We start from the raw sequence: 72,089 nt of genomic DNA, 5'->3' as shown, positions 1-72,089 counted from the left end.
TTATAGAAGATTAATGAGCACGATATTGCTGATTACATCAAAAAAGAATGAGAAACTTCGCGTGCGCTATGTTTATAGAGTTAACATATCTTTATTGCCCATCTTACACAAACGCAGGTAGTTTTAATAAAACTAGCTTTTAAGTTTCGTTCGTTACATGGAGTTAAGAAGGTGCCTTTACTTGTAGATGAGGCCATTATTCATATTTAATGAAGCAAGAACTTAGTAAATGATATAGATTATTATCAATAAAGATAATTTCAATGTAACAAAACATTCTTTTTTTTCATAAATGTTTCATCATAATCATCATTAACCACCAATATTCGGCTCACTGCTGAGCTCGAGTCTCCTCTCAGAATGGCCAGAGGTTAGGCCAATAGTCCACCACGCTGGCTCAATGCGGATTGGCAGACTTCACACACTCAGAGAATTGAGAAAATTCTCTGGTATGCAGGTTTCCTCACGAAGTTTTTTCTTCACCGTTTGAGACGCGTGATATATAATTTCTTAAAATGCACATAACTGAAAAGTTGGAGGTGCGTGCTCCGGACCGGATTCGAACCCACATCTTCCGGAATCGGAGGCAGAGGTCATATCCACTGGGCTTTCACGGCTATATTCTATGTATTCATATTTTACTATATTATATTTTTTCAGCACAATTAGCACTAGTGTGACGGTATAACTATTTCGTACGGCGATGTGAATAGTGGACGCAAACGGTCGAAATTGCGGTAGGGTCCGCTGCAACTAGGCCGCGCCTCAAGCGAACGGGTTTTGACTTTTTGTTCGTGATGATGCCGAACAGAAGAGAGAAATTTGGCGAGATAAAGCAGCACTCGTTAAGGGGGACACGGTCACGAAAAGTCATCGCCTCCGAACTCGCAGAATGTGGAGCGAGCGAAGTGTTTCTTGGGCTACTATGTGCAACCTGTACTACGGCAGGGGCGTAGCTATCGCTGTATCAGCAATATCAATACGGGGCCCCAGGACTAGAGACCCCTTACGTGTGAAAGCAAAAATTTGTAAAAAGTAATATACAATATTGCTTAATCTGGTGGTGTATTTCGGAAAAAATGTACCAAAAAAAACTGCAGAAATGACAAAAGTAAAAAAGCAATACTTTGTGGTATTAAAAGAGGGTATAGTAAATCAAAAACCTAAAGAGATTTTTCTGGATTTGCCGCTCATCTATTGGGCCCCCCAACAAAGTTTGATACAGGGCTCCTCTAACGGCCAGTTTCTTCATCGCAAGTAACAGTCAAAGTAACGTAAATCAAAAGTGTCGGTCTTATTCCCTGAAAAATAAGGTCTTCTTTACTACTTACTACTTTTACTGTTACTTTAGCTTTATATGAAGAAACTGGCTGCTGCAAAGCACGCTACGCCACTGTACCTGCCTACTACGGAGTAGTAATAGTCGCCCCGGGCGATCAAGCTGGTTCCGAAAAACGAACATAGCAACAATGACGAACCAAAACTGAACAGAACTTTTTTAAATATTAGATAGAAGCATGCGTTACTTTGCGGAAGTTCATCATGAATAGATAATAATTTATTTATTTTGCTATCATCCGCGAAAACCTGACGAACCCTGCGATAACGGCATCCAGGTCCGACAAAATACTCTTTAAGCTAAAACGTATTTCACCTCGAAACCGGAGCATCCTCAGGAGATGTTAACTCAACAACGTGCAATGGCAAAGAACTTTTACTAATGTTAAAAAATAAATAGAATAAAAAACTTGCTACAGAGAATAGAAATAAAGTATTTAATTAAGCATAATTCATTTAACTTTCCATCATAATTGGTTGCGACTCGCGAAGAGATAAGGCGAGTGCGTAACGAGCTACTTTCTTCTCGCAACGTGATTTAAAGGACAAAAGGCTTTGTACGCGAAGAAATGGTCAAAATAGCCGATTATATTTTCGAAAGCACATCAAGTCCTTACGTAAGAGTTCAACGTGACACTTAACAGTGAGTGCCGGTCGTTCAGAGCTGTCGTTCAGCGCGCCACTTTCTTGCAGCCAAATATTTGGTTAGCGTGTATATTTTTAGGGTTCCGTAGCTAAAGGTTAAATCGGGGCCCTAAGACTCCGCTATCCATTCGTCCGTCTGTTATCATGTATCTCATGAACCGTGATAGTTAGACAGTTGAATTTTTTACAGATGATTTAACTAATAAATAAATCAATTATTTATTTAATAGCACGGACACATCTAATTACACCAATAATTAAGTGGGTATAGATATAATAGGTATACATCACAACAAAAATTACAGCCAAAATTTAAATAAAATGATCGAAAATAGAAAAAATAAAAACAACAAAGGGAGAAAACTTTGAATCTCTCATATCTTTGCACAATTTGATGTAATGATGTATTTCTGTTACCGCTATACCAACAAATATAAAAAATATAATAAAATAAATATTTAAGGGGCTTTCTGTACAACAAACGTGATTTTATTGCCGTTTTTGTAGATGACGCCGCGCGGTTTTACCCCCGTGATTCCCGTTCCCGTAGAAATACGCAGATAGTATATAACCTATAGCCTTTTTCGATAAATGGCTATCTAACACTAAAAGAATTTTTCAAATCGGACCAGTAGTTCCTGAGATTAGCACGTTCAAACGAACTAACGAACAAACGAGCTTTATAGTATAAGTATAGATGGTACGGAACCTTTCGTGCGCGAGTCTGACTCGCAATTGGCCGATTTATTGTGACATACCCTTGTCATGAGGCATGAAGTCAACGTGAATTAGAGGAATTTTAGATAACGATTTCATAAATATGTACAAACATTGAAATATTGTTGCTAATTCGGTTGTATTTAAGCTAATATTTATACTAAACTGGTGGATTTTCGCAAGCTGGTGTATATATTATAGCTTAATGATTTGTTTTGTGACACGATAGCCCAGTGGATATGATCTCTGCCTTCGATTCGGAGTGGGTAGGTTCGAATCCGGTCCGGGGCATGCACCTCCGACTTTTCAGAAAATTAAATAGACGGCGAAGCTAAAACATCACGAGGAAACCTGCATACCTGAGAATTTTCTTAATTTTCTACGTGTGTGAAGTCTGCCAATCCGCATTGGGCCAGCATGGTGGACTGGTAGCCTAACCCCACTGTGAGAAGAGACTCGTGGTCAACAGTGAGATTAATATGGGTTTTCAATGATGTTAAAATGACACTAAATACAAACGGACGTAATAAGCAAAGTCAGGACAAGTAGAGGCGATTTCTAGGCCAACATCTGAGATCTCATAATGTTGCCTGTTATAAACCTGCAACTATGTTGTTCTTGTGAAACCTTTGCTTTGTTGTTTCTGTGGAAAGGTGTCTGATATCCTGGTTCGACTGACATGCTTATTCTGAGATCGTAATAATTTGTATTTTTCACATTTGCATTTTATTAATTCTTATCCTACTAATATTATAAACGCGAAAGTTTGTATGGATGTTTGGATGTTTGTTACTCTTTAACTACTACTAAAGCGATTTGGCTAAAATTTGGAATGGAAATAGATTTTACTCTGGATTAACACATACCTATGCTACTTTATATCCCAAAAAAATCCATGTTTTCCCGAGATTTTGATGATATGAATGTTTGTTACTTTTTCGCGCCTCGACTACTGAACCGAACTAGCTGAAGTTTGATATTGAGATATATTATAGCATGGATTAATACATAGGTTACTTTTTATCCCCAAAAAATCCATGGTTCCCAAGGGATTTGTGAAAAACTAAATTCCACGCGGACGAAGTCGCCGGCGTCCGCTAGTTATATCTAATCTAATCTACGAAAAGGACAATATAATTAACTGATCTGACTGATTCGTCAGGTGACTCAAACCGAATTTACGAAGTCATAAAGCCCGGAAATTCTCTATAAGTCGGAGGCTTAAAATAATTGCGTTTAAGCGTCGTCAGCTTTTCAATTTTTATTTTTATGAAAAATATAAGTAAATCGTTATCGTATTCACTGTTCAACAAAAATTAGAATTAATTTTTCGGCAATATCTGAATATATGATGCTTCATTACCTTGCTTTGATTTATTTTTATATTGAATCATGCATCGATAACCTAAAGCATATTAGGTATACTATAGACCTCTATAGACCTGAAAAATCTATTCCTATTAAAATTGAAAAAGGAAGCAACAATGTAGCAGACCTAAATGTGCGAATAGGTACTCAAACTTGATTGAGACACAGAACGTTAAACAGAAGTCAATAGAAAGAGTCAATTCGGTGGGTCGTCGACGAAATTTGCCGCAAACCGGTCAAGCACTAACGTCTCTTCAATTATTTAATAAAAGCAGGTCTAGTTCTGCATCTGAAATTGAAAATAAACTTTGCCAATAGTAAGTACTTAGCATACATCATCGTTTTAGTTGCCAGGTGTCCTAATTTGCCAGAGACGATTTCAGGAATCTGGTAACAAATCAAAGTTAACGATCGAGTGTAGGTAATGTCCCGATTTACGTCAGTGTGTCCCGATTGCTTTTTCACTTTTTGATACAAACTAGTCGAGCAATCGTTAAACGATTTCGTTCATAATTTTCTTTTATTATTTTCTAAGGAATATTTTCAGGAAGCTCAAGTTTTATCTTAATAATTAGTGCTACAGGTATTTTTATTTCAGCCCAGTGATATTTGCAGTAGTCTAACACGGCTTTTTGCAGTAAAAATAAAAAAGCCGTATTACACTAGCATATATACATATAAATTTCTATTTCATACTTTCGAACGATTAAGACCGACGCACACTAGCGGACGGTAGACGGCAGGGCAAAGCATCGAGGAGAATTACAAGAAAAAATTAAGCCGAAACCACCAGCTTGCCGAAGCTTTCGCCGTTATACCTTGACATCCATCGGAATTTGATTATTACAGAAGAGACTACGTCGTGAAAGAAGATATTAAGGTATTTTTTTAAACAGCCCCCCCTCAAAGAGCCTTCCGCCGTTGCCGGGCAAGGTATTTACTCGTATATCCTCCAGCTTACTTGTTTATAGTCCCCCGAAAACTACGATAATCGTTCATTGAAATACATCCTTAATTTTAGATGAGTGTTTAATAATTCAATTGATTAAAATCTTCTGTGCTGTTCGATCCAAAGTCTGCGCGGACCATTATTTTGTAGAAGTATTTGCAACGCTAGCAAAACGGTGGGTTCAATGTACAATGGAAAGGTAGGTACGACAAACTTGTCATCGCATAGGTTTTATTTATAAACAGTGCATACCAAAACACTTATACTGATGAACCGGCAAAGGATGTTTATAATACTGTCGGCATCGTATCGAGTGTCATTCGCAGAAGAACCTCGCGACGACAGCAGCCGTACCATTGGCGGGTTCATCGACCTCGAGCTACGCTTTACGCTTTACATTTGGCGAACAATGATTTGGAGTGGCGAGGTGAACGGCCGCGCACAGAGGGGCTGAGCGTGGGCAGTTATTGACCCATATTGGAGGTGAAATGTAGATCAGTGGGCGAGAGCGGCGAAATTTGCCGCGGAGTTGAGTCGACTGCGCACGGAACCGTCGTCGCTAGCGCTAGCGCCCGCGCAGCGTATTGCGTTTTATAGGCATTCGCCTTACAGTGGTCACAGTTCACAGCTATATAATATTAACGTCTTTATCTTCTTGTCAATAAAATAGATTGAACAATATAGCAATTTGATAGATTTATTAGTAGATATGTGTCTATCAAATTTTGAACAATAATTTAGAATTACTTCCCGATTTGATTCATGGTAAGTATGCGGCACTTTGATGACAATACAATGATTATGGTGCCATGGAGCTGGTCTGATGTTGGAGTCAGCTTAAGACGTTAAACAACATAAACCATCGGCTCATTTGTCGTCACGAACTTTGTTGTGCTAAATGTTAGAACATTTGAATACAAGCCTAATTTTTAAATATTATATTTATAATAGTATATCTTTTCGATGACAAAATTCGTAGAATGACAATTAATAGTTTTAATTTTTTGTAACAAGCTAGGTCAATCGGAAATTTCCAGTCCACAGGTTTTCCAAACTAAAGAACATATACAATTAGTAAAAATATACAGACGAGATGTATCTCGTGAAGAATTCTGCAGAAGTCTCGTCTGAAATAGCAATAAATAGTTCCTTTTAATTGAAAAGGCTTCGTTAGTTGAAATTGCTTCTAAAAGGCTTCGTCCTAGTCGTATTACTTGACCGTGAATGCCTATTAATTACGAGTATTTCCAGCCTCAATATTTCATAAAGATTTCAGACTTTTGAAACATTCATTTCGTATTTGTAGTAATATGGTAAACTATTTTATTAAGTTAACCTAAAGCTAAAAAATAATTATACCTATATTTTTCGTAATTTAACGAACCAAACGTTACGGTGCGATGATAATTCGAAAAGCAAAAATTAAAAAAAAAAACGCAAACATTTTAAAAGCTCTCCGCAATTCCAATTAAAAATTGCAAAACAACAGCTCGACCTAAATTGGCACGTGTGCGGAAGGCCCGTAGGAAATAATAGGAAATATTTTTTTTTTTATTTCAAGCGATCCAAAGTTAAATCCTTCTTTGTTTCTGTTCCAGACATAAAAACCGCCAAATTTCCGAAGGCTGCTCTTAATGGCTGGCGAGATGGCGACTAACGGGCCCTTTGTTGTCTGCTGGAACTTTGTCGGGTTTATTGTGCTTTATAGATACCGAGCCAACGAGAATAATACCTTTGTCCTAAAATAGATAGAATAGGTTCATCTTGTTATATTGTTATGGCGATTATGAAGAGAAAGAATTTGCTTACTTTTTCTAGGTAACTATAGCCAGAGAGCCTAGTGGAAATGATGCCTAATGACTGCCTTCGATTCGGAGGACGCAGGTTCGAATCCGGTCGAGGCATGTACCTCCAACTTTCCAGTTATATGTATTTTAGGAAATTAAATATCACGTGTCTCTGTGAAGGAATAACATCACGAGGAAACCTGCATATATGAGAATTTTCTTAATTCTCGCGTGTGTGAAGTCTGCCAACGTTGCCGCCTTGGGCCAACGCGGTGGACCTATCCTAACCCCTTTCATTCTGAAAGGAGACTTGTGTTCAGCAGTGTGCCGAATATGGGTTGATAATGATAGCTAGAGGCAAGTCGTTTCAAAAGTCAAAAATTAAGTAAATGGACAAAATTCCGTTAAACTATTTGATAACCTTTCTTTAAGTTGAGAACGTGAAGTTGTAAATAAAGTAAGAATACCATAAGTACAAGTATAACGCATCGCACGAATACTTTGCAAACAGCTGTGTATTTCTTATTTTTAAACAGTACTTTGGAGTTATGTAAAGTTTACTTTGTTATACTTTATTTACAAAAGTCCGCGAGTTTGTCCATGTAGAAAACCATTGTGATTTTGAACAAACAATCCGACGCCCCACGGTTTCACCCGCGTAGTTCCCGTTCCCGTGAGAATATGGGCATAAAATATAGTCTATGACCCTCACAAATAACGTGGCTTTCTAGTTCTTTATTTTGAAAATTGGTTAACCAATTTTCAAAATTCTATTTTGAAAATTTTGAAAACCCCTACAACACCACAAACTTTATATCTTTACAATACTCGTATTAGTATAGATAGTAAAACTTGGAAATAAAAGGGTATTTAGATCTACAGAACATTATAAAAAAACACTAAAAAGTACATCATCATCATCATAATCAGCTAATGGATGTCCACAGTTGGACAAAAGTACACCACTATAAAATATTATGAAAGAATAGCGGACGCTCGCGTGGAATTTAGTTTTTCACAAATCCCTCGGGAACCATGGATTTTTCCGGGATAAAAAGTAGATGTGTTAATCCTGGCTATAATATATCTCAATACGAAATTTCAGATAATTCGGTTCAGTAATCGAGGCGTGAAAGAGTAACAGACATCCAAATATATATCCAAACATCCATACAAACTTTCGCGTTTATAATATTATTAGCATACTTTTTTTTTCTTGCAAAAATATGACGGGATGCTTAGTTCTGCAGAACGTTATAAAATGGTGACAAACAATAAAAAACCCTGTGACCTGTGGGCTGTGACCCTTACGGAGCCTGTATTAGTAGGTAGCGACCCAAGTCGTGACAGTCACGTTCAGAGATTTCCTCTGATACGTAGGTACTCGAGGGCAACAGTGAACTCTTAACTCTTTACCTCAATTCGAGATAGTGAAATTTTACCGTTTTACTTATTTGAAATTGCATATTAAACCATTATCACTACGGTAAGGATATCTTTGCCATCCTGGTGAATGAAATAAAAATTGCAAAATTTAACATAAAAAAATAACAAATTATGTATATAATTATAATTAAAAAAAACGATTTTTTGATCTTCTAGACATCGATATAAAGGTCATATAAAATGTTCCCGTGAAAAATAATAATCCAAAGAAAGATATATATTTTTTCGCCTATTACTGAATTTTTCCCTGAAGTGGATACCTCAAATATTGCTGAAAAAAAATTTTAATTTTTTCTTTGCGGGTTTGGGACATTAAAATGACACAACGTAATATTGTGGTAATTATTATTATACGTAACAAAATTACCTAAATACTAAAATTTTTTTTACATTAAAACTAAAAGATGGCATATCAGAACTGAACTCAATGAGTTTGCATGCAAGATAGGTAAGATAAATCTCTTTCGCTCCAATGTTCAGTAAGGTATAAGTTTCTGTTTTACGCGCCGCGTATGTGTTATTATGCCATTTATAATCATCTAATCCAGTACAGGTAACGTATCCTTAGCATAATATCGTTGGGCACTTATTATGCATAATAACAATAGGCTCATTCGTGTCTAAGGATTTCATTCACAGCTGAACTTCATTAGAACGTTCTGATCGGAAACATTAGATATTTAACACACAAAAGAATGCTAGGTTTCCATTGTTCCGATCGTAGTATTTACGTGATCATCTTCACGTTTAATGTTATTTCTCACGGTGCACAGTACAGAGGTTAGGGTTGCCAGGCGTCTGGCAGATAAACTCGGACATAGTTGGGCTTGTACTCCAAATAAATAGAGCGACTTATATGGCGTTTGATAATTTTTCGCAATTTTGAATGATGATTTTATTATTAAGAAGAAGAAGAAATACTTTATTGCACACAAAAATACAATTATAAATTGAAACATTAAAAACATAAATTAAACTTAGCATGCAAAGGCGGCCTTATTACTATAAGTAATCTCTACCAGGCAACCCCTGACGAGAGAACTTGCGAAGAAAGAGCGGGAAGGTGCAATACATTATATGTAATTATGTATATAAATAATTAAATATATATATATATGTATATATATACAAATATATATATATTAACATTATAAATTACTTTATTAAATTAGTTAAAAACTGCAAATCGTCCGTACGTAGTGTCCCTTAGTTTTAACTGTACATCTGTGTATAATGATTTTGATTGAAACTTTGATAGATAAAACTGCGCAGTAAAAACGGAAGTTCGGGTAATATAATCTCTCTAATATTATAAAGGCTAAAGTTTGTGTGTAAGTGTGTGTAACTGTGTAATTGTGTATGTTTGTTCCTCCTTTACGCTGAAGGCTACTCAAAAGGTTTGGCTGAGATTTGGAATGGAAATAGATTTTACTTTAGATTAACACATAGGCTATTTTTCATTCCCGAAAAGGCCATGGTTTCCGCGGGATTTGTGAAAAACTGAATTCCACGCGGTCGAAGTTGCGGACGGTCGCTAGTTTAATAACTAAGTATTCAAACTGGATTTCAATTTGGTATAGATTCATTATAATTGAACAAGATTTACGGTTTTAAAAAACGTTTGTTTTTATATAACAGTTGTTTTGGTAGGTACAAATTTTAACACTAAATCATAAAATCCTCTATGTTTTTATTATTATTGTTCTATTTTTTACAAGTTAGCCCTTGTTTACAATCTCACCTGATGGAAAGTGATGACGCAATCTTCAATAATTAAAGCTGCGGCTACGCCTTACTTCGTTTTACGAGTTGCTGGGCGATTCCGGCGAACCGGGCATATACTTACGCTGCCGGCTGCTTTCCTCGCGTGCGCGCTAGTGCCGAGGACAGTCCGAGGAAGACACCGCACCGCACCTGTCACCGCGCAACTCCTGTGCGCATCTCCGTGCTCCGAAGGCCGCCTAACATCTTCAGCCTAAATCACAAGGAGAGTATTGCGCTGCGGAGTAGAAACAGACAGGCCGTACACCCACGACGTATAAATTTTATGTTCCGCTATTGAGCTAGCTGTGGTATTTCAATAATAACTGTTGGACATACTCTGTTGTTTTACTTAACTAAGAAACCCAACAGTAGCGGTTCAAGATGAATGCGGGCTTACTTGTTAGGAGGAGGATGGAGAATCGTTTGGCGGTACTTCTTTATCGGTAGGGTGGTAGCTAGCCACGGCCGAAGCATCCCACCATCCAGACCTGGACCTATTAAGAAAACCTCAACGGCCCAGCCGGGGATCTATCCCAGGACCTCCGACTTGTAAATCTACCGCGCATACCACTGCGCCACGGAGGCTGTCAATGCCAAACTGGCTGGTATGTCCGGGTATTAGGTTTGCCGACTTGGCAACCCTAGGCGCGGTATTGATTGCCGTTTCTCGGAACGGCTATAAAACGTCGGAGCGTTCTAATTATAGTGCGTACACAGGCAAGCCTTATGTCACGGCGTACAAGGTTACTAAGCAAGGAAATTTATACTAGACTACTTTCCGAAAGCGGCTGGGAAGAAAGTACTTTTACTCGGAGACGTACCTCGCGGCACAGTTTCCACGGGTAGAGTTGATCGTCCACCGGCGCCTCAGCTTTCCAACTATGATCGCTTGATCGAACCTGTATCGGAGAAAGACGGGATTTAGATAAACACGCATTAAAGATTGTAAGCAATAACAGATATTTGGTTGTAAAATAATAAATAGGACATAATATACTCTCTCTCTAAATAAATCTCATTACCTGAGCATCAATCTCTATAATTACTTTAATTTTAATTAAATAATATAAGTACATAAATAATACTCTAATGTTGAAAAGTACTGAGCGGATTTTCATGTGCAAGTTTTACCTGTGTTGATGCTCTATGGTCTAATACTCGTATGTATACCTACCTAGGCTTCGTTTTAATTAGGCATCGTTTTTTCAAATATATCAAATTCGACGAGTATGAAGCCACGTACATCTTCTCATCATCTTTATCAACCCATATTCGGCTCACTGCTGAGCTCGAGTTTCCTCTCAGAATGAGATGAGTTAGGCCAATAGTCCACCACGCTCGCCTAACTAGGCCAATGCGGATTGGCAGACTTCATACACAGAGAATTGAGAAAATTCTCTGGTATGCAGGTTTCCTCACGATGTTTTTCCTTCACCGTCTGTATTGAAAATTTGAATATCCACTGGGCTATCACGGCTACATCTTCTACATTTTTTTATTTTCTACAAGTTAGTTCTTGCCTGGACTACAACCTCACCTGATGGTAAGTAGTGATGCAATCTAATATGGAAGCAGGTTAATTTCGTAGGAGTGAAAATCCACACGCCTTTCGGTTTCTACACGACATCGTACCGGAACGCTAGATCGCTTGGCGGTACGTCTTTGCCAGTAGGGTGGTAACTAGCCAATAGTCACGCCCTAAGCCTCCGACCAGCCAGACCTGGAGTACTTAAGGAAACCTCAATCGGCCCAGCCGAGGAACGAACCCAGGACCTCCGTTTTGAAAATCCACTGCGCCACGGAGACCACCATAAAGTAAGTAATGTTGTGTTATTGAATAAAGGTAAAGATTATATGGTAAAATAATAGGTAATTATGAAATATTGATTAGTCTGCACGAAATTTAGGGTTTTGTTTTTATTTTACGTATTATAAAATGCTTCTGTAGAATTATTAATAAAGTTATCAATAAGTTACGTGGTACGTTTAGAGTTAGTGTAATAAATATTTATCTCTATAATAAAGACAATAAATCGTCATAGGAAATCGTTATTGTGAAATTTATGGATGGATTTGCGAATTTACAGGACCTAAAATAATCAGATAAGTTATTTATGATCGAGAATTTATATAAAGACTTGTTTTATTATTATAAGTCAGTTTTGAATAGTTTGTGGAACAAACGGTAAGTAGAATAATCATTCATTGTCATCATCATTATTAGGAAGACGTGAGTCCGCAGAGCAGTGAAGTCCACTGCTGAACATGGCTTCCTACTTGTATGTCACTGTGGGCTTCATAAGAAGACTTATAATCACTCAGCGGCGATAGAGCGTTATGCTTAACTTAGCTGCGTGATAATCAGAAGAAGTGGAAGTACTTAAGTAAGCTTAATTCCGCGCAGGACACCCTGGCTGACCCTTTGCTCCAACAATTAGCCAGCCCTTCTGTCACCAGTCAGGGCAACTAACCGCGGTGAAATGGTTCTAACGAATTTTTCTGGCACTGCGACTCTATGAACCAAGGGTCTCCATGGCAAAAGTAACAAATATAAATCTCAGTCAGAGAGATAAGATGGTGGTTGGATATATTCTTTCCAAAAAAAAAAATGCTTTTTATTTGGTAACTGTTACTAGTAAATATTGTCAAATTTGTATATAAGTAGATTCTGTAGTTTTACTTTAGTTTATCTTCACAATAGTCACTTTGATAATCATAGATAATAATTATTTATTGGTATGGTTCTCACCGTCATTTAACATAAAATTACGCCAACATGTAAAACCATTAATTAAACTTGTGTCTTTTTATAGAATTAGTTATCAAACATAATATTTTTATTTCCAGGTAATTATGAAAATCTTCATTGCTTTTGCTGCCATTTTGGCTTTGACAGTTGCTGGGCCCGTGCCTCTAGTGCAAGTTATTGTTAACGTGAATACACCAGATGTTGTGGATTCCGGTGTAGCCGAAGAGCCAATCCTCGTCGATTCTGAGCCTGAGATTGTCGAACTCCCAGAGCCTGTGTTACCTGAAGTCTTGCCTGCACCCATAGAATTGCCTGAAGCTGTTTTCCCTGAGATTATTCCCGGACCCGTGGAGCTACCCAAACCTGTTTTACCCGAGGTAGTTCCTGGACCCGTTGAGTTGCCCGAAGCTGTTTTGCCAGAGATTATTCCTGGACCCGTTGAGTTGCCCGAAGCTGTTCTGCCCGAGATTATTCCTGGACCCGTTGAGTTGCCCGAAGCTGTTCTGCCCGAGATTATTCCTGGACCCGTTGAGTTGCCCGAAGCAGTTTTGCCCGAGATTATTCCTGGACCAGTTGAATTGCCGGAAGCTGTTTTGCCCGAGGTTATTCCTGGACCCGTTGAGTTGCCTGAAGCTGTTCTGCCCGAGATTATTCCTGGACCCGTCGAGTTGCCCGAAGCTGTTTTGCCCGAGATTATTCCTGGACCCGTTGAGTTGCCCGAAGCTGTTCTGCCCGAGATTATTCCTGGACCCGTTGAATTGCCAGAAGTTGTTTTGCCTGAGATTATTCCTGGACCTGTCGAATTACCCGAAGCTGTTCTGCCTGAAATTATTCCTGGACCCATTGAGTTGCCTGAAGCTGTTTTGCCCGAAATTATTGAAGAACCAGTAGTGGTGCCTGAACTTGCCTTAAATTAAAAATATATTAGTGGATAGAAATGAAATTGCAACACAAAACAATACAATAGTTTTTTTTAAAATTATACAATATAAGTTTGAAGTACTGAACTTCTAAAAATAAAGGCATGCTTGTTTATTTATTTATTCCATTTAGGTAGTATTATTTCCAATTTCATTGCAAATAACATGTGACTACTATATGCCTATTTATAGGAAGGTAGATAGGTATATACACGAATAAGATAGGATAGATAGCTAGTAATAAAATTATAAATATAGGTATTATGTGGAAATGTATGAGTTTCATAGAAATAAATATAAGTAAAATATATATTGTGCCATAAAAATGTAATAAATATCAAGTCAATAAATAATAATAAAGTCATATAAATAATCAGATTACAGAATCCAATTTTATACTGTTATAGCTAGAAAAAAATGAATATCTTCTTTTTTTTTGTAATCTTTATTTATTTGTGCAAGCATCAGTTAAGCTTATTGTATTTGCATTCACTATTATACTACTAGTATATTACAATTCATGTAAAAGTAATCAAGTTGCTATGCGGTTGTAACATAGCATTATTTAAAAATAAATATTGACTCATGCTTTGCACTCCTGCAACCGATGCCTTTCTGTGTATACGCCAGATGACGCGATAGTATTAGCTCTAAATAAAAGCTGGATTTTCCGCTATAATTTGTCTTTCAGGCGTGACTCACAACAGGGAATATAGCTATTAGCTAGTCGTGTTTTCAATTCGTGCTTAGAACAAAGGAAATATATTTTTTTTATCTTGCGTATAACCAATGGAAATTGAGTATTTTCGGTGCATATTATGTAATCGATACAGAATATACATCGAAAATACTCAATTTCCATTGACTACATAGTTTTTACCCGTTGCTTCGCCTGCACTGTAACAAAATAGTCATACAGGATTATTTCGGCATAATTTAAAATTCTCGAGAAATTATGAATGGATCATTTTATTCAACTTCCAATTTTCGTTTCGAGTTTTTTTTCGGATAATATACACCCTATTCCACTCGATGTATTCGGAGTTTTCATCCTTTTATGTATAGGGAGCCCGTTGGAATAGGCATTGAAGATATCGCGCATTAGAGGTACCAGTGTTTTAGGATATCTATATCCTAAAGCCTCCCAAAAAGTATACTAAGGGTTTTCTCCAGAAATGAAGAATATCAAATGATTAATAAACGAGATTTATTAATAAAGCACCATAAATAATTAGGAATAAAAACTACAGAGCAGTAACGGTTGAAATAAGTAACCATCTACAAAAAAATACGGACTCTTTCGTAAGTACGCAAAAACATTAAAGGAAAATCGTTTCAATAATATCTTCGCTTGTATCAATGTTCTGGATAATACAGCCATTCATTCCAAGATCCTGTATGACGTCATGCGAGATTTGTTTCGCTATCTAAGGATGCACAACAGGTTCTCAGAACGCTCTCACGTTTCGTTGAAATATATCTCAAGCACCTGTTCTTATTAGTCCCTTCTGTTGATACATTAAACCGAAGATAGGTAGTGATTGAAAGATGCGTAACTTCTGTATAATATGAAATATGTATTTTTAACTCGTCGAGGTCGAGGTTTCAGCTGCATAAGGATTTATTGGAGAGATAAGGGTATGGACAAGAAGCTTATTTGTGTTTATAGAGATGTTTCTGTTTTTCCATTTTCTATGCAGTTGTGACATGGCGCTTTTAGCCATTCAGATTCTTCTTCGGATTTCACTTTTGAAGTATTTTCGGATGCTGTTCTTAAATGACCATATATCAGTTTCTAATTATAGCTTCATTTCATATTTATTAATGTAATATGTAGAACATAGCACTGAAAGTACACAAAAGTTGTTCTTTTTACATTAAAGCTTTTGCATGATATTTCCCGAAATCTAAATATAGTATTATAAAATTATAATCTTGCCAAATAAAGTATAGCTTCACAGCAAGACAGAACAAGTTTCTTCTATGAAAAAAAAAACTCTTACGATAGATTTATATTAGTCAAAAATGTTACATCAAGATAAATTACATTGAACATATCTTATATTTAGCATATCAAGGGCTTTTACCCATTTAATTGTGCACGTTGCGAATGCGGCTATCAATTATCATGACAGTTTATTTTTGTCTTCAGTCGGTTTTGTTTGTGAGAAATGACTCGGTGCGTTTGCTCCGGCTAAGCCTTCGGATAGTAGTTAATTTTTGAATTATATGCATTTATAATTGAAATTGTAGGGCTTGCAATGCTTGTGGGTACAATAATGTTTATACAATACCACGCAGAAAGGAAGCGTTGGTAATTAATGTTCTAAGAATTTATGTGAGTATTTTTTTATTGGGTGCCTAACGTAAGAAAAACTTGGAACTGTTTGCAAAACTATATTGTACAAACGGACGTCCGTGACTTCATCCGCCCTTAGACCTCTTTAATCCGGCCCCGTCGCAAAATCCGTTCTTAGCGTACGTCTATCAACTATATCTTTGTACGTCACGAGGTTTTTGATGTTTCGCGATGAGCTTTCGCTTTTACATATTTAGATTACAGGAGAAGTGTTTTAAGTATACTTCTTCCAAAAAAAAATCGAAACAGTATTCAGCATTTATTTGTGGACTGTTTCGATTTTTTTGATGAGAAGTAAATTTAAGTAGTATTAACAGTTATTTATGTCAGACCTCACCTGAGGAAGTTTTCATTTCAGCCGCGAAGTATCACTATGTTCAGATCTAAGGCCTGCCAGCTATTCACACGAGAGCTTTTTTAACATGTTCACACGACAGCGTTTTTAAAACATGACATTTTTTTTATCGAGCAGTGTTGCATTTGAAATTTTGGGCGCTGCAAATACAATCATGAATTAAATTAAGATCGTTACTAAAAGCGCCAACGCTGGGTTTTAATGTTTCGCTTTTTTAGTTTTTTAAACGTTAGCATTTGTAGAAAGAGAGTCGACGTGCCATTTGGCAGGCTCTAAGCAGGGGAACGTTATATTTGCTTACCCTCAAAGTGTTGTTTTGCCTTACCCTTATGTTTTTTTCACTTCAGGAATTTAGGAGGACCATCCGCTGTATAAACTAAAAACTAACTGTTAATTAGTTTTTAGTTAGTTTGTTAATGTATCATTGATCCAGGTTAGCTGGTTTGCGTAAGAATAACGAGGTAAATGTTCGTCACTCTTTTATTTTACCTGAAATCTGGTATTTCGTCTACTGAGGTTCATTCATTTGTTATTAATTTTACATTTTCTACGAAATTTCCTATTGCTTTGAGTATAGCGTTATATAATTGTGTATCTAAGTTTTGGTAATGGGATGACAGGTCTTGATCACGTGACCTATCGATAGCAAATGTCATTCCCATACATCTTTCTAGTTTTCGAAGCGTTAGCGATCGTAGAAAGAGAATCGACGTGCCACTTCGCTAGGGGGGCTGTACCTCTAAGTTAGTATGCTATGCTGCTACCATCTTACACTGTATCGTCACCTACAATGTAACATTTAAAAAAAAAACAGTCTGAAGTAAAAACGCAAAAAATACGGTTTGAATAGTTAAGCTTTTAGACGTCGGTTGTAAAGCACTCAGTATGGCCACATTGATACAGTGACTAGTATAAAGAATGCTCATTAATCAACTTGCGTTGGCACACAGGCGCACTGGTCTCTCAATAGAAACTTATGGGCACAGTTTACGAAATACAGTAAACCATTTAAAGTTATACAAATAATTTGATTTTGTTCTGACGTTACAAGTATTTCTGTTAAGTTTAATAAATCCTACTTTATTTTAAATAATTTCATTTTTGTATCAGAATATGACATACAAAAGTCTAAACGGACAATGTACTTTGAAAAGACACTGTCCGAATACGTAATATGTACATAATTTTGGCTAGACAGGGAGAACAACACGAGCGGAGGAGGGGAGTGTTAATCGATCGTCAAGGAATTTTTTAACCCTACATCCTGTAGTCACAAGTCCAGAACTCTGCTCGGAGTTTTTCTCTCTACCACGCAATTGACCCGGCACCTGCACGGTGAATCTATGGAATAGTAAGGTATTCGTCTATCAATAAGAATTGTAATGTATATTTTTTTGTCTATTCATTCAATTTTCAATGAAATTATCCCAGATGTAAGATTTACTTCTCAATGTTGTTAATATAATAAGAGAGTAAAAAGTTCCATTCAGTAATATATTATATTCAATGTACCGACGTGAAACCGTCAAATTGTAAACTACACAAGCAGAGTGTAAAGGCAAAACAGATTTACATAATAAGTATACTGACTATTTTGATCTATGTCTAAAGTTTACACATTGTGATCGGGACGATAATAAATTCAAAGGTCGTGCTATCACTCGAAGAGTGCCCGTTCTGACCTTGCTCCAGATCACCCGACCTTGTTCTGCCGAAGCTAACGAGCTACGCTTATCTCTTAGCTGGCATTAGTTACAATGGCCGGCCCACTGTGCTTAATTAAACGGTATTCCCTGTCGTTACCTTGAATACTTCCAAAAAAGGGTTTCAGAATCTCTTAGCGATAAAGTTTGTTCGGGGAAGCTATCTTAATAATGTCGCCAAGCAGCGTTATTTTGAATGTGTAGGATTTTGCCTCCGATGAAATGGCGCAGGCACGTGAGGATATTCTTATGGACTCTGGACGGTTGAGAAACGCACAGCAACACATTGTTAGAAGTGTCCCAGCGAATGTGCCTTAAGCTTGCAAGCGGTAAAAGTATTTGTGCCTGAAGACAAAAGTCTTCGAACAGTGCGTGTTGCCAGTGATGACATATGGTTCCGAGACTTGGTCGCTAACTATGGGCCTCATAAGAAGGCTCAGAGTCACACAGCGGGCGATGGAACGAGCTATGTTAGGAGTATCTTTGCGTGATCGAATCAGAAATTAGGAGATCCGCAGAAGAACCAAAGTCACCGACATAGCTCAACGAGTTGCGAAGCTGAAATGGCAATGGGCGGGGCACATAGTTCGAAGAGCCGATGGACGTTGGGGTCCAAAGGTGCTGGAATGGCGACCCCGCACTAGTAAGCGCAGTGTTGGCCGACCCCTCACCAGGTGGACTGACGACATCAAGCGAGTCACAGGGATTCGCTGGATGCAGGTGGCTCAGTATCATGATGTTTGGAAGTCTCTACAAAAGGCCTATGTCCTGCAGTGGACGTCCATCGGCTGATATGATGATAATGATGATGATAGCGCCAGTTATACCATGAATACATCATGTATAGACACTAGCCTTTCCTTATCTTATAGTTAAAATCAAGTTACTCAGATAATTCTAACAGGAATGCCTGATATTTGCGATAGTTTTGTACTAGACCAGGTAAACCGTTTCGTCAGATTTACTATAAAAGCTTCGATCATCGATTTTGAACCCGTCGGCTCAAAACCGTCGCATCCCGGATCATAGTTTAGCGGGTGACGGGGTTTTTTGCCGAAGGCCATAAGGCAACAGCTATGTGTCCGGCATATTTTATGCTAGAAAATGAAGAAATAAAAATATGAATAATTTCAAATACTAAGTTTAAATCAGACATTATAATACCTACAGTGTATACTCATGAAAATTTTGGTTGCATGTTAAAGGAGAACCCAGTCGCTATACAAACTTGGACCCAAATTATACAAATGATACAGAGCTGAAAATTGGCCATAAATTAGGACAAATAATGTAATAATAATTTTTGGGGTAAAATATATACCTAATAATTTCGGGGGTCAGAGTCAATCACCGAAGTTTGGTTTCAACCCTTGATACTAAAATATTATTTTTTTTATTTATATAAGAAATATATCAATAAAGAGAATAAAGGTGGAATAAGTATACCTCCACGAATATTTCAAGACCAAGATAAGAGAAATCCGTTCAACAGTCCTCCAGTTTTAGCGAGACTAAAGAACAGCAATTCATTTTTATATATACAGATAATATTAATTTTAATTTTAATTTAATTTAATACTCTTTATTTGTACACTACAAAAAATAAAAGAAAACAAGCAAAACAGAAACACAAGAAAAAGTAGAATACAAAAGGCGGCCTTATCGCTTAGTAGCGATCTCTTCCAGGCAACCTTAGGCTTAGGAACTTATTAGGACAACTGTAGGTGGTGTGTACGTAATAATATTATAAAGTTAAGTATTGATATATTTCTCAATAACCTTTTATATCATAATTTATTATGTAACTTTTTCATAACAGAATCTGCGTCATAATGACGAGTACTAAATTACTGATGCACTGCATAAACAGTGGATGAGTCACCTAACTTTGGGTATAACGAATTAGTACAAAAACTTCATCCTTATTACTAATCACATGAAGGAAATAAATGAGGGTATGGCAGACAACGCAAAAAAACGCTTATTTTAAACGGCATGACTCTAAACAGTTTTTAGAAGGAACTAAATGCGGTGAAAAAATGTGCATCATAATAATATAAATACTCGTATGTGATATTTCTATTTAAGTGAATATTTCTGTAATTTTATTAAATTATCTATATTCTACAGTAATATTATAAAGAGGAAAGATTTGATTGTTTGTTTGAATTGAATAGGCTTCGAAACTACTAAACCGATTTTAGAATTTAAACTATCGTGAGTATTATCCAAACTGATCTGGTTCTGCACGATCCGAACTGATATTTGGATCGTGCCGCGATGCAAGAACCAGCTCATGACTAAGGACCCCGTATGGGTTCAAAACTAGTCGGGCATACTCTGACCTAATATCACGTGATTTTTAGCCGTGTTTCATAATCAATTAATACTAAACCGATTTAAAAATTCTTTCACTGTTGGTAAGTTACATTATCCCTGAGTGCCATAGGCTATATAATTGATCCCCATATTCCTACAGGAACGGGTACTACGCGGGTGAAACCGCATGGCGTCTGCTAGTTGTCTAAATTTGTAAACATTCTAAAATGTGTCTGCGTAGAACTTGCTGTTAACCCAATTTCAACGCTCAAAGGTTTTATTTCTTGCAAATACTGTGAGGTGTCAGTTGTCACCATGTTCATCGACGATGGTTTTCCACTTCATCGGTTTGAAAAATATATCAATTTTTATTATATAAAAATAATATAAAAAAAGAATTACTTAGTGCTATACGATTTAAAGAATTATCTATACTTCTATCTATAATATTAATAATTTATAGTTATAACTCACTCATACGCACGACACACAGCCGCACACAGACATACTCGCACTTACACGCATGCATGTATTTACACACACACACACACACGCACTAACACATGCACACAAAATTAATAATTATAAACTTTTTTTTAGTAATGTATTTTTAAGATCTTTGTAAAAATTCTTTTGGATATTGTATGGATATTGTATGTAGCATATGTACCCAGGGAAGTCACTGGCCCTTAAGACACGGGCTTACCTAGTTTAAGGGCCAGGACGTCATTGCTATTTATGTTCTGAGTTTATTCAAATAAAACAATTCTTATTCTTAAAAAAAAAAAAAAATGTAGGTAAAGTTTCACACAGACACACACGCACACACACACGCACGCACACAGACATACTCGCACTTACACGCATGCATGTATTTACACACACACACACACGCACTAACACATGCACACAAAATTAATAATTATAAACTTTTTTTTAGTAATGTATTTTTAAGATCTTTGTAAAAATTCTTTTGGATATTGTATGGATATTGTATGTAGCATATGTACCCAGGGAAGTCACTGGCCCTTAAGACACGGGCTTACCTAGTTTAAGGGCCAGGACGTCATTGCTATTTATGTTCTGAGTTTATTCAAATAAAACAATTCTTATTCTTAAAAAAAAAAAAAATGTAGGTAAAGTTTGTGGTATTGTAGGGGGTAATCTCTGGATTTACAGATCCTATTTTAAAAAAAATTATACCATTAGAAAACCACGTTATTTGTGAGTATCAGGCTCGATTTTATCTCTATATACTCACGGGAAAGGTAACTACACGGATGAAGCCCCGGGGCGCCGAGTAGTTTTATAATTCATAATTATATAATAATTCTTCAATTCAATAATAATTCTTTGATTACTTACTATACGATTTAAAAAATTATCTATACTTCTTTACTGTAATATTAATAAGAGCTAAAGTTTGTGGTATTGTAGGGGGATTATTGTAGGGTAATTTCTGGATCTTGGACAGATCCAATTTTAAAAATTATTATACCACTAGAAAGCCACATTATCCCTAAATACTCACAGGAACGGTAACTAAACGGGGCGCCGACAAGTTTTATAATTCTTTAAGTCTTATAGTACATTTCGTCGTTTGTTCGCCTAGTAAACTTAATATTGATAGCAACAATAACTTCCTACATTACAAATAGGCAGATTAGAAACAGCCACAAGTCGATGGTATAGATGAGGCACTCAGCACTTGCATAGAAAGGCATTTGTTCGCACGGCGCGGACTGCCCCATGCGTTGTGTACTTTTCTTAGCTTTCTGCTCGCTCCCCACCCTCGCTTGGGGCGTGAAAGCACCGTGCTAAGTGTGTCGCGTGGGTCGACGAACGCCGGCCTAGACCCACATACAGCAATTGGGGCACAATCAGCGACAGTACCGCGGGCGCGTTGACCCCACGCGGTGAAATGCCCATCTTTCTCCTTTACACTCTTTCTCTCGACGTCGTCACTACGGCTTTCCCAATGACTTGTTCCCTTCTATTACTGCTTGCTTAGTACTTAGATGTCACTGATATAAATCTTATAACATGTGTAAGTTAATTGCCTATTAACAAAAGCAATACGCGTTTGTCTAAATAACATCGAAAAGTGTTGTTGTGATGAAAATCAATGGGGATGATGACTACGTTTGAAAATATTGATTTTTATGATACATTTGGGTGAATAAGGACAATGTTAACTAATTTATATATACAAAAGGAAAGATGCAAATTGGATATTTGCAAAATAAATAAGATTATAAAATCGTAATTAGATGAAAATTCATACAGTTTTATCTTCCTGAATGGGACATTTTTCAATATGTAAACAATAAACACAAAACAAATAAGAAAGTTATTAGTAATTTTGTTTGAACGCCCATACAGATCTAACGATCATTATGACCAACGACTACGATGTCATTAAATCGTACCATTTTGTATGGGGCGTTTTTCAGAGATCCGCGGCAGCGCCGCAAATCTGACCCTTTAAATCCCTGTAGCTCCGAAAGTAATGATCGCAGACACCCTGTTACTTTTATAAAATTGCTTTACTGTTAGCACACTCCAAATTCATATACAATTAAAAAAAACTGTCATCATCCCTATTTCAGTAAAATAGAAAAATAAAGATTAGGTTTTTAAATAAGTATTCCCCGTAGTATATAGTTTTATTAAATATTTAAATGGATTAATGATGAAACTTAACCAATGCTGATTTTTTTCACCAATGTTTAGTATATCTGTATCATATATGGGACCATTATCTGTACAGGTCCAAAAATTTTTATTTTCACCCAAAAATAAGAATTTTTATTTTCAAGAAACTAAATATTTTTGTACCACATAAGTATGTTGCAATTTTTTCTAATTAGCATAATTATGAGCAAGTAAATTAAAAAAATATCTACGTTTCAGTTTCGTGTACACAGATGCTGCGCGGTATCGTTAATATTTAAAATTTCTCTCGGGGATAGGTTCAACAGCATAGAAGCAGCTCGCATGTCGCCATCCCAACTATTTAACGGAACTGACACATGAAACTGTCGTTAAAATATCAAATATACGAGAGCAACTTTTTTGCCGGCAAGTAATAGTTACTTATTGGTATTTAGTGTAGGGCTGTTGATTTTTAAAATATCGGATTCTCGATATATCGATATTTTTAAATATATCAATATCGGATTTTTCGTCTAAGTTCTAAAAAGTTTATTTAGTCAATATTCAGTTTATTTATTGAAGAAACTTAAATTTAAATTCTAAATAAATTTAAACAATTAAGTATTCACTAGTTTCTATGTAACTAGATTTTAAATAAGTAAATAAATATAATTAAACATGTGCTTTTCCGCCGCTGATTGCTAATCACAGACCATATTGATAGACCATAAATAAGTATTTCTTTAGCCGTTTGTGGGATAAAATTTCGTCTGAGGGTAAGCGACAGAGGGTAGATATCTGAATATAGTATTTTTTTATACAAAATTACTTTTAATTTTAGTGATTTTAGATGAAAACGATAATACGAGTATAATATAGTGCAAATAAAATACAGTTTAGTTTATGTTTACGATGATGTTGTAGTTTAAATACTTAGCGTGAGAATTTAAAAAAATTAAATTTGTTTAAATAAAATATCGATATCTATGTTTCAATATCAAACAATCGATATAATATCGTCCATAAAAATATTAGTAATTAATATCGATATTTCAATATATCGATATTTAATCAACAGCCCTAATTTAATGCAAGATTCGAGTGTGTGGTTGTAATAAATTGTAATAAATCATCTCGAACCAATAGCGCGTGCATCATTCACGACTTTTGCGTTGGTCCGTGGACTTGCTCGCGTGATGCTCGATGCAGTTGGCCAGTACGATATTTAACATTATGCTGTTTGCTTTTCACTTTCAGGTTTTCTGAATACGAAAATGTAAAATCTGAATTTATTTCTAAGAATCGGCTGATACGCCTTCTGACAGTATAAAAAAATAAATATTTTTCGTTAGTCTGTTGCTCTGTTGCTAATGCAACTGAAAACTATATATACATTTTTTCGTTCTGTCCGCTCTCATAAAGAGATACTTCTAAAACGCAATAAAATGAAAAAAAGACCCAAATGGGCAGCTAATATTGAACTCGAAACCGAACAATCTCTACATTATAACCCACATTGCATTTGGTGGATCTTACGAGCTCTTTTCTATATAAGGGAAATCTCTACATTGGATTAAATATCTATTTTTTTTGGAGAATTTTCAAGATTCTATGTTTGGAGTTAGAAGTAGCTGCGTCATGGTTGTTTATTTGTTATTTGTATTTTTATAACCTAATAGGTTTAATTAAAATTCATAATGTAATTGGCGATAAAATATTTAACCAAATATTTTTTTTTTTAATTCTCGATTTATTTACAGCTGAACACTTATAAACTACGTCGATATCACGCCAGACCTTGATATGCCACACAAAAATGCGAACCATTCAATACTTACTTTGTTTATAGGAACAAGATTGCAATGCCTCAGACTTCACAATTTAAAATATAAAGTTTCAAAGAATTTATAAACAACACTTATAAAGTTATTGAAAATAAAATAATAATAGGATGTTAGATATGTCAGGTATAAACATTAGAAGGATTGTCTTAACAAATTATTCCTATAACAATAATTACTTTATTATTTAGAGAAATACGAACAATCCTAAGTAAAGAAACATCCTAGTAAAAGGTACACAAGTAGGGTGCGATATATAGCCCAGGTTGATGTTCTCGAAACGTCTCAAAACTAGATTGAAATTCTCACGCATTTGATCGGAATCACGAGACAAATTTCTCTTTTATTCACACATTCGATATGCACAAAAACTTTTGAATCGCTCCGAGATACTAAACAAGAGCGAACGGAAAAGAAAGTAAAAATGAGCGCAATGATATAAATAAGAACTAAGTATACATGTGCATCGAGAAACGTGTGCAAGCGAACTCGCGATTTGCCTCTTCTAGGGAGAAAAAGTAACGGCGATCGAACTAGATCCGATTTGGATCGAGTATTGTCTCCGAGTCTCCGCGGCGGCGTTCTCGCTGATGCACTCGTATTGCATTTTTTCCCCTACTTCTTCACTTTCTTCCTATGTACACTTTCTAGGCTTTATGGTGAAATGCTCAGCGCTTTCTAACGTAACACCAGTGCAAGTTTTTCTTGCCGGCTGTTATTTGCAATGAAAACGAGATGACACTGTTATGGACCATTTATTTACTTCCTATGGGCATAGACTTATTTTGTTGAATATACAGATGGACTCTATTAATAGTAATTGATTTATTTGATTATTTCGCGCGAAAACCGACCAATATAAACAACAACGTCCTAGATCCTACAAATAATACGTGTCACTCCAAACTAGAGGATTGTCAGGAGATATTGACAACACATTACAATCATCCACAAGGTTCATTTGCAAAGAATAATTAATAACAAAAAAAAAATATTTTTCTACTCACCGCGAAAACCCGAATAATCCAAGCGACAACGTTACTCCCGACAGACTGTCTGCGTACTTTTCACTCAGAATCCGAGCATATTCGGGATGTTTCTAAGAATAGTAAAATTAAAAAATATATTACAATTTTTCATTCCATTTCCATTTAGTTTATGTCGCTTTCGACACATACTTGCGAATATAGAAAAGACGTGTTTAATATCGCCGACATGCAAAATGAACCACCTCTCTCCATCTGTTATTTCGCTTGTAACCTTCTTATTTAGGTCGCAATCTATGAAGTCTTGCTCTGGAAATCTGCATAAACGGATGTTTGAGCTATTAGATATTGTAGGTTTCTCCATCGGTGAAACTTTGGGCTCGAGAAGTGTGTCACCGCGGGCCGTGGTCGTGTACCCGAGGAAATAGGTTCGCGACAATAAACTATAAAATATGTCTAAGTAGGTCATCACCGAGAGTCGCGGGCGCGAGATAGTTGCCCGCCGCTCGTTAGCCGCGCGCTATGCAAATCGGTAGGAACTTTCTTCCGCCGCGGTGACTTCGCGGTCGTTGTATCGATTTCACCAAGGAAGATCATAATAATATCATTTACCGAAAACTTGGCGTAAATTATATTATTTTATTACACATAATAAAAATAATAATAATAATAATCGAATTTGTGCATTCGCGCAGCGGAAAGGGGGGAGGGATTTTGATTTTTTTTAATAATTTTTAAATTGTGTTTTTGTAATAAATGTAAATATATTAAAACTAGCTGATGCCGCGCGGTTTCACCCGCGTGGTTCCCGTTCTCGTAGAAATATGGGGATAATACATTGCCATAGCCTTCCTCGATAAATGGGCTATCTAACACTGAAAGAATTTTTCAAATCGGACCCGTAGTTCCTGAGATTAGCGCGTTCAATCAAACAATCAAACAAACAAACAAACTATTCAGCTTTATAATATTAGTATAGATTCTACTAAACCGTATGTATGGATCTACTAAACCGATTTTGAACAGTCAAACCAATAGAAGCCACGTTATTTGTGAGTGTAATAAACCCCGTACTCCCACAGGGACGGCTCCTACACAGGTAAAACTGCAGGTGTGAGCTAGTATAACAAAATGTATGTCAGTAACTAGTGTTAAAATATATAAGTTACTTATTATGTTGTAGTTTTCGACAAAAAAGGAGTTGTTTTTAAGTGATATTGTAATACTGGAGATTCGCGAGTGGGGTAAATCTTGGAATGCTTTTTAGCAACGAGAGACATACGAAATATGGTATAACGATTGCAAAATCCAGTGTCGTGTTATTTGCAAATTAACATTTCGCAGCAATAAAGTGTAGGCTCGCCAGGTGGTCGGGAAATCCGGGATTGTCCTGGATGTTTGCGTCATGCCACGTGTACAGTAATGAGAATTGTTCCTCATTCCATTAGCTAACAATATTTTTATAGGATAAAAATACATGTTTAATGTATTTAAACCAAATTTTCAATTAACAATTAAGAAATAATATAATAATTATTAAAAATGAGGTATTCAGAATTGGGTTTCTGTTCTTTCCCCCTAAAAATACAATAACGTGGGAAATATTATTTGTTTGCATTTATTTATGGATGACAATGATTACCACAACTCTTGCGGGGAGTTGTGTATGTTTATCTTCAAAATCTTAATTATCTAACTACCAAATTCATTAATTTCAGTTTGAATTGATATGATACTTAAGCTAAAGCTTTGAAGGTTTAGCCGTGAAAACAGACAAGCCTACGATTTAAATAATACCCCGTTACCCTAGAACTGTCCCACAACCAGTAACTCTGTATCTGGTAACCCTACGCGTATGTCCGAGGTAGTATTTTTTAATATAATATTTACTAGCAGAGTCAGAGACTTCGTGCAAGTGAAAATATTTTTTCCGCGGGAACCATGGATCACCATGTATAAGGTTGTAGTTTGTTTTTTTTATTAATGCTTTACAAGTTAGCCCTTGACTACAATCTCATAAGTGATGATGTAAGATGGAAGCGGGCTAACTTGTTTGGAGGAGGATGAAAATCCACACACAATCGGTTTCTACACGATATCGTACCGGAACGCTAAATCGCTTGGCTATACGTCTTTGCCGATAGGGTGGTAACTAGCCACAGCTGAAGCCTCCCACTAGCCAGACCTGGACCAATTAATAAAATCTCAATCGATCGAACCCAGGACCTCCGTTTTGTAAATCCACTGCGCATACCACTGCGCCACGGAGGCCATCGAAAATGTATATTTATAGAGTACTAGCGGACGCCCGCGACTTCGTCCGCGTGAATCTCGATGTAAAATTTAAACTACCCGTACCCTACCCATATCCCCTAAAATCGTAATGTTTTAATTTCGCCATAACTTCAAATCAAACGTCCAATTTTAATCATTCAAAGGTCAAATATTATCTACATAAACTGTACTTAGTGAAGAATTTATAAGATATTTTATACATATTTATAAGATCTACAATTAATTAGAAAATTTTATGGTTCTATCTTTTATAGTTTGGACAGCGTACGCAAATGTAGCTTTTCTGGTTGATTTTTTACACCTCGCGTCCGAAAAGCCCAAATATCCTATGGAACCCTATTTTTTTCCAAAATAAAATTTAGCCTATGTTACTTGTGAATAATGTAGCTTTTGAATGAATGAAAGAATTTTTAAAATCGGTCCAGTAGTTTTTGAGTCTATTCATTACAATCAAACAAACATACAAAGTTTCCTCTTTATAATATTAGTATAGAAGTATAGATATAGATAATATTAGTATAGATTGATGTATTGATTAAGTACCTATTTGTCCTAGAATTGTCCCATAACCGATAGCCCCGTTCGTGGCAACCCTACGCGCATGTCCGAGATAGTATAGCTAAGTTTCGGAGGTGGTCGAACCGAGACCACGACCCGCGCAACACGCCGCGGCGCGGGCGCTGTTGCTAACCTACTTGCCGTGCGTTGCTCTCTTTGTTTGTAAACATGGCGGCGACTGCCCTCCACGATTTCGAATTTACCAAACTGAAAATGCATATTCCAAATCAAATCGATGTTTATTCACTTCAAATAAGCGTATTTTGGCTTGGCACATGTCCAACTAATTTCCGCACGGGCCGGGGGGCGTGTAGCGATGAATGAAAACCCAAGCGATGATGCACCTCACTTCCTTGTACGCACGAATTCACACCCACGCAGTTTTTCCCCCCGTCGCCCGCATATCATGGGAGTGTCATCAACGATCTAACCAGACTATAATCATGAATTTGATCATGCAACGCTGCGTTAATCTAACTGTTTAATCGGTTATTTTCGGTTTAAAGGACTTTGGAAGTTGGACTTAAGTTGGTTTAAAAAAAATATTGATAAATTTAAACTCATCTAAGTAGACACTACTACCTCCGGTTCAGAAAGCAGGTTCTACCGATAATTAAAAAAGAAATGGATAGATCCATATCAGATCACATGGCTCACCTAATCCAGTCTCTCTCCAATATTACCAAGCAGATGCTTTTTTATCAATTTGTTACTATAAAATAAAGTATTTTGGAGTCTTTAATGAAATTATATTAACGAAAATCGGGTAGTTACTTGAATCGCGAAACTCTAGCATTGTATCTTCTAAGCAAATGGACTGTTTTTTTTTGTGTTTGAAAGCTGATACGAGTATCATCATCAGTCTTAGATATACATATAATCCAATAAGAAAACAGAGTTCATCTAATCTGAATTGCACCTTCCCGCTCTTTCTTTGCAAGTTCTCTCGTCAGGGGTTGCCTGGTAGAGATTACTTATAGTAATAAGGCCGCCTTTGCATGCTAAGTTTAATTTATGTTTTTAATGTTTCAATTTATAATTGTATTTTTGTGTGCAATAAAGTATTTCTTCTTCTTGTAATCTGAAGGATAACTTGAGACATAAAAGTTGGGAGTAAAAGCATAGCTGAGGGTTTTCAAATTTTATATGTTTAACTGCGTAGACAACCCAATAACCTAGCAGCCTACTAGGGGAAATTTCAGCTACCTATTCATCTAGCTGAAAATTCAGCTACCTAGTCACCTAGCTGAAATTTCAGCTGCCTAGTCACCTAGTTGAAATTTCAGCTACCTAGTCATCTAGCTCAAATTTACCCTAACTATCTATTATGGTACGTAGTCTATTTAATAGGAGAATAAATGGAAGATTTTATTTAGAAAGTGTAGATACCTACTTTTGTACTTTTAGTTAATTTTGACGAGAGAGAAAGTCAGTCAGTAGGTCATACATACCGGCACAAATCATTGTCAGACAAAACCATACTATAAATAGGTATCAGTTAAGTTTTCTGGACCAAGACACTCACCTCGTGATCTACACGGCATCGTATCCGAACGCTGAATCGCTTGGCGGTACGTCTTTGCCGGTAAGGTGGTAACTAGCCACGGCCGAAGCCAACCAGCCAAAAATGAGCTTAGAGGGGATATTATGGAGCTTAGACCCACCGCGCTGCACCAATGCGGTTTGTGGGATTAGGGTGATAATGTAAAATTGTGTAACGATCACTATCGGATGATTATGACCGGAACTGACAACTTAACGTGCTCTCCGAGGAGCGGGGGTGTAACCTCACACATTGTTACTAACTCCAGGCTGAGATTTTTAATGGATAGATTTAAGAAGAAAGAAATGCTCGGGCTATTATAAAGGTTATCGTCGTCGTCGTCGTTATCAACCCATATACGGCTCACTGCTGAGCTCGAGTCTCCTCTTAGAATGAGAGGGATTAGGCCAATAGTCCACCACGCTGGCCCAATGCGGATTGGCAGACTTCACATACGCAGAGAATCAAGAAATTCTCTGGTATGCAGGTTTCCTCACGATGTTTTCCTTCACCGATTGAGACACGTGATATTTATTTCCATAAAATGCACACAACTGAAAAGTTGGAAGTGCATGCCCCGGACCGGATTCGAACCCACACCCTCCGAAATCGGAGGCAGAGGTCATATCCACTGGGCTACCACGGCTCTATTATAAAAATAGATAGAGAGAGAATAAAAATTATAAAGGTTAGGCTATAACATTATTCGCAAATCCGGCAGGAAGCGTATGTATTTTTCATAGAGTAGTGGTCCTAAAAATGATCTGTTCCAAGTGTATCTCTAAACTAAAATTTATCAAACACACTGACAGACAGACTTACTTTCGCATTTATAACATTAGTATGGAGTTGAAATATATTAAAATGGCTGATGACGTTACAAAGATATCACACTAATCACACTAATCACACTAATATTATAAAGGCGAAAGTTTGTGTGTAAGTATGTTTGTTCCTCTTTTACGCTGCGGGTACTGAAGCGATTTGGTTGAAATTTGGAATGGAAATAGATTTTACTCTAGATTAACACATAGGCTACTTTTCAATCCAGAATAATCCGTGGTTCCCGCGGGATTTCTAAAAATCTGAATTCCACGCGGACAAAGTCGCGGGCGTCCGCTAGCTAGTAAATAAAATCAGAATATCAAGTTATGCTAAAGCCTATTGACATAAATTAATCTAACTTAGCTTGAAATGTAAATTGAAATGTATGTAAATGTAGGTGCCTACACAGAGCGTTTATGATAACTTGAACGCTGTTATATTTAATGGACAAGCTATAATAAAAGTGTCAAAATCAAATTAAAACAAATGAATGGCTGTAAATTACAGAGTCTATACTAAACGCTTCCAATTAACTGCTTAAATTAGAATTATTAAAGAAATATTAATTTGCTAGCTAACTTGAAAATTAAGGTTTCTGATAACTAGTATAGTGTAGATCTTAATTTAATAAAAAACTTATGCTACCTGATTTTTTAAATTTCCATAGTTAAATTTTTATTTAATTGAATTAAACAAATCCAATTGGTCCTTAATACTTCATTAAAAAAATAATAATTTTCAAACCTACTGATTGGACAAAAATTCTTAATTTTCTAAATAAATGGAATGAAAATATGCATTTACGCAAAAGAAATACGAAAAACGTCTTTGTCGGTGTTAACTAGTCACAGCCAAAAACCGACAGCCAGACCTGGACCAATTAAGAAAACCTCAATCGGCCTAGCCGGGGATCGAACCCAGGACCTCCGTCTTGTAAATCCACCGCACATACCACTACGCCGCGGAGCCCGTCAAACTTAACTTCGCAAAAATTCCACCCTTCGCCACTGGTAGATAGTACATTAATTATTCCACGGTACAGGCAGCATACTTGTCTACAAAGAAAACAAAACGAACTGTACCGCTAGCCTTGATATGTAACAAGGCTTTGTCAGTGCTCAGTGCTCAGTCGGTGCAGTTTTATTTAGACCACTTTGAAATGTCACAAGTAAGTGATACGAGAAACAACACGCTGTAACTCTCAATATTGTTGGTTCGAGAAAGCTTTTAGTAGATTTTAGTACCTCTGGATATGTAAGAGCCGTGTATATGACCTATGCCTTCGATTTGGAGAGCGTAGGTTCGAATACGGCCTGGGACTTGCACCTCCTTTTAAGAAATTAAATATTACGCGTCTCAAACGGTGAAGGAAAAACGTCGTGAGGAAACCTAAAGATGGAGATATTTAAGCTCCAAGATTAAACTGCATATTTATTTATTAGGCTTAAAAAATAAACAAACGAGTGTGTATTAAGTATTAGGCTGTTATTAGAGTTTAACACTGATTCATCATGTCAGCTAATGGACGTCCAATGCAGAACATAGGCCTTTTGTATGGACTTCCAAACGTCACGATACTGAGCCATCTGCATCCAGCGAATACCTGCGACTCGCTTGATGTCGTCAGTCCACCTGGTGAGGGGTCGACCAACACTGCGCTTTGTAGTGAGACCTTGGGACCCCAACGTCGTTAACTCTGATTACTGCAATCATATTGAACTATAGCGTAACGAGCTATCCGAGGAACAGGGTGTAAAACCATCAACTTCCCAACTCCGTAGGTACGTAATAAACATAAAAATCCAATACATTTTCAACCACCGACAACGACATTCTTGATGTATCACCTATTACTTTGTGACCCGGGATCCCCAGTAATCCGACAAACGTTTTGCATGAAATTATCGAACTATCGAGTTTGTCGGGCTATAGAGTACTGCCCACTTATAGTCCGGATTTTTTACAAACGAGTATCTTGTAATCTGACAAGTGACAAATTGTATAAATGTTATATATATACATATATGTACTATCGGAGGTCCACTGTATTATAATTAACGTAATATTTACTAACGTACCAAAAAAAATGATGATGATGATGATGCCTCAAAGCCGATTTCGGCTACAGCGTCCTCAAGTCTATGTACTCGGATGGACAGTTCTCTGGTGTGCTTTCCAGTGACTAATGTACCCTATTTTACTTAAAAGTGCGACTACATAGGGCACAAGCTAGCACACCATCACAGTAATTGTACGAAATTGGCAAAAAAAAAATTGTAAGTCACCCACGTTTTTAATAAAGATTTTTTTTGTTTAATATAGTTGAATTTGAAATAAAACCTCAAAGTTTTATGACTGACTTGATACAGCCTTTACTCCACGCTACGTAATATTAAAGCATATTTAACCAAGTGCGCACATCTATATGTCTTACCTTGTGTGTGTAGTGTCCATCAGTTTTAACTGTACGAGTATTTTTAATGTTTTTATTGAAATTTCGATTAGATAAAAGTTAAAACTGAGCGTCTGTAGTGCGGATTAGGTTACGACAAGTCAAGATGTTGGTATGACTTACCATTAAGTTTAAAAGCACTTCGCTGTCCAAATATTAAACTACATTGTTAAAGCATCACAGCACTTCGTGCGTATATAACTTGTCCGAGATTTGACCTCAATTCTTGATTAAATTATTTATGCTCACGACGAAACTGATAGGACTTGTTAGATATTCAATGAACGTTCACAGGTAAATTGTACGAGTCTGTTGAATGCATTTCGTCGATGATTATTCTTTATAATTATCTGTAAGTATACAACTTAATTAGTTAGTTAATTAGAGAGTTGTGATAGCCCAGTGGATATGACCTCTGCCTCCGATTCCGGAGGGTGTGGGTTCGAATCCGGTACGGGGCATGCACCTCCATCTTTTCAGTTGTGTGCATTTTAAGAAATTAAATATCACGTGTCTCAAACGGTGAAGGAAAACATCGTGAGGAAACCTGCATACCAGAGAATTTCTTAATTCTCTGCGTGTGTGAAGTCTGCACAATCCGCATTGGGCCAGCGTGGTGGACTATTGGCCTAACCCCTCTCATTCTGATAGGAGACTCGAGCTCAGCAGCGAGCCGTATATGGGTTGATAACGTATACGACTTAATTGTGTTCCGTGATCTTGTCCTCACTTTTGTACCATGCGTAGTATGCACTCTGTGCTACCGCGCTGTCACAATATTTAAAGCAAAGACTATTAAAAAAAATATTAACACTATTTTTAAGCTGTCAATCAACTTATACTTTGTCTGTGGTCTGACAATCCGCCACCTTTGCCTGTCATCTGTCAACGTGACAGGTGGGTTATAGGGAGCCGCTGGATGCTGGCGGCTCTAGACCGTTGTGCTTGGAAGTCCATGCAAGAGGCTTATGTCCACTGTGGACATCCACCGTCTGTTAATGTTTGATGATGATGATGACATATGACATTTCCCGCATAGGATAATTAAAATTACTTGAACTTGTTATCTTCTAACTTATTTGCAAAAAACGTAATATCATTTAAAATTACATTCTGTATTTGCCAGTAGGTAAGCATCAAAATAGTGTATAAAATGTGCAAACAATTTGCATGCAAAACATCATCTAGAAGGAAAAATTATGATAATGATGATCTTAAAGCCTGCGTGTAGAATATATTTTCCTGGCAAGTTGAAAATGTTACAAGGACAATCTTACAATATGTATTCTATAAATAGACTCGGACGTTAATCTGCTAGACAGCATTCTATCTAGAATCAAGCCTTCGATACTAAAAATAGAATAATGATTCACGCGTACGCAAGATATTCCAGGAATCCTCTCGAATTGTGCAACACCTGTCCTATCTAAAGGGTAAAAGCCTAGAATTCATTGCCCTCGCTTCGATCACCTTCCCATTGAAAATAAAAAAGAAAGGAAGACGTATGCACGGGATGCGAGCATTCTAGACAGGAGAGAAGGAGTAAAAAGAATTCGAGTCAGTGCAGTGGCCCCAAGAGAAGCGGACGACCGGAGCCTTCGGTCGGTGACTAAACTACTAGATGTAAGACCGAAAATAAAGAACAAAGACTACCTGCGATTGTGATCCGCGCCCATTGACTAGAGGACTTCGTTAGATCCCCATGAATTTTTCACTATTGTTCTTGTTTCTCATTGCAATTAATGACTTTTATCAGAAAAAGATTATCGAATAAAAATTAAGGAAAAGGAAAGAAACACTTGAAGCTCAGATGTACAAACTACATATACAGAGACAGGTAAAAGATCCAAGAAAACACAAATTTTCCGACTTTAGACTAGACTAGAGTATTTTAAATAATGTGTAGAAGTCAGTGATCTTGATCTATTAAATAGATTATTATACTGCTACTTACTCTACGATAATACGCACACTGCAGACAAATTTATTTAGTTTTTAACTGACTTCCAAAATGGAAGTTCTATTTTTAGCTTTATCTATGTATGTTTTATTTAAATTTTACAAAATATGCATTAGGTACCAAGTAACTACATTCCAAGACTTTTTTAAATGTATAAAATTAATTGTTGTTTCTACTATACTGTGCCTTGTTTCTTATTGTCTTTGTTTAATTTGCGGTTACATAAATTCTTTATATAAATGCATACGAACGAACAAAATCTTCTAAATAAATGACAGTTTCAAGGTTCACAACTTCGCCCGTCACATTCAGTGCGAACTGCGATACCGACAGGGAAAAGATATTCGACGATACGGTACGAGGATAAAAATCTGTTATGCACGCATTTTAATAACTAGGAAATAGTTAAAAGTTGAAAAAACCCATTTCCACGCTGGGGAGAATTCGAAGCGCAAGCCGCATCGGATTTTGGCTTGTGCCGCGGCTCTGTTCGATTTGTTGGAGCGATAAAATGTCCTTTTAAGTGTTCGGACGAGTTGCGCGGGCGTCTACCCCATGTTAACCTTGCATTGTGTCAGTAACACTGGTCGCTGGATAACTGTACGGTGTTTGAATGAAAATAGCGAAAAAGTAGGGCCCTGCGCGTCCTCGGCCTCTAGCCAAGTTACACATCGATTCGCTTTCAAAAACTAAAAAAATTAATGGCAATGACATTTCCGATTGACAGGTTGATCACGTGACCAATCGATAAGGATATTCATCCCTATAATTATATTTTTTAGTTTTCGGAACGTTTGTAGAAAGAAATTTCTCGTGTATAACTTACAGGACCTCCGCCGTCAGCGATATCTGTCACGCATTGTCGATTGCTGTTAATAACCATCAAAATTATCGTTTCTTCTTCCATAAATAATGAAAAACTTGCATTTCAATTAATTCTCAATAGATGTTAAATGACAACGCAGCAGTGGAATTGTTTAAAAACTTAGAACTAGTTATTGCAAAAGACGAAAAATTAAATGTAGAAATATTGCTTTTTTAATTTTAAATGCCTATAGCCTTATAGACTCCTTTATTTTTGAAAGATTTTGTTCTGAAAACTTTATAGGGTTGTCTAGTTTTAATTTCGCTTAGCCTAATGTTAAAAATGGATTAGCTGCATGGATACCAGTTCAGAACCAGATGCAATAAACAACAAAAATATAAACGCCATATTACTTTAAAAGATTCCTTAGTCATTTATCAGGTTGTTTGTGCTCGTAGGTACCTATATTAAGATTCCACAACCAGTCTTGAACTTATCTTTTGTTGTACCTACTCTTGTTTTGTTGCCATCTACACAATATGCATTGCATTGAGAAGCACTCACCTGTCATAGTCGGAATTGTTCCACGCCTTTTCTTCTCGTGTTATTGGAAATCAGTGATACTTAGGCCCAGGAATAAAATATTTATTAAATGACTGGTCAGATTTTGTGTAGGTAGGCAGTGATGTTAAATACTGTTAGATGTTACTAGGTCATGAAAAATGAGGCGCTCAAAAGAGGAAATTTCCACATCTCAAAGTTACTTTTGGTCAACAACGAACGTTATTTAAACAAATAATACCTTCTAATTAATAATAATATCTTCTACAATGTAGAGTTGTGTGTTCTGGAAATGTATAAACTATATATACATAAATAAATAATGGAATTAAAGACAAAATTGTGCATGTGTGCGCTCAGTTTTGTAGCCTATTTTTCGGATCACTTTTTGCAGTGATTTTTAAGGGACGTAACCGATCTATAGTATAAAATTATCATTGTAGGTAGGCATATGATATCATGAACGAGGCAAATCATGGTGATGATCATGGTGTATTCACCATGATTAATGAAGGGAAAGGAAGCTTCCACGTCCAGCGTCCGATAACATTTAATATGACCCTGAAAATGGTCCGATTACCACTTGATTTTTGACGTGACAACGTCTTACAAATCGATGGAGAGGCACACTTGAAAAAGGATGACGTCATGCGTCGTTCCCCCGCTCTAGGGTTGCCAACTTTTTTTACAAGAAATAAAGTATATTCTGGTCTATGAAGATTATTAAACAGTATTTTATAAAAACGAACAGTATTTTATTTATTTACTTCTTATGACGTTGTCCCGTTCAACTATCGTCAGTAAACCGACTTTACAGATAACTGATTTTTTTTTAATCTTTCTGTAGATATTCTACATAAATCAGCGGTATTAATGTTTTGGAGCGAGCGAGCGAGAGGAGGCGAGCGACTGTTTTTTATTCTTTACCCTAGCCCTTGACTACAATCTCACCTGATGGCAAGTGATGATACAATCTAAGATGGAAGTTGTGCAGGCATAAACAAACTATTTTGTTACACTAATAAAAATAAGATTAATATTTTTTGTTTTATTTGATACGCCTTATGTAAGTAAGCGTGCTAAAACAAACTTTGCCAGATATGATAATTTTCCATTTTTCCACAAAAGTATAATAGAGAAGAACATTTTTTAAAGTACGTATGTAACTTTTATTTTAATTGGAAACCCTAATAGTTTACAAATTACAATTTTATATATATTACGAGTTATCAATTAATGATTATCTGCATAGTAATATTATCTTTGTGTATTATAACTTAATCGTATCTAGTGACAATATGGCGCAATTCAATTCAATAAATTCAATATCTAATTGTCGGTATCGATCACAATATTTTTGTTTGGTGTGTTATGTGTTTATTTGATTAAGTGGAACCAGAATAATTATTTCAAATCTGAACAACTGTCAGGTAGTTTTCACATATGATTTTGTTCTCACTACTGGTGGAAGATAAGGTAGGAAATAATGAAGTGAAAATAAATTTAATTCCTTTTATAAAAATAGGATTCTTTACATACAATGCAATAGTTCTAGTGTAACGTATTTAAAAAACCGGTCCTTTTTAGTGAGAGTAATGATTTTTCGAAGTCGGTTTATCTTTTAAGTCGGTTCAATTTTTTTGTTAAAAATATTTTATTTTTCTTTTTTTAGTGTGTCCTAGCATAGTGACCATAAATTGTGTGTATTAGCAATTTGTTTCACATAATTTAGTTTTTTTTTTAATCTTTATTTTAAGGAGCTGAGTCCATAATTTAGTTATTTTGCTTTTAACACAAAATTACTAAACCGATTTTCGTGTAAATTAAATGGGACCAATCTGGAAGAATACTCCTTCAAACGAAAAAATAATTTTCAAAATAGGTTCATAAATTATGAAGTTATGAGGTGACACACAACAAGAAAAAAAAAGAAAAAAGTATACGCGTCGAATTGAACCTCCTCCTTTTTTTCAAGTCGGTTAAAATATCTTAGTTTGAGCTAAAATCATCCACATTTACCGGTAACTAACATATTACAAAAACTACTTACCTAGTTTGAATATTTTTAGATTTATTGACAAAGAAATTATTATTAGTAAGGTTCTTAAATCTAGCAAACAATGTAATTTTGTAGATATACAACCTGTAATTAACAAAGGACAGTTTTAATGCTCGCAACAATGTATGTTTTATTATTTCTTTAATGTCAGCAATCAGTCAATTAAATACTCGGTTTATCCTGAAGTGCTTGCAGTTGGTAGGCAAATACGTGTAGGTATAGTGCACGGCTGATAAATTGACCTATGTTAGCACGTTTTCGGTAACCATAGCAACGGCTTTTCAATTATTTGACATCGTTAATGTACTAGGCAACCAAGGACCACGTGACCACTTTGATTTATGATTTCACCTGCAGATGACCGCCATTTTGGTTCAACTTACTTGCCGGGGACTTCCCTACTTGGATTTGTCACGGCCTATAAGACACATTCTCTTACGCAAATGTGTGCGTAAGCCTTTATTTGGACGCGGGTGTGTTTGTGAACTTATAGACAAGCCTCTTGTATAATGATCGATGAGAACTGTGGCCTTAAATATTAGTACTGCGGTTTTAGGGTACCGTAGCATAGAATTACTTTGTTTCATCACTGTCTGTTTGTATTTCTGTCAATGTGCCTTTCTTAAAAAAGTGTGGAGGAATTGAGTTTAAAGTACCTAATACCAGATCTGCAATAACATGGATACTAAGAAACCTGGGGTCGTGTATAAATAATGTAAACTATATAGTCACGACCCCGGGTTTCTTTGACACTGTCACTTTGACAGATATTCCAGTAGCTTGGAACTTCAACGTCTAAAGGCTCTAAAAGCCTCGATCGCATCTTCAGTTTTGCGACTCGTTGATGACAGAACAGGACACTGGACATTACGGAGCAGAACAGAACAGAATAATTGTTTATTGGTCCACATTACATACTTACATAATAACTGACCAAAATTTATTGGAGAGCCCAGACTTTTTGCGATTTGGACTTTGCAGCTAGAGGACTTCATTGTTCCATACTTATATGAAGAAATTGGGTCCCATTGACCCATTCCTATTGGGTCTGTCTCAGCATGAAGCCATATCGAGTTGGCGCTTGCCAGCACCTGGTGTCTTCTCGTATGTTATTACAACTATATCAATTATTAAAATTATGGTAATTCAAAATAAACTTTCAGTATATTAATTGATTATGAAACACGGCTAAAACTCACGTGATATTAATATTTCAGTATATTAACCATTTTCTAGTATTTTCGATAAAAAATTCTCACCATTACTGCCATCTAAAGCAGTACAAGTTTCCGCAAATTTTTCTTCATTTTTAAAATTTCCGGCATAGTTTTCGTTTTTTCTTTTCAAAAAATTTCGACATCATTTTCTTTTTTAGTTCACAAAAATTTTCAGCATAGTTATCGTTTTTTCTTTTCATAAATTTTCGGCATCATTTACGTTTCTTCTTTTCAAAAATTTTCAGCATCATTCTCGTTTTTTTTTTTCAAAATTTTTCGGCATCGTTTTCGTTTTTTATTTACAATAATTGTCAGCATCGTTTTCGTTTTTTATTTCCATAAATTTTCGGCATCATTTACGTTTTTTCTTTTTAAAAATTTTCAGCATCATTTTCGTTCATCAGAAAATTTCGGCATAACGTCACATGAGTGGTAGCCACGGATATAAGCTTAAGCGATTTATCTATCTGTGGTCACATACATGTGCTAGGAGGCACTATCACTATTGGTGCGATAACAGCTCGGCCGCTGACCGGCCTTCACACTTCGCCGTTTGCGCCCGCGCCTGCGCAGCGCGACCTCGATGTCCGTCACGCTGTTTAACTTAACTTGTGCATAGCTATTGATCGCCTATTAGCTTAGTATAGGCCGTCCACAATCACAACACAGCTTCACAACAGTTTTTTATAGTTAAAGATCAAGACCAAGACCTGATGCATTAGTAAAAAAACAATCGTCTATAAACAGGGTGGCGCCATGTTTTCTGTGTGTATGTTCACACAGAAAACATTTACCTTTTACTCAGAATACAGAAAAACACCAGAAGCCACGTTTAGATGTCATTATATAGCGCGCAGTGTGTCCAAAAATTGTAGCAACATCCCGCACTCGTCGCACTTCCCACCCGCGTCATGTTGCTAGTACATGACGCTGTTAAATTTTTCCCTATTTTGTGGTAAAAGTTTATAATGTTAGAAGGAAAACAATAAGTGTACAGTTCATCACATTAAATGTTAACTTATATGGTACGCCATTGTTATTTGTAAAATTTTAAAGCTTTAAGATTATTTTACACAATCTTTATCTGCGCTGATTACCGCAATTTTATTTGAACTTACTTGCCGGAACCTATGCCTACCTATTTAGTTGATTAATATTTTACTTAAATGATAAATCCTTGAATAGAAATTAAAAGTAGGGAAAATCAAAACCATTACATTGGCAACACTTACAAAATGGAGGCATTGGTTTCTATGACAACTAAATTTACGTAAAATTATTCATTATTATATCATAAGAATAATATGTGCTAATTGTCAGAATTCTACGGGATGACTATAGTCCATTTAGTCATTCCGTAGAATTTTGACAATTCAATTTCCGTTTCCGGTGTTTCTATATATAAAACAGTTCCCATAAAAAAAGATGACAAGTTGAACTAAAACGAAACTTATTCTTTCGATTCTAAGAATGAAATTTACACAGGCCTAAGATTCAATTAAATTATAAATAAATATAACATTATCTTAATTTTAACTAACACAATTTACAAAATATTAAATTCGATAGAAATGACGTGGGAAAAAATATCATCAACAAGCCAGACCAGAGATTCACAAACCTTTTTGATAAAATGTAATATTATTGCGATGTTATTTTCGACTATATAAAATGCAATTTCCATAGCTTTATAAACACCAATAATTGTTGTCTTTATCCTTTAGAGGCACCTGACAGCTGATATTTGTTAACACTAGAATCGCCGCCATCACAGTTTTGGAATGAAAAATTCTTTTACTGTTTGTAAGCTATAGGCCATATATGTCATCTCCTTATTCCTAAGACAACGGAAACTATGCGGGTGATACTGCGAGGTTCTGCAAATAGAATGGTTATAGGTACATTACCTAGAATTACCGTTGGGCTACTTTTATCCCACCTGTATCTATAAATATAATTCGATATTAAATCATCAACATAAATATATAATACATTCATAATAGATAACTTAGCAGTACAACAGAGTATCACTGTTATTCGTTTACCCCTTAACACTGCGAGTTCAACCCAATCGAGTTGGGCCTAGCAGGTTAAGGGTCATGTGGCGAGGACCACCACCACCAAATTGACCACTTAATTGACAATGTTAACGATACTTCTATTATTGAGGATGACTATGATGATTATGCTAATTAATAAATAAAACTTTCTATAATCACTTTTGATGTTTATATTTTCCTAAAACAGCAAAATAAATTATTGTTATTATACTTCAAAGTGTGGATTATTTAGATTTTGCTTATTTAAAGTACTAAATAATTCTGTAATAAATTTAGGTGAAATCAATTTTTATATTAAGAATGATTTTTAGTTTGGTTTCACGAAACAAACAGCAGAAAAAAGTTTTGTGGCAACTGAAATTTCAAAAGTGACTGACAAATGGAACCGGAAATAGAAATGTCAGAATTCTACGGAATTAAAAAATAGACTATAAATGGACTATAATTAAATTTGTCACCTGTATAGCACGTCAAACAACACGACAAACACAGAGTGAGTAATCGCTTGATATTGTACTAACTCATAAAATGTGCAGTTTAAATGGCTTCACTCCTTTGCGCTATCACCCCTTCTGGTGTTTTTCTGTATTCTGAGACCTTTTACAACCTTTTTACCATGAAAATGAAACCAACTTCAAAGACGTATTTCAGTTATTTTGATTTTAACACAAAATTACTTAATTGATTTTCGTGATAATGAAATGGGACCAATCTGGAAGTATACTCTTTCAAAAAAGATTTATTTTAATTTGCTTAAATGATGAAGTTATGAGGTAACAAACATTAAAAGAAAAAAAACATACTCGTCCAATGGCGGCGGAGTTGTCCCAGTCTCATCTCTTTCTTTCCTACGCAATGAAAGAGATAGCAGTATTTCTGGTTGCATCGCCATTGGTTGAATTTTGACTCTCTCTCTCTCTTCGTTGGTCGGCTTGTCGCATGTCAGCGCCAAACGAGACGATAGTGCCGTACAAACATTCACGATAAACGACAGCACGCGTTTACTGGACCGATTTTAAAAATTATTTTAATAGAGGATACATTATCAGCAAGTTACATATTTTATCCCCGTATTCCCAATCAGGGGTCTGCTAGTTGTTAAACAAAGCCCGAAAAAAATAAATAATGAATAATCTTTTTAACATAAAAATGGAACAGACTTCAAAGAAGATGTATTTCAGTAATTATGATTTTAACACAAAATTCTTAAACCGATTTTCACTAAATAAAAATTCAAAATTGGTTAATAAATGACGAAGTTATGAGGTAACAAACATTAAAAAAAAACATACGCGTCGAATTGAGAACCTGCTACTTTTTTCGCAGTCGGTTAAAAAATTTTAATCTGTCCACGACCCGCAGACAAAACAGTACTGTATTAACATTTTATCGTGAGCAATTTCATATTCACGAATTTAAAACAAGTCCAGAAGTTTCTGGAAACAAATTAGCATAAATCTTTGAAATCTGAAACATTGTAAATGCATGGATATGAATCCCAAATTTCTGTCCACAAGCCGCGTTCTCGTAGTGTTATTTGGCAGTTGTCAGCCGTCAGTCCACGTGACTGGTGGATATTAAATCAAAGGTCCGCTGCGCTATCACTCGTGATATAATTATAGTCAAGAACACTAGATCCTCTGCAGAAGTAAGGTTAGTCTATTTATATGTTAACTCGAGAACTTTTATAGCATCTAGTATTACTAGTAACTATGTATTTATAGTCTGCATGCCGAACTATGAGTCATAACTCACGTGCTAAGCATTTTTAGTTGGCACCACTGCTCCGTGCAGGTAGGAGTAGATTTGAGGTTAAACTTAATGACATTGAAGATTGCATAGATCAAATGTTATCGAACCGATAATCGATAATCGATAAAATTCGATACGTTTTTAAAGTATCGAATTACTTTGCGTTTACTTTTTATGAGGTTTTTATGTCTAAGAGTAGACGTGTTTGAAGGTAGCTGGTTGCTTTGTTATACCTATGCATTATTGTGCCCGGTCAGATAGACGATTTAAATTGCACACGCAATTTGTAATTATTGATCAGCGCATTACATTTATTTATTTATTTGTTTATCCTTTTTTTTAATTTTTAACAATGTTAATAAAAATTTATACTAATGTTATAAAGCTGATGAGTTAGTTTGTTTGTTTAATTGAACGCGCTAATCTCAGGAACTACTGGTCCGATTTGAAAAATTCTTTCCGTGTTAGACAGCCCATTTATCGAGGAAGGCTATAGGCTATATATTATCCCCGTATTTTTACGGGAACGGGAGCCACGAGAGTGAAACCGCGCGGCATCAGCTAGTATAAAATACAACAGCAAGACGTCGATGTGATACCGCTACCGGAGAGCTTGGAGCAAGAGGGGCTGCGGGCTGCAAATCATAGTCTGTCTGTTTGTCGGTATGTCTGTCTGTTCGTCTGCCTGCCAGTCTGTCTGTGGCACCATAGCTCACGAACGATAAAGCGATTTCAATTTACTTTTTTTAATTAAAGGTGACTTATGTGCGAGTGCTCTTAGACATGTTTGAAGAAAATCGGTTGAACCATTTAAAAGTTATGGGATGTCAAAGTTGGGAAAAAGTGTCTGCAAATATGCTTGTGTGAGGTCTCAAATGAAAGCGCATTGAAAGAGAATATTGATGACTTGATCGAGAGTGCAATTAATAATGTCATGACCTTCGAGGGTTTTTCAAATAATTTTAAATTTTTTATTAGGTTATTAAAAGAACAAATTAGTGAATAGGTAGGTCTGTCATCTAACTGCTACATGTAAAGCATAACGCACAAAACCAAAAAAAGAGGTAGATAGGTTACATATATGCCTTCGATGTTTACAACTGGTACACAAACATTATTTCAGCGGCGTTGCGCGATGACAGCGCGGAGACTGAGCTCAGATTTGCTAATTAGCATAGTTTTAACGTGCCACTTGCGATTCGCATATAACTTATCTACCTCTTTTTTCTTCTTACATCATTGCACTCAACGGAATATAACGATTATATTTTCAAGTGTCCAGTACAATAATTTATGTTTGTTTTAGATATGGATGTCATATTCGTATGGATTGTAACATTCGTTGTGGGATTTTGGATATTTAAAAAGATCAATCAATGGAAGGATCTACCACCGGGGCCATGGGGTCTACCTATCGTGGGTTACCTGCCTTACCTTGACCGACATCACCCTCATTTGACCCTCTCCGCAATATCCAAGCGCTATGGTCCCATCTATGGCTTGCAAATGGGGAGTATATACACTGTAGTGTTGTCTGATCACCGCTTAATAAGAGAAGCCTTCTCTAAGGATGTGTTCTCAGGGCGCGCGCCGTTATATTTAACGCACGGTATTATGAAGGGAAATGGTAATTATACACGTCTCTTATTATTCTTGTTCACTTTCTGTCTGTGAGATCCCGTCACTGTTATTAGTTTTTATTGGACAACCAATCTATCTGTTTTTTAAAAATAACATTGTATTACTAACAGGGCTCATTTGTGCCGAGGGAGCTTTGTGGAAGGACCAGCGTAAGCTAGTGACGTCATGGCTCAAAAGCTTCGGTATGAGCAAACATGGCGCCATTCGCGAGAAGTTGGCGAAACGGATTTCAAGCGGAGTGCACGAGCTAATACAAGTAATTTATATTAATAAGTTGTTATCGCCGCGTTGCAACGACTTGCGGTACGGACGGCTTCAGTGTGCTCGTGACGTTCGAGCCGTCCACATCTCTTGTTGTGTAATTCTTTATGGGTAAGGGCTTGTACACAAAACTGCGATGCGACGCGACGCGAATTCGCTACGCAGAAAATTACGACACGAATTGCTGCGATGCGATTTCGTGCGGCAAGGCGACTCCCAGGGTGACCATTCCTCCGACAACCGTCAACCGTACTAAACGTATTTTGAATTGAAAACTAGGTCGTGACATGGATCGTAAAAATAAGTGTGCACTTCTGTTATTGCTTAGGAGACCGTACTAAAAATGGCGTCAACAATTGTGACGAAACATCACAGGAATGCGCGTTGCGAATCAAATCGCAAGTTCTTGCGATGCGTTGTGCGAGCTCGTTGATTTTTACGATGCGATGTCGCATCGCAGTTTTGTGTACAAGCCCTTACTTGGGATAGGCGGGGAGAGTGACTTGAGTGGAAAAGGGGAGTGTTTGTTAACAGTCAAAGGATCCTTTAACCCTACACGCAACCCTCACAAGTGCGAGACTTCACTCAAGGTCATTCTCTACCATTCTATGGTCTTATTTTGGTTACAGTTTGATTTGTTAATTAAGTTGTCCTGACAAATGTTCGACATTAGTTTTCTTATTTCCGTAACCACTTCTGAGTCTGCTAAAAAAGTTAAGATTTATTGTCCTAACCTCTCTCATTCTGAGAGGAGACTCGTGCTCAACAGTGAGCCGAAAATTATTGATGAAGTTAAGATTGAAAATTATGAAAAATCTTAAATGAACTGCCGGGATTTAAGTTTTGTCAGGACCTTTTGGTCGTGTTTTGTTTAAGTTTCATTTAGTAAGTATATACAATGAAAAATATCGTTAGTTTTTTGGCTTATTTTCATTGTCCCTACATAGCTACGAACGTTCTACCAAAACAGCGTTCAAGTTTAATTATGCTTTATTAGCTTCACGGTTAAGAGGTCGGACATAACAGAGAGGTTGTGGGTTCGATTCCCACCCACTGGTCTCTTGTCGTACCCACTAACATAGTCTTCCCGATTTAATGTAGGGCGGCGTCCCATTTCTAACACAGTCTTTCAAATACAAAAAGATATTGATTAAAGGAAAATACTCTTAAAAAATATAGGTCCGTACGTTCGGAAGCTATTATAGGATGCTACAGACATACACCCAGACAAACATAAATAACACGCCTCTTTTGCGTTAAAGGTTGGTAAAATAATATATTTTGTTGATGTCAATGATCAAGTAAAATAAAATCAAAATAATTCGCTTTACTATTTAGAGGTATGTTTGCTTAATTCAACATAAATAATATCAAATATAGATTTAGATAAAATATCCAGCTGTTTTATATAAATTCTTCTTAGACAGATATTTTAAGGCCGGGGTAAAACTCCTTAACATTGGTTCTTGGAGGTCAAAAAAAAAAACAAAAGTCGAAGCGTTTTTGTGACTGACAAAAAATGGTGTTATTTATTCTTGAAAGCGACCTTGTAATGGCACTGCCAAATATTACAGAGACTATGAGAAAAAACAAAAGCGGTCTCGCACCCATTCATCTTGTTTATTTTATTTATTTTTATTTTAGATCATGTGAATACATTGTAATACAAAACACGTCATGTTTGACGAGATACACTGCGGATACATGACGCTATATTATATTCAATCTGTTATTTGTATAATAACCAACAAAGTAAACATAACAATACCTATACTACAACCTATCTTAATGAGTACTGTTTACCAACAAACAAATTAAAAATGAAGGTTTAAATCACGAATCATTTAATATAAATAATTATAATAATTATAATAAACTTGTTTTTAAATTAATGAAAATAAATTTGATAATTAAGATTAGAACCATTAGATATGGTTAATATATTATATATATATTTTTTTTATAAACAAACGATACATAATTGGAGCCTCAATAGCTCAACGGTAAGAGCGGTCGGACTCATCACCAAGTGGTGGTGGTTCGATCTCCGCCCCGTTGGTCTATTGTCGTACCCACTCCTAATACAGTCTTTTCCGACTAGTTGGAGGGGAATAGGAATATTGGTCATATTTAAAAATATTCTTTTTAAAAAACAAAAAATTAAAATAAATAAGTTTTGAGTAAACAGTACTCATCAAAAAAGGCTGTACTTTATGTGTTACCTTTTATTCAAATAAAAAACTTATTTTCTTCAACAGTCAAATTATTTTTTTTCTTGGAAATTTTAACAGGGGTTCGTGGAGCCGAAAATTTGAGAAACCCTGCCTTAGACCTACGAGGCGTTTGAATTTGTACAATACAAGAAAAATAAAACAGGGCACATATTCACATATTCAAATGACGAATGTGCGCAAAAAATGATCACACACGTGTTGTTTTTACAATGCTAATTATTATTCATAGCTAACTCAAATTCATTCGCATGTATTTATTAGTCTTAGTTTCAATATTCTTTTTAAAGTTTATTTTATATAAATAAATTACAGAATGTCAGAGACGCTCGCGGGTCACCAATACCTCTGCCGAATATGATTTCCAATTCATTGGGCAATGTGGTTAATGATATAATTTTTGGATTTAAATTTCCACTGGATGACAAAACTTGGAAGTGGTTCAGACAAATCCAAGAAGAGGGATGTCATGAAATGGGTGTAGCAGGCGTTGTTAATTTTTTACCTTTTATACGGTAAGGCAGTCTATAAGAGTTTGTAACATTTATTTACACACATTTATTTATACAGGATGCTTAAATATTGAAATTAATACAAATTACAGGTATACAGGGTGCTCGGGAGTATATCCCATAACTTCAAGGTGTTGACAAGTCCACTTATAGGAGTTGAACTGCATCTATTTTTTTAACTAAAAATTAAACTTTTTATGTGTTCATACAAAGTAATTCAAACAATTCTGACTATCCATGTAACACATGCCTTTAACTATCCTGGCATTTTAAAATACGTATTCGTAGCGTTAATACTGTCGATATCGACGAGATATTGCAACTGGCACTCCGCACTTCATTAGCTACTTCATGAATTTATCAATGAATAAGTTTGGCTAGGTCATAATATAAGGATGCGATACAAGGGACACAATTTATGTTCTATTTACAAAAGAAATATTTTATACTACGAAAATATTTATTTTAGAACACATGTTCTTTATACATTTTTAATTAATTTTCCTTAAAGAAAATAACCCTAGAGTTACGGGAAATACTCCCGAGCACCCTGTATACCTGTAATTTGTATAATTTCAATGTAATATAGAATATTTAAAAACTGGTCATTCGCTTGCGGGGCATGAGTGTCTCATCACCTAATAGTCACGGCTCCAGATTGAGGAACCAACTAGTATTTGTATTTTGATCAGTGAGCAATAAGTAAATAGTAAGTACGAAAGCACGTGACTTGAGAATTGCTAGTTGGCTTTCGTGTATATCCACTAAAGTTACTCAAAGTTAAGTAAATAGGCCAGCTGGTTATGCAAGGATTACTAATTTCTCAAGCAGAACTTTAAGAAGCAAGAAGAGTACCCTTAGTTCTCTTCTTAGCCTGAAGACACTTGAGTAAAACGATAGAAGATATAGCATTCTACATATTAATATGAATATGAATATTTTTATGAGAAAACATTTCAGATTAATATCTCCATCCACTCAAAAAACTATGAAAGTGCTTGTCCGCGGCCAAGCTCAAACACATAGACTATACGCGAGTATTATCGCAAAACGTCGAAAGATGCTGGGCTTACAAGTGCCACCAAAAGCTGTACATATAGAACATGAAAATATATTCAATGATCATCCCGAAGGATTCATAAAATGTATCAAATATAGTAAACATGCATCAAATACTGAAGTTCATTATTTTGACCCCAAAGTTCTGATACCCTCGAATGATGAATGCATCATGGATAGTTTTCTGGCGGAACAAAAGAGAAGATACGAGAATGGAGAGGAGAACGCTTATTTTATGAGAGACGAGCAAATGCATTATCTTCTAGCAGACATGTTCGGTGCAGGCTTGGACACTACTGCTGTTACATTTTCGTGGGTCTTATTATACATGTCCCTGTATACTGAAGTCCAAGTAAGTGAAATAATCATCATCATTATTAATCCATATTCGACTCACTGCCGAGCTCGAGTCTCCTCTCAGAATGAGAGGGGATAGGCCAATAGTCCACCACGTTGGCCCAATGCGGATTGGCAGATTTCACACACGCAGAAAATTAACCATGTTTTTCCTTGATTTGACTTCCTAAATTGTGTAAAGATTTATATAATTTGAAAACAAATTTACTTTATATAATTTGAATATGTTTTGCTTAGTATAGATATTATTAACAAGATATTAACAAGATACCTAATATACCTCACACGGTGAAACCTGCACACCTGAGAATTTTCTTAATTCTCTACGTATGTGAAGTCTGCCAATCCGCATTGCGCCAGCGTGGTGCGCTAAGGCCTAAACCCTTTCATTCTGAGAGGAGACTCGTGCTCAACAATGAGCCGAATACGGGTTGTTAATAATGATGATGATGATGACCTAATAAATGAAACGCCAAATCTCTACCTGAAAATTAAAATATTATAAATCCTCCAAAATAAATCATAATACTAATAACTTTTGGATGTCATAAAGGGACATCTTCTTGTTCTTATGGTTTAATTATTTAATTAAATCTACTTTATTCAGGAAAAAGTGCGAGAAGAAATATTATCCGTATACCCGGAAGAATGTGAAGTGGATAGTGCAAAACTGCCTTATCTCACGGCAGTCATCTGTGAGACTCAACGCATCAGATCTATCGTACCTGTTGGTATACCTCATGGATGCTTACAAGTATGTATCTGTATCTTAATTATCCATATTTTAGATGGTCTGCGCGATATTTTCGAAAAAAACTACTAAAGATTAACCGTTAATATCTAGGGTCACTCTGGTGAAGGGTTTCTCCGAAGCTCACCATATTATTTCAGAGATCATTAAAAAATACAGAATTAAAGATAAATGAATTTTCTACAAAACAGTGTATATTTCATATCAATATTGTAAAAGATGATTATGTTATAGAACAATTTATGTTATTCGATTTTGTTTTTATTTTTGTTTTTATTATTTTAGTCTTATTAAACAATGTAAAAATAATTTAAATCCTGTAGTTCGTTATTAATGTTTTTTAAATATTTTTTTAAAATATAGCGTATATAAAATGTAGTTTTAGTAAAGTGAACATTGCGTATTTCATGCGATTTCCGTTGAAACCGCCTTAAAAAAAGAAGTTTGAATATTTCTGAATAATAAATGACATTTTATCAGGATACTTTCTTGGGAAATTATCGAATACCAAAGGGAACAATGGTAGTACCATTGCAGTGGGCAGTTCACATGGATCCAGACGTGTGGGAAGATCCCGAGAGCTTCAATCCAAACCGATTTATTGATGACCGAGGAGAATTGTTGAAGCCCCAGGAGTTTATACCTTTTCAAACTGGTATGGCTTTTGAAATATAAACAAACTTAGATATATTATTGTTATTATTACATACCAACTGTTTATGAGTTCTTGAAAAACTATCTCCATCATCATTGATACCCCCAAAAAAGTCTTCGTCGTCTTACTAGAACCTTTTTGGCCAAGGCTAACTGAAACAAAATGATACTTCTGTAGTTCCTTATAAAACTTTATTCCGCCTTTCCTCAATTACAAATTAAATAATAATATATCTACTTTGCACTATTTCTCAAACCACCTTTCTTCGCCACACCCCACAGAATTATCTCCCTTGTACCCCCTTCTTTCACCACCCACGTCACCAAAAACCTTCGTTTTTCAGTTTGGCCGCCAAACGTTTCTATTGGTCGTACAATAAATGGCGCCTCTTGCAGTATCCAATCATATCAGACCTGTCATTTTCATTTCACAGACTACAGATTTTATCCACAGAATATAAAACAGAGAACAAAGACTACTTTTTTATAAAAATCATGAGTTATTTTTATTTTATTTTTAATTTACAGGTAAAAGAATGTGCCCTGGAGATGAGCTATCGCGTATGTTGACAGTAGGCTTGATAACTCGACTTCTGCGTGACTTTAGAATTCGTTTATCGTCAGATCCACCGACCGCTGAGGAAATGAAGGGTGAAGTTGGCATTGTCCTGACCCCACCAAAAGTCCTATATATTTGCGAACCTATCACTTAAACGCTGAAAATAGGTATTTAAAATCAATTTTCAAGAAATATACAAAAAGCGGGTGCATTATGCATTTTTTTTAAAGTGTAGATAAAGTAGTTATTAAATTTTTTTTATAAAATTAAAGGTTTTTATAAAAAATCGTGTTTGTGGTTACTGGTTTACCTACTAATACAAACCCTTTATTTATGTGTGCAATACAACTAATAGCCTTAATAGCTCAACGGTAAGAGTGGTCGGACTTATCACCGAGGGGTGATAGTTCGATCCTCGCCCCGTTGGTCTATTGTCTTACCCACTCCTAGCATAGTCTTTCCCGACTAGTTGGAGGGGAATGGGAATATTGGTCATATATAAAAAGGTATAGCAAATATTCTTTTTTTAAAAAAAAACCATTTTTACATGTGAACTTGGAGCAATCAATTGTAGGCCATACAATTATACCGTAGTATTTATACATTGTCTAGCGGAAGCCCGCGACTATAACTCTAAAAATGAAGGAAATTCCATACAAACTTACAACCCCTATTTCACCCCCTTTTATTTTATGTTTGCAATAAAAAGTACAAATACAAAGATAAGGGATTTAGGCCGTAATAATAGCCTGTTAATTATTATTAAGTCACAGGTAACTAATGTATAAAAATTATAGAGCTGAATAGTTTGTTTGTTTGTTTGTTTGATTGAACGCGCTAATCTCAGGAACTACTTGCCCGATTTGAATTATTCTTTCAGTGTTAGATAGCCCATTTATCGAGGAAGGCTATAGGCTATATTTTATCCCCGTATTCATACGGGAACGGGAACCACGCGGGTAAAACCGCGCGGTGTCAGCTAGTGTATAAAATAAATGGTTACTCTGTGCATTATCCATACGTCTTCAGGCACAATGGTGAAATAGGTTTCTGGCTTAGGGCTTTTGTAACATTAGGTAAAAGGCATCGACGAAAGATAGCGCCCTTTTGAACTTTTGTGCTTAACAATTACTATCAGTTTATATTAAATATCATACTTATGTTAGCAACGTGAAAGTGTGTATGGATGTTTGTTACTCTTTCATCCAATAACTACCTACTGAATGAATTTGACTGAAATTTTAAATTAAGATAGATTGCACCCTAGATAAATACAAAAGGCTACTTTTATCCCGGAAAAATCCATTGTTTCCACGGGATTTGTGAAAAAGTATACTTAGGGCAGTCAGAGGCATGCACTTCATAGATGCAAAAATGCACTGCCTACCCTAAGGACTCAAAACAAACGTATGTTGAACCACAGGATATATAGTTGGACAAGGAATTTTCTAATTTTTACTTAAAGTGCATACCCTAGTTAAAACCTTATGTACGCCACTGATGGCAGTACCTATATTTTTTCACAAATCTATATCTATTTATTTATAACTTTGGTAGTTACACTAAACATAGGACTTTGCTGATTATTCGTAAAATCTGTCAGCCTGCTATTTGAATATTCCTTCTGAAGACTATTTTAATTTTTTTATAATATTTAAAAAAATATTTATTTTTTTAATTAAGTCTCTGCACTAATGTGTTTTCATTTCATTAGTAAAGCTAATTTTAGCTTATTTCTGGGTCTACTATATAAGTGGAAATTAATTGGAAAGGGTTTGCTTTTTAAAAATACACGTATATAAAATTAATATCATTTATTTCAAAGTACAATATTATAATCAACTAAAAGTAATGCAATATTTACAAAGCTAGCGTAAATAATGGTAAATTTACTCGAAACGGCAAATTTCATACGCCAATACATGTGACAAATGTGACAGTCAAATTCAAAGCAACTTGGTTGCGAACTATTAACTTTATGATGTAAACAGAATTCATATCGTCAGTCTTATGTAAGCCACCGACGATCAAGTGAGCTCACATGCTTGCAGCGCTAACAGCTTGGCAACCGTTAAAACTTATCGTGTGTTTTTCGCGATCGGCATGATGTCATGCACATTGCGACCAACACACGATCAGTTTAATCAGCTGATCAGTCGTTAGTGCTGCAGGCAGATGGGCTTACTTGATCGTCAGTGGCTAACAATAGAATTTGAGATGTTATACCTATAGCGACTTGCTTCACCGCTCTAGACTAGCTGTCGGTTTTACACTACCATGGAATGTTACTTAGTATATTACTCATGATAGGTACATATTAACTAGAAGTGTAAAATGAACACATACAAATCTTAACAAAACATTACTCACACATAACGCATTAAACATGAGATCGCACTCAACAGACAACACTCTCAAGTGATACTTACTAATAAATAACGATAATATTAATTAAATTTATTTTGGTATAGGGAACTAGAACTTAGATGTAAATGAACTAACTAGATTTCGTTACGAAACTGCTTCATTCGATGTATGTGATTTACGACGATCTCATAGATCGAAAAACCTACACTTAATACTGAAGTTATAAAATAACAATTTATAATCTCAACGATGGGAATTTTCAATACACCTAAAGTAAAGTTCGGTTACTATTTTATTGAACACTTTATGCACAGCCTAGACAGTCGCCGGGGCGACGTCGTCACTTACTACTACTTAATTTAAATTTGTCATCGATGCGCTCTAAAACGAGTGATCACGGAATACTGGTGGGTATGTGGCGGCGAGACCTGCGCGCTAGTGGGCGCCCACGTGGCGCAGGTGTGGGTGGTCTAGCGCTACTACGGCGGGCGGCGCGGGCGGCGCGCGCGGCACGAACTTCACGCGGAAAGCTTTGGGCGCGATCGTAGCGCCCACCGTGCCTTCCAGCGACGGCGGCGCGGCGCCGGCCTCCGTCTCCACATCAAACTGGTGCATCATGCTGGAGAAGAACATGAACATCTCCATGCGCGCCAGCACGTCCCCCAAGCACATCCGCCTGCCAACGCCGAAAGGCATGAAGAACTCCGGCCGCTTGATTTTTCCGTTTTCATCAATAAACCGGCTCGGGTTGAATTTATTTGGTTCGTCCCAGAGGTTTGGGTCCATGTGGACGCAGTTGATTAGCGGCACGACTTGCGAGCCGGCAGGGATTCTGTAGCCGTTAAGGTGAACGTCTCTGTGAAAAACAAAACAAGATTAGTAAACTGTCAGTTTTACATTGCTTTGTGTAAAACTATCAATATTGTTGTGTCTACTCACTTTGTTGGTGAATGGGTAGTACCTAGAGGCACAATGCTCGACATCCGTAAAGTTTCAAGTATGGTTGTTTCGGTGTAAGGCAGATTGGGCATATCTTCAATCGTAGGCAAGCGTTCGCGGCCAATGACGGAGTCCAATTCTTCCTGGACACGATGCTTCACGTCTGGATTCCTCAACATAAAGACGATCATCCACAGCAATGACGATTTGATAGTTTCCATGCCGGCGGAAAACAAATCTCCCAGTATTTGTTTCATTTGTAACTCTGAAATAAATAATGAATATTAGTTTTGTATTTTTACTCAGTAAGCCGTCAAGGCTTTAATTTTTAGCAAGCAAAAGATTTTGAGTTTAATTCGTAACTTACCATTATCTCTGCCTTCAAATAACTCCCCGTCGCGGCCTTCCATTTTAGCCTTCTCTATTTCAATTAAGTATACATCAATTAGATCTCTCGCGTTGTCCATATCCAGAGTGTTCCGGTGTTCGTCGATCAACGTTTGGTAGAAAGCGAACATTTCTTCACGATTTCTTGCTACCTTTTCTTGCACTAGGGCCTTTCCGGGAAGATACTGTACAACAAATAATGTCAAGTTAATCTAAGAGTTTTATTATTAAAAACGAATAAGTTTGTTATTCGGTTAAATTTATTGACTTACGTTGTAGAGTGGTATGTATTCTCCGTAGTGAATTTCTCCAAAAAGTTTCATGCCTTCTTCGATTAAATGGTTGAGTCTTGCGAATCGTGGGTCACCGTGACTGAACCGCACTGACATTGTTATACCACAGATGACATTTGATACACCTAAAGCCAGCAGTGGGTTTGCGTCAACTGCCTCGCCTTCCGCTCGTTGCAAATTGTCCATCAACTCATGAACTTCGCTCTGAAGGAGAAAAGATTCAATTAATACCTTAAATTCTAATTTTTATTATTGAAATAATAAAGCTTAGTGATTTTAACTAATTTTAAAAAGAAAGAGGCTCTCAAGTTGACCGGTATGTTTTTTTTTACATTATTTACTGGAAGATACATCGATTATTCGAAGACGCCTGAACCGATTTGAAAAATTCTTTTTTTAATTAAGTTTTAATTCAAATATTCATCAAATCAGGATCTGATAATGAAAATCTAGAGAAATCGAGGGGAACTTTAAAACATATGAATGACTAGTTACATAATTTTTTTTATTAAAACATTTAAGCATTGATATAATATGTACCTTAATTCTCGCTTCCATGACTTTTTTTCCATTGCCCATGTAAGTCATGCCAAATTCACGCAGTTTCTCGTGCAAAAACCGGCGTTGATTTTTCCATAGACGGCCTTCACTATTGACGATACCTGTGTACAGGGAGTTTGTAAGAAACTGCTTGTGGGCGGCAAAGTTGCTCATAACTACACGATACTACTTATTACAGTTTATACTTTTCACTACTTTTTTAAGATTTATTTTTCAGATTATGTATGAAAATCTAAATTATTAATGTCGATTCTAAGAAGCATCTAAAGTATTTATGTCTTGTGACTATTATAAAAGTTGATTTTAGTCAAAAATAGTTTATTGAAAATTTTTGTTTTCAGAATATATCACGTATTCAGAATATATTTCAACTCACCGAGACCATCTAAAATATTCATTAACGGAGTGCTCGGTCGACCGGTGAACTCTTCCCTACGGAACGCTTCTCTGATCAACTTGTAGTCACTCATCACAATAGTCAGTTTGTTTCCTAGGCGTGTAGAGAACAGTGCACCATAACTTTTCGCCAGCTCCAGGAAGGTTTTGTGGCGGACTCCGAGGAACGGGAGGTAGCCGACGACGGGCGGACTCCACGGGCCGGGCGGTAACTTTCGGCTTTCACGCACTATGCCGATCAGCCGCATCGTCAGAAATATCACGAGGACGGTCAGCAGCAGAGGCAGCGTCGTCCGCGAGGAGCAGTAGCTCACCACTTGCCACAGGGCCCACAGGATTTTAGAGTTCGTTAGCATTGTTATCATTTTGAAACTTGTTATTTATTTCCGTAAACTAAAGGCTTTTTTTTTGTATTGAACTGAACAGTGAAGTATTACATTAGTGTTCGGGTTGTGATCGCGATAGCGCGGCGTCTCACACGCTGTGTCGTATACCGCGTGCGAGTGTCGTGTGCGCACTGGCCCGGCACTGGCGTGGCCTTGCGAATAAATACGGCGCGGGCGGCGCGCGCGCATGTTTCGTCCCACCGACACTCCTCTCTCCGCCGCTTTTCCGTCCGCCGGCTCGCTACGACGTAGCACTCCACGTAGAAGCACTTTTAATTTCAGAGTACAGTGAAATGCTTTCTTAGCACCCGATTACTTTCAATTATGACTGGTTAATGTGTTGAGTTTTGTTATTTGCGTCATGTGAATTAAGTGTAAATAAGATAATCGAGGCGTTGCGCTGGACGAAAACAAGAGTAGGAATGTATCTAGAGGCGGGTGTCGATTTTGGCGAGGGGTGAGAGGGGCGAGCGAGGTCGTGCATGCAGATGATAAGATTAACGAATTGCGTAAGTGCGAAGCAAGGTGATGGCGGGTCGACGACTCACGCCGGAGAGCCTTGGGCGAAGTTCTACGCGGCGCGACCTCTAAGCGACACTTAAGTATTCGGTGCGCTCGAATATTCATCTCCGAGTTGAAAATTTTTTGCATATCTATTAATAAAATGGCAAGTATAATATATTATTGACGGCCTCCGTGGCGCAGTGGTATGCGCGGTGGATTTAAAAGACGGAGGTCCTGGGTTTGTTCCCCGGCTGGGCCAATTGAGGATTTCTTAATTGGTCCAGGTCTGGCTGGTTACCACCCTACCGGTAAAGACGTACCGCCAAGCGATTAAGCGTTCCAGTATGATGCCGTGTATAAACCGAAAGGAGGATTTTCATCCTCCTCCTAACAAGTTAGCCCGCTTCCATTTAAGACTGCATCATCACTTACCATCAGGAGAGATTGTAGTCTCTAACTTGCGTGATAATTTAGTAAACAGACAAAATGCACAGTACAATTTGTTATGTGGCAAAGTTGAGTGTTAATTCTCGATCGTACCTAAATTAAGGATATAATGTATCTAGATATGCCAACAGAATATAAACATGTTTTTAATGTAATTAAATACATTAATGCCTCGGAGGCAATTATGTTAACGAGGAATGTTTCATTTTAAAGAGATTGAAATCAGTGCAATAATGAAAAAAATTAATGAGCGACTTCCTTCTTTGAACATATGAAAATAAAACATATTAAATATAAAATGTTTTGCTTGATTTGACGAGATTGGGGAGATCTTTGATACCCGTTAATATAAATTATGTTATTAATTCCATTTGATTTTTTTTGTACACTTATTAAAAAACCGTTTGCAGGTTTAGGGATTAAGATTTCAATTTATGATCTTACATTATATTTGAATATATGAAAGTTGATATACGTAATTGTTTTCCGAATATTAATTCTTTCTATAAAACATTTATATCACCTTGGGGCTGTGAACATGCGCTTTCAAAATTAGGTACATTTAGTATATATCTTGCGTAGGGTTGAGCGTGTCAACTCTACCAATGAGTAAACTCAAAATCTCAAAGAGTTGAGGGATGAAGCAAATTGAAAATATGGACTTAAAAAAACTATCCTCAATTACCTGCAAAATTAAAAAAAAATAACAAAATGACATCGACTGTTCATGTGCATTGTTATTGCACGTGAATAATCATTTCATTAATTTAAAAAATAAATTTAATATTGTAAGTCTATCCTTTGATAAAATATTTTTTTAATTATAATCACTGTACAGATTTTATAGGTAGAGATAATTTGGCATTTTTGATAATTTAGGCAAATTAAATATAACTATAACTTAGGTTTCACTGTCGGCTGTCCTATTTCATACACATAGAGGAGTCTCTATAAAATCTATGACACAAGATAGCGCATCTATCAATTTTTTTACTTAGAATTTTAACCCGACTTGACTTACCTACTTTTAATTTATCCAGTTATCCATGTCTCATTAGTGATATTCGCCCTAATAATAGACATGACTGTGCATAAAATATTATGTACAACATACGATTATCAAAACAATATTAAATATTTGCAAGATTACCTAATAAAGTTTAATGCGCAGAACTGCTTTGTGTTTAGTTTTATCACTGTTTAGTTGAACATTAGTTTAAACCATATTAAAGTTATGATGGCTTCGTTTGTCAAATTACTTGTTGGAGATACTCATAAACATACAGGGTATCCTCCTTTGTAGCCATCAACCACTCTCGAGTAAATACAAACTCCTCTTTTCGGTTTTCTACCAAAAACAACAATCAAAGTTACGTAAATTCACTACGAATGCGAAGTAAAAATATAGGTACCTAATGCTTTTGTTATCCGAATGAGTAATCAAAATATTAACGCACGAAGTAGCGTATTATAGCTATTATTACGATAAAATATCTAAATACTTCCTAATGAGGTGTGCGATATAGTAATTTTGTATATAAGTAGATTAAGTTCACGCAGCGCGTAGTGTACATGTACTGGGCCAAAAGAGCAACGACCGTCCCTTTCAATCTAGCTACAAATACACTACCAAGCTCTTAACTCACATGGTACTACTTATACTATACTTGCGGACGCACTGCGGTTTTACTCGCGTAGTTCTCGTTCTCGTGAGAATAAGAGGATAAAATATATTTTTTCTAACTGTCTGATAAAGTAGGTTTAAAGTGGTAAAACAATTTTTAAAATCGGTTTAATGGTTAAAACGTGAAAGCGTAACAAACAATCAAACTCACATTCGTGTTTATATTATTAGTGATGATGGTAATATGCGTGTTCTGTTTCTTTTTTTATTTATAAATGATTACAGGTAATTTTTAGTGGTTGTAGAGCTCTTTGTGACAGAGCTTATCCGAGGAAGCCAAACTGTCACGCTTACTTTTGCAACCTAGAAATATTGCTGTGAACTGGTCTGAAGCTTATAGCTTTAGACCGGTTCACAGCAATACTTCTAGGTACTACTTCTAGGTTTTATTGCTGGTATTACAGATACATGAAGCTTATGACTGAAAAAGCGTAGGCTTCTAAAATATTGCTGTGAACTGGTCTGAAGCTTATAGCTTTAGACCGGTTCACAGCAATACTTCTAGGTACTACTTCTAGGTTTTATTGCTGGTATTACAGATACATGAAGCTTATGACTGAAAAAGCGTAGGCTTCTAAAAGCTGAAAATTTATTAGCTCATGCTTTTAATATAGGTAGGTATGGTAGACTACTTTGGAGTATAGACCATGGGCCTTTGGAAGGTAGCAGGCGTTAAGATTCAGATCAGAGACAAAAAAAATCACGTTTTATACTTGGGAACTCAAAGTTGAATCTATTGATTAAGATACCCTTAATCAATCTTAAATTAGTCTCAAAACATCAAAAAATTCTCAATGAAAATAGAGATTGATTTTTTTACGAAATTTTATTTTACGAGTTCCCTTTTTACATTAGTTAATTCATTTCGAAAACTTTAAAATAGAGTTGTTCTTTATATTCTAATATGACAGGAATTTCAAAAGAAAGCATAGTAGAGTAACGACACTGCCTCCATTTCCTATGTTTGATTTAGGTCTCAGTATAGTATACAAGTTGCAATTTTCCTGCTTTCACCTTTGTGCGCTAGAAAGCCTTTAGTTATACAATATTAGTACATTTAAATTAAACTTCCTTACTTCACGAAGCACGGATAGATTGCCAGCTTTTTTGTATTGAAAATACTTCAAGGATTTTCATTTCTATGTGAGTTTTTCAGGATTTTGTCTTTATATTACTTTGAAACCTATAAACTATAATAAACAATATAATATTTTGAGCTTTTTATGTGTGAAATTAAATATCACGTGTCTTAAACGGTGAAGGAACAACATTGTGAGGAAACTTGTATATCTGATATTTTCTTTAATTCTCTACGTGCGTGAAGTTTGCCAATTCGAATTGTGCCAATCGTGGACTATTCGCCTAACCCCACTCATTCTGAGAGGAGACTCGTGTGCTCAGCAGTGAGCCGAATTTGGCTTGATAATGACGTCGAGTTTTTACTCGATTAAATGTTCCTATAAAAATTGTATGAGGTCATTCAAGAAAACTATATTAAAAAAAAAGTTTTTCAAAACATTTACCTGTTTTCTGAGATCATAAATTAGTATCAGGATGTAATGGATAATTGTGCAGTTTATTAAATTTTAGTTAAATCTGATTAACTTTTATAATCAATCTTAGCATCAAGCCAGCCGCAATGATTCATCGTTTGTAATAAATGTATCAATTAATATTGTGCGCAATAATTTACAACAATAAGTACACTTTGTGAGGGAAATCTAGTATTGCGTTTTATTGATAAAATATTACTTACGGGGTACGCAGATGGTAAATTATCTCGAGTTGTCAATAACTTTGTACATGTGATTGACACCATGTCATTGTTGAGGCAGTTTGACCCTTTCGGGATAAGTCAGGGAATATTTACGCAGCTCTTCCGCATGCAAGTGTTACGCTAAAAGCCAGTGCGTATTTCTTGTATCTCGAGCCGGTTTAAACTAGTTTTTGCGTATAGGAAGCTTATTCAGAAAGTTGTTTGTGAAACGATCTATATTTTGTTGAAAGCAAAAGGTAGCCGAACTGTAGCGCATTTAAGGGCTGCCATACCTACTCATAATTTCGAAAGTGTATTACACTAACATTATAAAGGCGAAAATTTGTGTGTGTGTGTGTGTGTGTGTGTGTGTGTATGTTTGTTCCTCCGTTACGCTGCGGCTACTGAAGCGATTTGGCTGAAATTTGGAATGGAAATAGATTTCACTCTGGATAAACACATAGGCTATTATTTATTTTTATTTATTTATTTATTTATTATTTATTTACTTTTTATCTAGGAAAATCCATGGTTTCCGTGGGATTTGTGGAAAACTGAATTCCACGCGGACGAAGTCGCGGGCGTCCGCTAGTTAAAAATATTGTAATGCTTACTTATAAAATCACATTACCAATTCCAAAAAAAAAAAAAAATTAAAAAAAAAAACCTCAATTACCTACTATATCAAATATAACTTTAATGGTTGTAACCTCTCTTTATTATACGTTTAAGTAAGAAAGCTATCACATGTGAGCGACTTACGCAATTGTAACTACGAAACTTTATACTACGCATGTTCCGAAAAGTTCTTGTACAGCTTTTGTGATTAAATTAAAAAGCTTGGTTGCTTAAAGGCCTTGGTCTCTCTAGAGCTGCAGCAAGTTATTATATCTATATTCCAACGGGTATCCAAAGCTGCTCTAATAGGATCTTACCAGATTTGGCTAGGCAGGGAGAACAACACGAGTGGAGGAGGAGAGTGTTGATCGATCATCAAGGAATTCCTTAACCCAACATCCAGCTCACAAGTCTTGGACTTTGCTCGGAGTTTTTCTCTATACCACGCGATTTACCCGGCACCCGCACGGTGAATCCATGGATTGCTAAGATATTCGTCTCGTAGATAGGTCCTTGGCATCATGCCCAATGGACAACGATAAAGCTGCCTATGTTGAACATGCTGCTAGTTGCCTATTTGTTCTTCATTGAAAGATCTCACATTGTAGGTAGTAGGGACAACGGAAGCTTGAGAGGCATTCTAGATCGTAGCAGTGCGTTTGAGGAAAGAATATTGTAGACTTTTTCAAATCAATGAATCATTGCACGTAATTATTTCCTATTTAATTTTATTTGTTGTTTAATTAGCTACTTACTTTGAGAACATTGGTCGCATAATGATTTCGTATACGAGATTACAATATTAATTCCGATTTGCGAGCTAATTAAGACATTCCCCTGTTTCTAGATAAACGTTGTTTTGAACCGTTTTCAACTCGTTTTATCTTTCTTACAGCCTAGTCAGGGCCGTAGCTGTATCAGCCGTACTGGGCCCCCGGATTGCAAGGGCCGCTTACGCGTGAAAGCGAAAATTAGTGAAATGTAATCATCTACAATCATAAGTTACTTAATCTGGGGCTGCCTGAAAAAAAAACACAAAAATCTGCCTTATCTGTTTAACTGAAAAAAATTACAAAAAAGCAATCTTTTTTCCGAGTTTTAAGCGTGCGCTCAATAATTGGAAACATAAGTTAAATCACTGTTATATTTATTTTAGCCAGCATTTCTGTTTCTTTTGTTATAAATCTTGTATGTATGTACAGTGTTCGCCACGGATCTTTATGTTTGTGAAGTTAGCTGCGGAATGAGTATAGATGCGCGGTCGCGTCCAGCCGGCTCTCCGCCTGCGTCGTTTGTACCGTTATTGATTCAATTCGCAGTCATTTGTTGCTAACTTCACAAACACAATATCTCGTGGCGGGCACTGTACCTATTGGGCACCCCAACTTATTTTGATACAAGGCCCCTCCAAGCTACGCTACTGAGTCTAGTCTTACACTTGGTGGTTCATTGTATTCCGCAGACGTCAACAGTCTGATGTGCAAGGGTATTTACACTTATCCTCATTTAGTAACGCCTTGACATAAATATTGCAATTGTTCGAAGCTTGGTGAAAATGTGGTAACGTTTCTGTGTTTTGTTTAACTTTATACGTACTTAACTTATTTACTTTGAATTTTAAAACTCATAAGTAAAAAAATAATGTAGAATGACTCTTAAAAATGGAAAAACCGATAGACGCAGCTACTGTTTGTACTTACTGACTACTTATTGACTTCAGTATACGAATTTTTTATTCGTATACTGAAGTCAATTACAGCCAAAAGGTTTTTTCTAGTACATTGCCATTAAAAGAGAAAATTATTTTCATGATCACCTGCGTAGGCATTGCATACTCTAGCCATTTAAACTAATATTATAGATAAGTAAAGTATTTGTAGGAGGTAATATCTGGATTTACTAAACCGATTTTATAGCATTATCTATCAGTGTTCTACAGGATTTATTTCGGAAAATGCGCTCAGGAATCTAGTTCCCTCTTCACCGTTTTACCATAGAACTGCTATGTATCCATACGTAGTTGATGTTCCCTTAACGCGTACGAAGCATTTCAGTTTTTCGTTCCTGATCCGCACTGCGAAGTTATGGAATGCCCTTCCAGCTTCCGTTTTCCCTACCACCAACAAAATGGGTAAATTCAAGTCAAGAGTATGTAGAGTGCCTATGTGAATAGGCATCTTCATAGGCAAGCGCGTTCTACCATAGGATGCATCAACACTTTATGGACAAGCACGAATGCAGCGAAGCTCTCGCCAAAGTAAAAAAAAAGATTTCAATTTTATAGAAAGTCACGTTATTTGTAAGTGTCATAAGCTATATTTTTATTCCATATTCCAAAGGGAACGGGAGCTACGCGGGTGAAACCGAGGGGCGTCCGCTAGTGTATATAATATATGTATACACGCACAGGTAAATTATTAGCCTTGGCAATCGCACCGCGTAATGCGAATATTATGTTATACTAACGATCTATATGCTTATGCAATGTTATATCACACTGATAAATGGCAATGACCTTTTTAATATACGAACTTGTTTTAATTAATTGGCACGTTTCCAGAAATTTGTAAATTACGTCTTTATCTAAATTTAGAAAGAAAATATTAATCAGAATCTAGACTTCTTATTATAAATAATAAATAAAAATCTCTTCTACGAGAGTATTGTAGGAGTATTGATAACGTCGCGGCTTGACGGTCGATATAGATTTTCTTTTTTAACCCACGACGCAAAAAGAGTTTCACACCATTTAAACTTATGATGGAAATAATTTCTGGCATATAAAAGTCTTATTCAAGTTAATTTCATGACTTTCGAAGGTTATCCAAAATTTTCAATTATAACCTACGTTGTACAAAATGTAGGTTTTGCTTTAATTGTAGTTATAAGTTATGAACGTTACCATGACAGAAACGTCTTGCATATTTTTTTTTTATTCTTTACAAGTTAGTCCTTGACTGCGATCTGCATCTAACATGGAAGCGGGCTAACTCGTTAGGTGTAGGATGAAAATTTAGATCTAGGATAATGTATGGGGAGGCTTTTGACATCCAAACCAGTTTATCAAAACTAGCTCAGCAGCTAATTACAAGCAGATGATTATTTATTGATTTTTCTGCATTGCTGACGCTCCTTCAATTTCTCACACCAACGTTATTATGAAATAACTATGTTTACCATACTAAAACATAAAAAGTATTCGCTAGCTCCGTTGCCCTGTAGTAAGCTTAGCCCTGCGGTAGGCCCTGTTATTGATGAGTTAAAATAGGCCAAAATATAGTCAATAACCTTTAATCTTTACCTCTTTATAATATTAGTATAGATTTAGTTAATCTCATCTCGGTATTATAAAATCTCTGATAGATGCTGAAATTATTGTTGGGTTCAATGGTCAATAAATTCTGAAAATAATCTTATGTAAGTTAAAATCAGATGACAAAGATAAATAAAAAAAAACTATTAAATTATCTACAACTAATAATATAGTTATGTAATATAACAATAATAAATATAGGAAAGCCGTTTAATAATTCCTCCACACTAAGCGGCTGAGATTTTGCCGTGCGGTTTTTCGGTGCAGTGCGGATTATCATGAACTGGCGACAAACCGCAGAACGACAAATCAGTTGTGACTTTGCGATTGCGGCTGCTTTGTTTATTTGCAACTATAATGTTATTAATGAGCAAGCGTATCCTAAGTAAACAAAACAGAATTTTGTGACAAAAAAAAACAAAAAAACAACAACTGCTCATGTGAGATAATTATTAAAGTTAATTTATGTAAAAAAAGTCGTAAAGAATAAACAACTTTGAATTGCAAAAAAATTACTGAACTGTATTTGTACTGCGTTTCTTCTTACAAATGGTAACGATTAAAACCTTCATAGCTTCAGTTTAATTTTTTTAATACTAAACGAGTTATGTAAAATTTTTACTTTGAATTTAAGCAATAAGGCATTTACATACTGGCTGGAATACTCATTGGAATCTTAGTAGTACGCCCAGCATAGTGTGTAAGAGCCTTAATAACAATACTAAGTGAAATAAAATAGCGAGATCAGCTTTTAAGCCTATAAAATTTACAGTAAGCCGTTGTCATGTGAAATACTGCGAAATGTACAATTAAAAAAAAATGAAATTAGTCAAAACTCGTGAGTGCTCCACTTCTGTTACTATACCTATTATTATAGGTACTTGTACGTGATCTCGATTGCGAAAAGCAATTTATCATCACTTGTCGAAGCACCGAACGTGAGAAGTTAGAAAAACGAACTAATGAATGGGGAGGCAGGGGATGGATTACATACTTTTCTTTTTTTTATATTTTATAAAAATCCAAATGAACATACATGATAATAATAAAAATTGCTTGGGATTAGACAGATTAAAACATTTCTTTTCAATATAAACCCATAGGAAAGAATTTTTTAATCTGCTAAAACTTTCATTGTACGGTACATATTATATCAGTCTCTTTCCAAATAATATAAAATAAAATGAAAATTCAAAAGTTTAGAAGCACAATTTGTTTTCGATTCTTGATGGCATAGTGCTTTTGGCTTATTAAATACTTATGTTTTGTTTTTTTTGGTAAAATTAGTATTTGTTTTCAGGAATAGTATATCACCGGTAGGTAATGTAGATATTATTTTATATTTTTCGTATTTTTGTCACTTTTTGCCTGTTTCCCCTGAACTGTCAACGTCGTGTACTAAAAGTGCAGTACACTTTTAGTCATATACATCAGGCTTATATTATAAACATTGGTATGGCATGGTTAATACTACACTCGTATGTTGTGGTTATATATTAAAATTTACCTTAGTTTCGGTTTCTACAATTAAAATAGCTTTTACACACATAGTTGTACTCAATTACCCCATTCTCCCCTAAATAGTTTTCTAATGAAATCTGCTATGTAAGCATCTCTAAATATTGTCATAGTAGCAATTTCTTTTATTTGCCTGCCGGTCACGTTTTATTTGGCCTTATATTCCAAACTGATTATGTATCAAAAAATAACACATTTTCACGCAATGACAAAAACGTAACAATACAAAGAGTTTCGAGTAAATCATGCATAATAATGGCAGCAGGTATTATAACATACTAAAAAAATACCTGCTAAGTTATGTGCTAGGTAGTATTAATTGTTTTTTTTTTATTTGTCTTTCATTTATATAGATGTAATTTCTTTTTTAATTTTTAACAATGTTTATAAAATTCAAAATATAATACGAAACACTATTGAAAATTTAAAAAAAAAATTAACACCCTTCTGCGGGATCTTTGAGTGCCCAAGCAACCGGTGGTCAGGGCTCCAGAGTGAGGAACCTGTCCTCACAATACGCGCCGTCTAAAGAGTCACTGCCTTCTGTATCCGACTTTTGATCCAACAATTGTGTAAGCTTCATAAGGTCGAAACTTTTTGCTATAAGGCTATTGACGGAAACAACTATCGGAATCATAATAGTTGACTCAACATTCCACATGGCAGTAATCTCGTGAGCAAGGTCCAAGTATTTTGATACTTTTTCTTGTCGGCTTTTTAATTGGTTATTGTTATTTATTTTAAGATATTTTGTAATAAAAAAATTAACCATATACTTGAAATAATAACAACACAACAACAAAAGTTTGGAACAAATTAGTTCAGTTTTACCATTAGGTATTGTATTTGTATCATCGATAATAATATACTATTGGCAAGTGAAGTGTCAGCCCTTGTTCCGATGGTAGTTTTAATCAATGATTTTATAGCAAAACCCTTCAACCAACCAACAGTAAAAATAAGAAGAACAACTTAGGAAACTTTCGTTTGGCTACAGGATACGTATACTTATATGGGGCTGGGCTTACAATAATCCTTGAGACAGCACATTCTTTATTTTGGAGCTCGGAGACGGAGTTGCCTGGACCCTCAAAGTCTATAACACGATTCTTTAATAATATATTAATTGTCTTTTCCGTATTTAGTTAAAAATGTACATAAATGGTTCATAGCAAAATCAGTAGAATAAAAAATGTAATTGATTTATCCTTGTAAGATTACAATTTGGACGATTAGAATAATTTAGTGATATTTAGTGACGTTTATTAACCATTAAATATTTTTGTTTAATTTTAAAATGATGTCGCGGACACTTTTTATCGTGCAGTCCGTGACTTGTGCCCTATCTATATTCGCTATAATATTGAATCTGAAAAAAAATGCTTATATCAGTGACCTTCAATATGCGAAAGTAGGTGACACATTTTTCGCACTACCTCAACAAGCACGAGACGATAACAGGCTGATAACCCAGGCCCTACAATCAGTAAGCACGCCCTAAGAAACGTGAGCGTATTTTTAACATCCCGATAAAAATATATAATTAATGGTTTCTGTCATGTTATTCATTCATATAAATCATCCTTTGAAGTCTAGATCACGTGCAGCTGACTTTATTTTGTAATAAGATTTATTTTATACTAGCTGACGCCGCGCGGTTTCAACCGCGTGGTTCCCGTTCCTGTAGGAATACGGGGATAATATATTGCCTTTCTCGATAAATGGGCTATCTAACACTGAAAGAATTTTTCAAATCAGAGCAGTAATTCCTGAGATTAGCGCGTTTAAGCAAACAAACAAACTCTTCAGCTGTATAATAGAGACGAGACGTTATAATAGTAAAATCAAAGTAAAAGTCAAAATTTGTTTGTTCAGTGGTCATAAAACACCAGCTTTGCCAGAATTTCTTTTATCGAATCGGGATTTAGGAATTTTTTGAGTGAAAAAAGCGGGATTCCTTCGTCGAAAGAGGGACATCGTAAAAAAACGTTCGTCAAATATTTGAGTCTTCTGAAATAAATAAAAAAAAAACAAATCAAGCTCGAAAAAATAAGAAAAATATATTTCATGTAATAGTCTGAGAAAAGGGGGTTTTCAACCTTTCGTGCTTTTTTCAGTATTCTGCACGCACGGTCGAGTTATTCCCGTTTAAATTTTGATTAAAAAATCGGAACCTTCCGCCAAAATCGGGACGTCTGGCCATACTTCAAAATACACACAACACAAAATAATTTACAATAGTTGCCACAGGATTGAAATAATTAAATTTTACGCGGATGAAATTGCGGGTGATCGCTAGTATTTAATGTATTAATTTTTAATATAGTGTTTTGTATTATATTAACATTGTTAAAAAATTCAAGAAGGACAAATAAATAGATGAGAGTAGGTATATGGAAATTTTTCTCTTACCTCTTAGGTGATACTGGTTTATCAAAGTACGCATACGTACGTTCATAATGGATAATTCCACGACTCCTGATAATAACATTCGTAGTTTTTCTGCTTATCGGTTGTATTTAGTTATAAGTAGTAAACATTTCCATGATTGTAATATATTATAACAACTAATAATTAACGTTAACAATTAAGACGATAAAGTGACACCTTCATCGAGGTCATACAATAACACTTTTAATGAATTTTGGTTAAGAAAACAGGTAAAGCTAAACTTATCTGCAGAGAATAGAACTCTGCAGATAAGTTAGATATTTAACCGTCCATAATTTCTGTACCAAACTGACCAAACATTAATATTTATAGTTTTTCCTGGACTATAGTGCCTTGTTAATTTTCTTCTTAAAGTGCTTCTCCATTATTGATCAGCTTCCTAAACCTCTCCCTGTCCATAGCTAGGCGAAAAAGTTCTTCGACTGTCTTTATTTCAGCCAGCCCACTCCCTTTTATTTCGTAGCTAGGACTTCCTTCTTCTTTCTACTCCTCTTTTGCCTAGTACCTAGCTACCATGATTAAATAATATTTAGGTGTAAGTAAAAAAACGCATGAATTTATCTTAATATATAAATACGAAAGGTCATTCATCACAAAATCTCGAAAACTACTTGACGTACAAAGATGTAATTTGGCAGGGAAGTAGTTTACAGTTAGTAGATGTGCGCTAAGAACGGATTTTTCAATACGGCCGGATTAGGGAGGTCTAAGGGCGAACGAAGTCGCGGGCGTCCGCCGGTAGTTTATAATAATTTAAATCTTCATTTCCTACGTCAGAAATATTGTTTTACGATGAAACTGCACGTTTACGTTTTGTTTTTCTACGAGTTAACAGCTGGTGGTATGTTTATAAATCGGCATAGACAAGAAGGCTTCGATTATGGTTTCTCGAAACAGATATGAATGCTACGAAATGCCACTTCAGAGGTTTCGAATATCGTTACGTAGAAGTGGCCTGATCAAGGCGTGTCGAAACAGTAATGTCTTCCCGGGACAAACGTAACCTAAAACGTTGAAGATACTCGCATTATGTTACGTGGGACAGTGGCGGGTATGCAACGTACTGCATACTGTTGTGTAACTGAACAACGAGATGTGGTGGCTAGAACTTTGTCTTTTTACAAAGCTGAAAATTTGACAGTTTCCTTCTATAGTAGACGAGTATAATAATAATATAATAAATCTTTATTCATCAAAACGTCATAAGTTGAAGCCCTGACTCCTGTACTAGTTACTACTGTGTTCCTGTAACACAGTAGTAACTAGTACAGGAGGCAGGGCTGTGTCTTCCCAATTTTCAATGATACAGTAGGTTGATAAACAATTTAAGTTATAAAAATAATAAATCATAAGAAAAAGAAAAGTAAAAAGTATGGTGGCAACTATCAGAGCTGAAAGTTAGATAGACTAGTAGGTAAGTATGATAGGTAACTATCGAGTATGGACCATGGTTCTTTTTCTATCAATAGTAAACACTTAGTTTTGTGGCAACCTGTTTTTCGACAGGTTGCCTGTTCCAGGATAGAGGTCTTGCTCGTATCGGTCTAAGTTACTTTGTAAAGGAAAGCTTTATTCTGAAAACATTTACATGATTCAAGGTACTTAGTACTAAATTAAGTTAAAAATTGGTACTATTTGTAATTCGTTATAGAGGTACAATTTAATAGAATTGTATTCCTAAAATTGAATCAGAAGAAGTGAGGAGATCCGCAGAAGAACCAAAGTTACCGACATAGCTCAACGAGTCGCGAAGCTGAAGTGGCAATGGACGGGGCACATAGTTCGAAGAGCCGATAGATGTTGGGGTCCCGGGATGCTGGAATGGCGACCCCGCACTAGAAAGCCCAGTGTTGGTCGATCCCCCACCAGGTGGAATGACGACATGAAGCGAGTCGCAGGGATTCGCTGGATGCAGGTGGCTCAGTATCGTGATGTTTGGAAGTCCCTACAAAGATGATGATGAATAAAGTGGGCCAGTGGCATTTTGTCTATCTTACCCAACATGTACATGCCACTGCCTAATAAATAGAATGTAAGAACAGATACTTCGTTAGATTTGTTAAAGTGGATATAAGTTTACTGCCAGAAGTTTTTAATAATTGCTTTTTTTCTGATATCAAGTCTTATCTCAATTTTCGATAATTTCATTCAATGAAACTACACATATTTATTGCTTCCCAAACAAGTATTACTGGAGTCAGCACTCAATAGCTACGTAGCATGAACTTTTCACAGGAAACACCTTTTTAATTTGTCTATGACTCACTTCTATGAGTCGTGTATTCCTATGATTCATGATTTCAAAACAAGTACTCGTAATATTAAAGATAAAACGCATTCAGTTTAAAAATAAGCAAATATAAGGTAAATAAACTTACAAAGAATGCGTATAAATAAAAATTAAATCTGAGATAACGTACATGACGTACAAAAAAATATTCATAATATTTTTTTAT

At 35.9% G+C, this 72,089-nt stretch overlaps 3 protein-coding genes across 3 annotated transcripts; 2 read left to right on the top strand and 1 right to left on the bottom strand.

Annotated features, from left to right (window-relative positions):
- Positions 1 to 12,735: 12,735 nt before the first annotated feature.
- Positions 12,736 to 13,750, top strand: LOC112054728 (saposin-like protein 11). The gene has a single exon (XM_024094610.2). It carries the CDS (start codon positions 12,868 to 12,870, stop codon positions 13,678 to 13,680), a length of 813 nt encoding a protein of 270 aa, XP_023950378.2. The 5' UTR covers positions 12,736 to 12,867; the 3' UTR covers positions 13,681 to 13,750.
- Positions 13,751 to 43,749: 29,999 nt separating this feature from the next.
- Positions 43,750 to 52,300, top strand: LOC112054734 (cytochrome P450 306a1). The gene is made up of 8 exons (XM_024094620.2): positions 43,750 to 43,889; positions 45,295 to 45,615; positions 45,740 to 45,885; positions 48,437 to 48,636; positions 49,594 to 50,044; positions 50,657 to 50,803; positions 51,281 to 51,455; positions 51,983 to 52,300. Exons 2-8 carry the CDS (start codon positions 45,297 to 45,299, stop codon positions 52,165 to 52,167), a joined length of 1,623 nt encoding a protein of 540 aa, XP_023950388.2. The 5' UTR covers positions 43,750 to 43,889; positions 45,295 to 45,296; the 3' UTR covers positions 52,168 to 52,300.
- Positions 52,301 to 53,812: 1,512 nt separating this feature from the next.
- Positions 53,813 to 57,488, bottom strand: LOC112054733 (cytochrome P450 18a1). The gene is made up of 6 exons (XM_024094617.2): positions 56,937 to 57,488; positions 56,540 to 56,661; positions 55,979 to 56,203; positions 55,687 to 55,891; positions 55,320 to 55,584; positions 53,813 to 55,236 (listed from the first exon to the last, which is right to left on the bottom strand). Exons 1-6 carry the CDS (start codon positions 57,319 to 57,321, stop codon positions 54,816 to 54,818), a joined length of 1,623 nt encoding a protein of 540 aa, XP_023950385.2. The 5' UTR covers positions 57,322 to 57,488; the 3' UTR covers positions 53,813 to 54,815.
- Between the last annotated feature and the right edge of the window lie 14,601 nt (positions 57,489 to 72,089).

The sequence above is a fragment of the Bicyclus anynana genome, chromosome 5 (assembly GCF_947172395.1).
Source record: "Bicyclus anynana chromosome 5, ilBicAnyn1.1, whole genome shotgun sequence".
NCBI lineage: Eukaryota > Metazoa > Arthropoda > Insecta > Lepidoptera > Nymphalidae > Bicyclus > Bicyclus anynana.
The sequence above is the reverse complement of the archived record's forward strand: the minus strand, read 5'-3'. Positions and strand labels throughout refer to the sequence as shown.

What these genes read in the sequence shown, in the direction of transcription:
- LOC112054733 (XM_024094617.2), bottom strand. Translation starts at nt 57,321, where the DNA reads ATGATAACAATGCTAACGAACTCTAAAATCCTGTGGGCCCTGTGGCAA. An exon ending in ATTTGAAGGCAGAGATAATG is followed by an intron (nt 55,585 to 55,686) that starts GTAAGTTACGAA and finishes TATTTATTTCAG; the next exon opens with AGTTACAAATGAAACAAATA. An exon ending in ACTACCCATTCACCAACAAA is followed by an intron (nt 55,237 to 55,319) that starts GTGAGTAGACAC and finishes TGTTTTTCACAG; the next exon opens with AGACGTTCACCTTAACGGCT.
- LOC112054734 (XM_024094620.2), top strand. Translation starts at nt 45,297, where the DNA reads ATGGATGTCATATTCGTATGGATTGTAACATTCGTTGTGGGATTTTGG. An exon ending in GAGTGCACGAGCTAATACAA is followed by an intron (nt 45,886 to 48,436) that starts GTAATTTATATT and finishes AATAAATTACAG; the next exon opens with AATGTCAGAGACGCTCGCGG. An exon ending in TACCTCATGGATGCTTACAA is followed by an intron (nt 50,804 to 51,280) that starts GTATGTATCTGT and finishes ACATTTTATCAG; the next exon opens with GATACTTTCTTGGGAAATTA.
- LOC112054728 (XM_024094610.2), top strand. Translation starts at nt 12,868, where the DNA reads ATGAAAATCTTCATTGCTTTTGCTGCCATTTTGGCTTTGACAGTTGCT.